The sequence below is a fragment of the Sus scrofa genome, chromosome 11, assembly GCF_000003025.6.
Source record: "Sus scrofa isolate TJ Tabasco breed Duroc chromosome 11, Sscrofa11.1, whole genome shotgun sequence".
NCBI classification, from domain to species: domain Eukaryota; kingdom Metazoa; phylum Chordata; class Mammalia; order Artiodactyla; family Suidae; genus Sus; species Sus scrofa.
This window is the reverse complement of record NC_010453.5, coordinates 59985761-60057849: the sequence shown is the minus strand read 5'-3', so window position 1 is coordinate 60057849 and position 72089 is coordinate 59985761. Positions and strand designations below refer to the sequence as shown.

The window sequence follows — 72089 nt, the reverse complement described above, 5'->3', positions numbered from 1 at the left end:
CATGCTCTGAAAAATCCTCTCATCAAATTTATCTTAGCTTATCTTCCACCTCTCCTTAGCCATATCTTTCTGCTAGTATCCTTTCTCTCCCAAAGGTACTAAATATCATTAGTTCTTTATGCAAAAATCAAAACAAAATAAAACAAATTCCATTCTGATTCTTCTTACCTATGTAACTCATTTTCTCACTAATGTTTTCAAAGAAAATTTAATTATATTAATTACCTTTTAATAACTCTTTTAACTCACAATTATTTTGCTTTCAACCTCCCCCTCCCTATTCCCACACCTACTCTATAGGCAGTTTTATAATCATACAGACATACAGAAATGGCTTTTTATACAGGCTCCTCCTTCCTCCTTTTCTGGCTGCTTCGCCTTCAAAAAATTACTTTAATGTCTATAGTCTTGATTTTCTCATCTATAAATGGTCCAAATAACACTTTCTTAAAATGGAGTTCACAGAGCTAAACCATAAACATATTTAGTTACTCTGTACAAGTTCACAGGGCTAAGAGTTCAATCCCAGTTGCGTGAACAATGATAAATATTAATGTTATTATACATGCTTTTAAGTAATATTCAATTAGGTAAAAAAGTGATTCTGAAAACACAAGTTTCTTTATTCTTGTTTCCCTTAATTGTCCAAGGCCCTTCTAGACTCTACCCTCAGATGAAAATATCTTTTGCTTTGCGGTTCATTTAAATGGACTCTACCCCCTGGATTTGTGTCTGTGGCCTATTAATGTTTAGCCTATTCCTATTCATTTGTAAGGGCTTTTCTACAAGACAATCTCTCTCTTTCTCACACTTTTTCCAGAATTTTTAACATCGCAGAACGCACAAGGCTAAGCCATCCTCAGGCCTAGTTTCCTCTAAAACATGGTGACAAGTTAGCAACCCTAGTCAACCTCAGAAGCTCATCAGCAAGGCCTTACATCTACTAGATTTTCCCACACTATAATGGCATTCCCCAGTAGCTAATTCTCTCATCAAAGTTTTTATCCATCTCTAAAACAAATCCGACCATGTCTTTTTTTTTTTTCTTTAGGGCATCACCCGTTTCATATGAAGGTTCCCAGGTTAAGGGTCTAATAGGACCTACAGCTGCCAGCCTACACTACTGCCACAACGCAGGATCCAAGCCATGTCTGTGACCTATACCACAGTTCACGGCAATGCCAGATCCTTAACCCACTGAGCGAGGCCAGGGATCAAACCCGAAACCTTGTTACTAGATGGATTCATTTCTACTGCACCACTATGGGAATTCCAAGTCTGACCATGTCTTTTTGTTTGTTTGTTTGTTTTAATGTATAATGATTTGGAAAAAAATAAAAATAAAAATCACTACACTGACCATGTCTTGATCGCTCTCTTTTTTTCCTATCTACGATTCTCACTGCCTACCCTGCTTGGAATAATCCCTTTGCCTCATGACTCTAACCATTTTTCTAGCAGCACATTTAGTTTAATCATCTTTTTTCCTTTTTATCTTTTCTATGTGTACCTTCTTCACCAGCCAGGAATCTTATTATATTAAGGCCTCTTCAGTTAAAAAAAAAAAATCCATCTTGTTTAAATTTCTTTAAAACAGTGTTTTTTAAATATTTCTCAAACATTATGACAATTCTCAAGTATTTTGCAACCAACTTTACAATGGATTTTTGAGCTCACTTGACATGTTTGTCTGATTTTCATTAATGCTTTAAATATTTTCAGTTTGAGTTCTGAACACTGTTTGAAAACATATCTTCAGCCAGCTTTCACTTTTTTATTCATTGATTAAGATTTTGCATAACCTCTCATCTCAAACTTTGACCAGATAACCTTGCCCTATATGGAGAAATAATTGAAGCTATCTGTCATGCATTTCATTAACTACTTCCTCCACTGATAAATTTCTTCTTTCCTCTTTCCCTTCATTTTAAGTGGACTTGGTGTATTTCTTCTAATCTGCTCTTATTTTCCTTCGGTTCATGGCTCCATCCTTTCCTATGACTCCTGAGTAGGCCTGACTTCATCATCTCTCTCTCTATAGTGGCATCAACTTTCTTTTCCCCCCAAAGAATCTTTCTTGTAAATATGTAATACTTAAGCCTCCTCCATCTTAAAAACTAAACAAATAACACAATCACCCAACTCTTCACCGAGAGTTAAATTCCAGAAAACGATGTATCTCTCTTCTAATTTTACAAGTAAAGTTTTTATGCTCCCCAACTTTACTTTCTCACTCTATGTATTATCCATCTGGCTTCAACATTTATTTCACTCTGAAACTGCTCTTATATAGGCCAACAGGCCAGATGGTCCTGAAAACATATACTCTGTGCTGGTAATGCTGACAAAAATCTAACTGAGATCTTTTACATTTTAAAGAGAGGTGTGAAGACTATCAGAATCAGAAACACCATATAAGATGATTTTATTTCACAGACAAGACTGGCAAATTCACATTCACCAATATGTGTCAATCTCATATAGCCAGTGGACACTCCATGCTCTTCTTTGTTTGTACATCTGGCTACATGGTTGAAAACCCTCTTATTTTATATTATTTCAATGAAAGACAGAAAGAGATAGAGCTAACACATAACATCAGTTAATATAATTATCAAAGGTATAAATGGCCATAATTTCCTAAGCTAAAGTCTTAAAAGTGTGTGTGTGATAAATGATCTTGTAATACAAGGAGATATGGTGATTCCAGGGAGGCCGTGCTTAAATCACTCCAAATAACACTTAGGTGCAGGTCTGATTTGGATGATGGAATATAGGTGTATGTTTGTATGTAACTCTTTTTACATGTATATTCGGGAAATATTTTAGGCTTATTTTTAATGAATTTTATTACATTTATAGGTATAATGATCATCACAACCTAATTTTATAGCATTTCCATCCCAATGTTTTAGGCTAATTATAAAAATAGACAGAAATTAGGGGCGTTCCCCTTGTGGTTTATCAGTAAGGAAACTGACTAGTATCCACAAGGATGTGGGTTTGATCCCTGGCCTCGCCCCAGTGGGTTAAGGATCCGGCATTACCATGAGCTGCAATGTAGGTCGCAGACGAGCTCAGACCTGGTGTTGCTGTGTTGTAGTCTGGCAGCTGTCACTCTGATTTGACCCCTGCATGGCGACTTCCATATGCCACAGGTGTGTCCTTAAGAAATGTGAATATACATATGGTACATTTATAAATTTCTAAAGGCAAAACCACTTTGTACTGCATTTATTGAAAGAAACTTTATCAAGAAATATCAGCCATCTTACAGTTTAGCTTTGGTTTCAATAGAATAATACTATTGTGGAAGGTATTTAATTGTTTATGATAGCAAACATTGAAAACAATCTAAAAATCCATCAGTAGGTAGTATGCTAAGTGAATGTAAATACACACAATGGCATAATTGGAAGCCATTAAATATTCTACAGTACCAAAGTATACGTATACGACTTAGAAAATATGTCTCCAATAGAAGATTTAAATAATATATAGGTTACAAAACAGTATGTATCATAGGATTCCACTTTTGTAAATCAAATGTAACATCTGAATCTATATAATCAGAATCTGGAAGAATTTTCAATTCTTATTTAAATTCTGGTAATGATACTATAAAAAAATTTTGCTTCTTGTATAACTATATACCCTAGGTCTAAAATAAAATACAATATAGTAAGGCAAGTAGAGGAGGAAATACTATAATATACATACTATATAGCATAATTATATACTATAATTGTTACTTCTGCTCAATTTTCTGTACATACTTGAAGAATTAATAAAGCAAATGATTACAATAATTTAATAATTTAATAAGGAGTGGATTCTACATATAACCATATCTCATAAGAAAATCTATCAAATTATCTCTCATATTCCACATAAATTTCACATAAATTATGTTAGAGATCATAACAAAATTTAAAACCATATGCAATTCAAACATTGTGAATGCCCTATGGCTTTTAAAGCAATTGGGTTGAAAATTGTAGGCTTTAGGGCCATGTGTCTGTCTCTCCCAGAATTAGTCAAGGACTGGAGCTGAAAGGATTAAAGGGGCCTTTATGAGATACTAAAGCTGCTCTGGTAATACTCTTCGTATACATAAAAAGTCCCAGTATTCTCAACTTTTACCTTGAAACAAAAGAAATACTATTGGACTCTATGCCCTGAATTCTCAATTTTTACCCATTCATATTTCAAATTCAGAATGAATCATTAGCTGTATTTCAACTTCATCTCATGTAATGAAGTTTAAAACCATAGTGTATGCATGAGATTTCATATATGTGGTTAATAAATGTCTTAATTGTACTTGAATCATGATGAAAAGCCACCATTTTAGTTTTTCATTTGACTAATGACTGTGATAGAATTATTAGAAATATATTTACTGACTTTTAAATTCAAATATCTTACTTGTTAAACTTAATTCATAACAAATTACATTTTATAACTATTAAAAACAAGACAAATAAGTCCAAGATGGACTCTTCAAATTGTCAATCCATGACTTAACCAGTCAATTAAGGAATCACCCATCCAGCACTACTTAGGAATCTGCCTAAAGAGCTCTTTCATTCCCCTAAAGGAAAATAACTTTGCTATAAACAACCTGAGCCTTCGCCTAATATAACTTCTTTGTTCCTGATCTCCTCTTTCATCTTGCACTGCTCTTTGGAGCTCCTTTCCATCTGTCAAATTGGGTACTTTATGATTCAAATCATTTTTTCCTCAAATAAACTCTTAAAAATGTTTACTATGTCTTAATTTATCTTTTGAACAGCATGCATGTCCATTAAAATAATTCAGATATCTGATTACTTATCCTCATTGTCTGGGTACATTTTCTCTTACTTATGCAATGATTTGAAGGTATTCATTACTGCTGCTGACATATTATACAAATTTTTATGACTTTAATCATCTTGATACAATTTAAGTAATGTATAAATGTCATATTAAATTTTATCTCTATTTCCAGGGTTCATGTAAGTTCATCAAATTCCATTTTACCAGAATTAAATGAACCTCCTTGGAAATTAGTGTTAGGAAAAATAAAAGTACATTAAAAACATTACAGAGTTTTCACAATATGTGCAATTTGTTTAGAAAGAAAGATGTGGGAGTGCACTGTATTTTTTTTTTAACTTATAGACAATTTTCACGATTTTCCATAAACTTCTCATTATTACATGGTAGAGCCAAAATACCATTTTAAGCAGGACAGATACAAAAATACATTTATTGTAGTTTTTCAACTACAATTTATTTTTAGCTTTCTTCAGAAATTTCCATCTATTTTGTTTCTATATTATGCTGACAGAAGTTGTTTCCTTATCCATTACTTCTTGTAATATTTAGTGCTTTAATTTTGTCATGATGAAAACAAAGAAGCCTACCTTTAATTGTGTAATTAACCTCAAATAACCATTCCCTTAAAATCTATTAATTCATGACCTGTGTAAACACGATTTCTTGTATATTTATCTCTAATGCAACACATAAATTAACTCAGTGAAGCTACTTCTGGTGTCTATTGTTACAATACAAATATCTCCCTAGTGTAGAATTAGGAAGATAAACTTTAAATAGATTCAGAAAAAGGAAAACAATTAAGGCCACATCCAATTTAGTAAATTTCATAAAGATAGACTTATCTTTATATTTGGAAAGTACTATATCCAGTTGCTTTGTACTTAGCCTTTTTAACTCATTAGTTATGTTGACACTTAACCTATTTAGAGCAGTTAACTGGCAATGCTGGGATCAGCATTCAAAATAATTACCAAGTTTGAACTAAAATTTTGATACTGATATTTATGACCTCAGTAAAGAAGTGTCAGAAATAAATGATAATATAATACTTATATTTCCAAAACTTTGTGTAGCTATGGTTCTGAGAGACACATCATCTCTACTGTGTTTATTTGTTGGCATAGAATTCCTTGGAATAGCACCCATAAAAATACTAGGTTATCACAAATTTTAACCTATCTAATTTTGTTCTGAGAAGTCAGTCTTGCAGATTAAAATTGAAAGAATAGATGGAGGATTGAATGAAAGTCAGAGAAGGTTGGATGATATGTCTTACTTGTTTTTTGTGACATTTTCTTTGGGATGGGTATCATAAAAAAGGAAATTCAGTTACATAAAAATTACACACTTTTAAATGATAAAAAAACTTTAACTTATTCAAGTTAAACTAATTTCTTCTCATTTAAACTGCATACAATTAATATTATCAATTTTATTTTGTCATTTTAATAAATTCTTTGCTATAACATTAACAATGTATCAAAAATACGGGCCAATATCTGAATTCTGAGTAGATGAAGAAATTATCAATCTAAAATCAGAAAAATACAAGAGTTAAGAGAAACCAATCTTTTTAGTCAAAATACTTACCTACTCAAGATTCCAATGACCAAACATAAAAAGAAAGTAAGCAATGCAATGCTATCAAGCTGCTAAACAATTTAAGATACTCATTACTTTTACATTTGACCCTCCAGTTTAAACTCTACGATGACAATTTTGAAAGATCAGAGAAGAGATAGATTCATGGAATAGAACAAGTACACATTTAAATTCTCTGCTAATTTAAAATTAAAAGAAAATTAATTGAAATGATCCAACACTTTACAATAAAGTTCAGTGTCTTCAATGGAAGACTTGCAAACTGTTCTATGTTAACAACTTGTCTTGTTTCTAAAATTAATTGCCTTTAGCTGTATTAACAATAGGGCATGATCAAGTAACATGAATACTTTGGGTAGATCAATAATAAAAGCATCCTAATTTATCCTTTGTTCACCACCACCAGCACAAGATTAATAAGTTTCAAAAGGGCCAACTGAATGAAGTCTCTAGCCTAAAATTTCTACTAAAATGTCATCCAACTACAGAGTACAAAATAGCTCTTCATAGTTGCTAAACCAGTCAGGCAAAACTAACAGAGTTCAACAGTAAGGGGAAGAGTCATTGGAAAATACCAACACATAACTTACGCACTTGCTATAAAATGCTATAATCCATAAGAAGCAGAGCTCTCTTTTGCATATGAGAGCTACAAGTGAGGAAAAATGGAGAAATGAATGACTCAATGGCCAGAAGGTTTTATTGCACAAAGAGCCATACTGGTTTACCTACAATTTTTGTAGTTTTTCCTATGTAGCCTTATGTAGATTGTGTTACTAAGTATCAGCGCTATATGAAAAGTTTGATGATGCAAATGCTACAGTAGAAAAACAATTCAATTAAGTTTGTATTGGGTACATTATACCAAGCTCTCAATATACATGTACAAATATATATATAAATATATATATAAACATACACAAACATGTTCATGAATAGCTGTGTAAATAAAACACTGCTGATAAATTACGGCTTAGGTATTCTACTTTAAAAAAAGTCTCTGTACTTAAAAGTCAGGAGAGCATTATTTTAGTACCACCTTTGTATAAAAAGTTTTGATTTTGGGTAAATATTTTGTGCTGCATATATTTTATGGTAATTTACAAGCTTTTCATTTTATCTTACATATAATCTTGTAAGAGAAGAAAAACAAAGACCTGAACAGACATTTCTCCAAGATTAGAATGATTGTTCCAGCATTTTAAAAAGGGCCCAAGATTATATCAACTGTACTCTATGCAAACATTTGGAGATTTAAATGTAATATACATTAAAATATATGTCCATATATGTGTATATATATGCACATAGAAATTTAGTTTATTTTAACATGAACATAGTTTACTCTGTACAATATACATTTCTCAACTTACTCTTTTCCAGAATAAAAGAATCAGATATATTAGGATAGATATTATTTCTGAATATTTTATAATATATTATTAAATTTAGCCTTGCTTTGTTATTGGAATATTCTCAATCAATGTTTTAAATAATTCTAAAAATCAAATTTTGTTTTTTGTAAAGTGATTTTTATTTATATAGATAAAATGACCTTTTATCAAATTTAGTATTCAAAATCCTAAACTGGATTTAGAATGCAAATATTCTAAAAATGACATATGCTCAAAAGTAACTAGATATAAAAAGTATATTTTGAAACACATTGTTTCAAAAAGTAACTGGATATTATATTTTATTTCTAATATTGCTCAACTCCTTTGCATTTGCTAAAATTATTTTTAGATAATTTAACAGATTAGATCATTTTAGATAATTTAAATCCTGAGTTTATGTAATTGACTGAATTATCTCTAAATAGAACCTCCCTATATAATTACTAGTACAGTATTAAGCAAGCAAATATGAGTGAAATTAATAAAGAAAATTGAATTAAAAATTGTTTACTAGAGATACTGATAGAAAGATAAATATATTGATTATGTCAATTGCAATTAAAAAAATCTCAAACTTACACCAATGGAACAGAATAAAGAACCCAAAAATAAACCCAGAAACCTATGGCCAATTAATCTTTGACAAAGGGGGCAAGAACATAAAATGGGAAATAGATAGCCTTTTCAGCAATTATTGCTGGGAAACCTGGACAGCTGCATGCAAATCAAAGAAACTAGAACACACCCTCACACCATGCACGAAAATAAATTCAAAATGGCTGAAAGACATAAATATAAGAAGACACCATCAAACTCCTGGAAGAAAACATAGGCAAAACATTCTCTGGCAGCAATCTTACAAATGATTTCTCAGGTCAGTCTCCCAAAGCAACACAAATAAAAGCAAACCAATGGGACCTAATCAAACTGACAAGCTTTTGCACAGCAAAGGAAACCCAAAATAAAACAAAAAGACAACTTACAGAATGGGAGAAAATACTTTCAAATGATGCAACTGACCAGGGCTTAATCTCTAAAGTATACAAGCAACTTATACAACTCAACAGCAAAAAAGCCAACAACCCAATGGAAAAATGGGCAAAAGACCTGAATAGACATTTCTCCAAGGAATTAGACAGATGGCCAATAAGCACATGAAAAAATTCTCAACATCATATTAGAGAAATGCAAATTACAACTACCATGAGATACCACCTCACACCAGTCTGAATGGCCTTCATTAATATGTCAACAAATAACAAATGCTGGAGAGGGTATGGAGAAAAGGGAACCTTCCTTCACTGTTAATAGGAATGTAAGCTGGTACAAGCACTGTGGAGAACAGTATGGAGGTACATTAGAAAACTATACATAGAACTATGATATGACCTAGCAATCCAACTCTTGGGCTTATACCCAGACAAAACTTTCCTTGAAAAAGACATGTGCACCCTCATTTTCATTGAAGCTCTAGTCACAATAGCCAAGACATAGAAACAACCCGAATGTCCATTGAAAGATGACTGGATTAGGAAGATGTGATGTATATATACAATGGAATACTACTCGGCCATAAAAAAAGAAAAAATGCCATTTGCAGCAACATGGATGGAACTCAAGACTCTCATACTGAGTGAAGTGAGTCAGAAAGACAAATACTATATGATATCACTTATATCTGGAATCTAATATAAGGCACAAATGAGCCTTTCCACAGAAAAGAAAATAGTAGACTTGGAGAATAGACTTGTGGTTGCCAAGGGGGTGGGGAGGGAATGGAATGGATTGGGTGCTTGGGGTTAACAGATGCAGACTATTGCCTTTGGAATGGATTAGCAATGCGATCTTGCTGTGTATCATTGGGAACTATGTCTGATCACTTATGACGGAGCATGATAATGTGAGAAAAACTAATGTATACATGTATGTGTAACTGGGTCATCATGCTGTACAGTAGAAAATTGACAGAACACTGTAAACCAGCTATACTGCAAAAAAGTAAAAAATCATTAGATTAAAAAAAAAACCCTCAAACTTGAAAAAAGTACTTTCAAGAAGTTCTGGAGAAAACTGGTAATTAGTAATATCATCATATGCTAATCATCATCTTAAGAGCATCACCTAGAGGAAAATTCTTTTTTTTTTCTCCTGGTCTTTTTACGGCCGCACTTGAGGCACATGGAAGTACCCAGGCTAGGGGTCTAATTGGAGCTACAGCTGCCAGCCTATGCCACAGCAACACCAGAACCGAGCCTCACTTGCAACCTACACCACAGCTCATGGCAACACTAGATCCTTAACCCACTAAGCAAGGCCAGGGATCAAACCCAAATCCTCATGGATACTAGCTGGGTTCGTTTCTGCTGAGCCACAATGGGAACTCCCAATCCTAGAGGAAAATTCTTATTAAAATATATAGAGGTTCTTCTATGATCCAATTGCTCAGACAGTAGACTAGTCACTCTTCTCACAGATACTTCTAAGCTGCCATTATTGTACTATTTAAATGACTTTTTAAAAATGTCAATGCTGGGCAAAATGATCAAATGAGGAAAGACTGATCTTGACACTCTTGTATATTTCCTTATAACATCACATTATCCTAGGTGAATAGGAACAGACACACAGGGGAGGCTGCTGGTAAGCAAAGTAATATGTCTTTGTGATTGAATTGACAAGGTAAGTCTGTCAACCAAAATTCAGCTGCCATTTGAATCAACTCCCTTCTTTCCCTTCCATATGGTTTATAACATATAATGATTTTCATCATCCAAAGTCTAACCCGGAGATATTTCTTCCCTCCTACATATTGCTCTCTGACCCCATTGCCTTTCTATTCTTTGAAACATGTACTGGGAATGCCATACTCCTCATAAGCTATGTTGATGCTGAGATTTTGAGTACCATGAAAGAAACAATCCACATATCATTTCTTTAAATCACTCCTTTAAAGGCTTTCTATCTACACATAGGCCCTATGTTTCATTATTTCACGAGGCAACATAAATAAAAGAAATTCAATTAACCATTTAATGTAGTTTCCAAATAGAAATATAAGAGAAAGCTACCAACTCGGTCTTAAGTTATTCAATCAGTTCCACTAATAAAATAATGTCAGTTTCCTACTTTTATAGAAAATAATTCTTTTGAACCACTAAATGTAAATTATGGGAACAGAATAATATTGCTACAAACCCTTTGAAATTCAATGCAAGTATTATAAAAAAATACTATAAAATAGAATAACAATATATATATTTATTTTATATATCTATACTACTTATCATTTATTATCATTTATTACACAGTTCTCAATGTATGGCTAACTCCCAATAGAAAAGTCTCACTGTGTATTGCTACTTATGTCAACAATATCTAAATATCTCTTGGTGCTAAAACAAGGTGCCTCTACAGATACTGAAAATATAATGGAACTAATTCAGGCAGGTCTGGGGAACCCCTCATCAGGAGATAGACTGAATATGGTGCAACATAAAGCACACAGGCATTTGTTAAAACCAGCTCTTTTCCAAAACATAACAGCAGCTTTTCATCATGAAAAATATTTTCTGAAAAGGTGATTTTTAGCTATATGGATAAACAGAAGTGATTATGATGAGACTGAGATAAATATCAGGTAGAAAAGGGAACATAAAATGAACAGAAATTTATTCATTCTCATTTAGTCTGCTGGCCAGTTTGATCAGCTTGATTTGCCCCTATATTAAAACACTGGTCCTTGCCTTATTTGGGGGCATTTTGATCATTTCAGTTTCTCCTCCTGGTGATGAGGCTGTGCCTTAAACTTCTCTCTCTTTAGTCATTATTTAGAGACATAGTACATCTTTTTCACTTCAAACCACATTTCTAGATAAATAGAGATTTTATGTTTGTGACTGTATTATGTATTGCTTCTCTATAACACTCTCACCTTCTTTATTTCTTTTATATTTATGACTTAGGCAATTCGATGCATTTGAGCCCCTTCCTATATCCCTGTAAAAATGACCCATAAGCATTGGCATAGCCAGTAAAGTATATTCAAAAGAAATTTTGATTTTGAAAATAAATTTGAATATCAAATATTTTCTCATAAAAAGCCTGTATAACCAGTTTATCTTTAAATTTCCATGGGCTAGTAACCTGGGTCAGCTTTTATGAAAGTTGGCAGCATCTGCTGCTTCTTTGTTAAGACATGTGCTTGCCTGTTTCCTCAGTCTCCACCACTCCCTATTATATATTTCCTTAGCTGCTCTACTCATTCTCTTAATTAGTTGTTCCCCAGAAGCATTTGATAGTGTAGTCTTGCTATAAGCACTAAAATACTGTTTAAGTTGTAAAGTGATTAATCAGTTAATATTCAAAGAATAAGTATCCACTTGGGTGGCTATAGTAGAAACTGGCCAGTTATTCACCAATATTTGTGACTTCTCTTCTTTAACACACTTCTAGCCTATGTTTTCAAGCCCCTTTGCAGTTAGGTAAGTCCAAGTGATTGAGTCCTCACTAGTAATGTATGAAAGGAAATGACTGATCCCCTCCTAGGCATGGCCTCCTATACATTCCTGAAATCTTTTAAGCTCTCACTTTATTTGAGGATAACAACTAAGGGGTGGATTCTAGTGGGCAGGCATCAGTCCCTCCCATCAGGAAGGCTGAAGCAAGCCTCTGTACCAACTTCAGCCACAAGGGGAGCAGACATCAGCAGCAAGAGAGGATAAACCCTATTGCCTGCAAAAAAGAGACTACACAAAATATCTATATAAAAAGGCACAGAATTATGACTCAGGTAAAGGAACAAGAAAAAAAAATGCAGAAAAATAGCTAAGTGATCTGGAGATTACCAACCTCCATGAAAAAGACTTTAGACTAATGATAGTAAAGATGATTCAAGATCTTGGAAATAAACTGGAGACAAAAATTGATAAATTGTAAGAAACAATGAATGAAGAAATAGAAGAATTAAAGTTTAAGCAAGCACAGATGCAAAATACAATAACTGAAATTTTTAAAAAAAAATCACTAGAAGAAACCAATAGCAGAATACAGGATGCAGAAGAATGAATAAATGAGTGGAAGACAGACTGGTGGAAATCACTGATGTGGACCAGGAAAGAGGAAAAAGATTGAAAAGAAATGAAGACATTCTAAGAGAACTCTGGGGCAACTTTAAATGCACCAACATCCACATTATAGGGATGCCAGAAGGAGAAAAAAGAGAAAAAGGGCCAGAGAAAATATTTGAAGATATAATAGCTGAAAACATCCATGATATGGGAAAGGAATCACTCAGTCAAATCCAAGAAGAGCAACAAATATTATATAAAATAAATCTAAAGAGGAGCACCCTCAGACACATATTAATCAGACTGACCAAATTAAAGACAAAGAGAAAACACTGAAAACAACTAGGGCAAAGAAACAAATAACATACAAGAGAAACCCAATAAAGTTGTCAGCTGACTTTTCAGCAGAAACTCTGGAGGCAAGAGGGAGTGGGATGATATACTTAAAGTAATGAAGGGAAAAAAACCCCAGCCAAGACTACCCTACCCAACAAGGCTCTCTTTCAGACTTTTTTTAAATACATAGACTTTTTTTTATAATAGTTGATTTACAATGTTCTGTCAATTTTGCTGTACAGAAAAGTGACCCAGTTATACATATATATACATATACACATGTATGTGTGTATATATACATATTCTTTTTTTCACATTATCCTCCATCATGTTCCATCAGAAGGGATTAGATATAGTTCCTTGGGCTATATAGCAGAATCTCACTGCTTATCCATTCTAAATGCAATTGTTTGCATCTATTAATCCCAAACTCCCAGTCCCTCCTCCTCCCTCTTGGCAGCCACAAGTCTGTTCTCCATGTCCATGTACATGTCCATGAATTTGTTTATTTTCTGTAGATAGGTTCATTTGTGCCATATACTGGTTTCCAGATATATGATATCATATGGTATTCATCTTTCTCCTTTTGACTTACCTCACTAGGTATGAGAATCTGTAGTTGCTGCAAATGGCATCTTGGTCTTTTTTATGGCCAAGTAGTATTCCATTGTGTATATGTACCACATTTTGTTAATCCATTCATATGTCATTGGACATTTATGTTGTTTCCATGTCTTGGTTATTACAAAGAAGAAATAAAAACCTTTACTGACAATCAAAAGCTAAGTCAATTCAGCACCACTAAAGCAGCTTTAAAACAAATACTAAAGGAACTCCTCTAGGTGGAAAAGAAAAGGCCACAACTAAAAACAAAAATATTACAAATGACAAGGCTCACCAGTAAGGGCATACATATAGTAAAGGTAGGAAATCATCCACACACAAATATGCTATGAAAACCAGAAATTGCAAGAAGAGGGTATAAATGCAAGATACTGGAGATGCATTTGCAATTAAGATACCAACAATTTAAAAGAATCTTGTTTACATTTATGTGTGTGTATATATATCCTTATATCAAAACTTCATGATAACTGCAAACCAAAAATCTACAGTAAAAACATGAACAAAAACAAATCCAAACAAATAACAAATGGCAATAAGAACACACACATCAATAATTACCTTAAATGTAAATGGACTAAATGTTCCAACCAAAAGACACAGGCTGGCTGAATGGATACTAAAAAAAGATTCATATATATGCTGTCTTCAATAGACTCAGTTTTCTTCTTGGGACATATACAAGTTGAAAGTGAGAGGATGGAAGAAAATATCCCATGCAAACGGAAATCAAAAGAATGCTGGAGTAGCAATACTCATATCAGACAAAATAGACCTTAAAATAAAGAATATTGTAAGAGACAAAAAAGGGCATACATAATGATCAAAGGATCAATCCAAGGAGAAGACATAATAATTGTAAATATATATGCTCCTAAATAGGATCACCTCAATAGATAAGGCAACTGCTAACTGTTTTAAACGGAGAAATAGGCAATAACACAATAGTGGTTGACTTTAACACTCCACTTAGAGCAATGGACAGACCATCCAAACAAAAAATCAGCAAGGAAACTTGGGTCTTAAATGATGCATTAGACCAGATGGACTTAATAAATATTTATAGAATATTCCATCCAAAAGCAGAATACACAGTCCTCTCAAGTGCACACAAAACATTCTCTAGGATTGATCACATTCTGTTCCACAAATCAAACCTCAGTAAATTTTAGAAAATTGAAATCGTATCAAGCAACTTTTACGACCACAACACTATTAAGACTAGAAATCAACAAGAAACTGCAAAAAAACAGAAACATGTGCAGACTAAACAATGTGCTACTGAACAACCAATGGATCACTGAAGAAACCAAAGAGGAAATCAAAGCAATCCTGTAGGGGTGAAAAAAAAAAAAAAAAAAAAAAAAAAACCACAGAAATGGAGTAATCAGGCTCCCTGGCTTCAGACTATACTACAAAGCTACAGTCACTAAAACAGTATGGTATTGGCACCAAGAACAGAAATATAGATCAGTGGAACAGGATAGAAAGCCTAGAATTAAACCCATGCACCTATGGTCAACTAATGTATAACAAATGAGACAAAAATATACAGTGTAGAAAAGACAGTCCCTTCAATAATTGGTGCTGGGAAAACTGGACAGCTATATTTAAAAGAATGAAATTAGAACAGTCTCTACACCATACACAAAAATAAACTCAAAATGAATTAAAGACCTAAATATAAGACCAGATACTATAAAACCCTTACAGGAAAATATGCCAAACACTCTCTGACATAAACCATAAGAATATCTTCTCAGATCCACCTCCTAGAATAATGACAATAAAATTTAAAAAAAAATAAACAAATGTGACCTAGTTAAACTTAAAAGTTTTGGCACAACAAAGGAAACCCTAAACAAAATGAAAAGACAATCCACAGAATGGGAGAAAATTTGTGCAAATGAAGTGACTGACAAGGGATTAATATTCAAAATATATAAATATCAATTGCAGCTCATTACCAAAAAAAATAAACAACCCCATCAAAAAATGGGCAGAAGATCTAAACCAACATTTCTCCAAAGAAGATATACAGATGGCTAAAAGGCACATGAAAAGATGCTCAACATCACTGATTATTAGATAAATGCAAATCAAAACTAATATGAGGTGCTGCCTTACCCCAGCCAGAATGGCCATCATCAAAAAGTCTACAAACAATGCTGGAGAAGGTGTGGAGAAAAGGGAACCCTCTTATACTGTTGGTGGGGATGTAAATTGGTACAACCAGTATGGAAAATGGTACAGAGATTCCTCACAAAAGTGAAAAGAAAATTACCATAGGATCCAACAATCCCACTCCTGGGCCATCTATCCAGAGAAAACAATGACTTGAAAAGATACATGCACCCCAGTGCTCACTGCAGCACTACATACAGTAGCCAAGACAAGGGAGCAATTTATTTATTTACTTATTAGTTTTTATTTTTTATTTTTTGTCTCTTCTAAGGCTGCACTCATGGCACACAGAGGTTCCCAGGCTAGGGGTCCAATTGGAGCTGCAGCTGCCAGCCTAAGCCAGAGCCAGAGCAACGCTAGATCCGAGCCGTGTCTGTGACTTACACCACAGCCATGGCAACGCTGGATCCCTAATCCACTTAGTGAGGCCAGGGATTGAACCCGCAACTCCATGGTTCCTAGTCAGATTAACCACTGAGCCTAGTCGGTTAACCACTGAGCTATGACAGGAAGTCTGAAGGGAGCAATTTAAATTTCCATTGACAGAAGAGTGGATAAAGAAGATGTGGTATGTATACACAATAGAATATATTACTCAGTCATAAAAAGGAATGAAATATTGACATTTGTAGCATGAAAATTATCATGCTAAGTGAAGTTAGTCAGACAGCAAGACACAAACATCATATGCTATCACTTATATGTGAATCTTTAAAAAGCATACAATGAACAGAACAGGAACCGACTCACAGACTTTGAAAAGCTTATGGTTTTAAAAAACAAAGGAGACAGGTTGGGGGTGGAGATGGGCTGGGGATTTGGGATATAAATGTTGTAAAATTTGGTTGTTATGATAGCTGTATAACTCTAAATATAATAAAATTCTTTGAAAAAAAAAATGGAAGATTCAGAGACACAAAACGTGGCAAACCAAGAGATGAAGGGGGCTCAGGTCTTTGGCAGCATGGAACTGCTTATGTGCATTGTAGTACGACATAAGAAAGGCACAAAGCTGTACAGTACTAACTCATGGAGATTTGTAAGATATTTGTAAAAGAAGTTAGATTATACCTATTAGTACAACTGCACTACATGGGAATTCTAATTTATAACAACCACTATAGTATTAGATAACAGATTTTTTTCTTATAATTACTGCCCATTACAAATTAATGGCATGATTATTTTTATGAGGGTTTTTTAAAGTCTTGAAAACCTCATCCTCCTTGATTTCACTTATTTATGTAACTTCAAATCAAGGGATGGTATTTTGACATGCTAATATAACATTTGTTTAATTAAAGACACATATATATATATTATTAAGGTATATACAATTATATATTATTAATAATTTGACCTTGTTAAAACAAGGACAACTTTGAAAGCAAAAATTTTGCTAAAAGTAACTGAAATTATGTACAATTTGAAGTATTCTGACAAATTATTTTATTAAATTGATATTAACAAACCTCTTGAAATAAAGTACTAAAACCCAGTGTACAGTTACTGTCTTTTGCCTGTGAATTCCAGAGTGTCTTTTTATGGAAAGTATTTATATGCGAAAAAAGCCATCCTATTAGCTCTTTTTTTCAAAATTTGCTTTAAATAACTGCAGCACTACAGTATTAAATAATACTATGATACAATTAATTGTATATTATAATATTAATAACAGTATAATACATTAATACAATGCTATAGTATTAATACTATAGTATTAAAAGGTGATAAAATTAGTTGTTCATTTACTGAATGTTCTTGTAAAATTTCTGAATAAATTTCAAATTTTATTTCTGACTATAACTTCAAATAAATTTCAACAAAATATGAAATATTGTTTTAAAAATATGTAATACCACATTATGTTCTTTAGAGTGATTTATATAAAATAGTTTTTCTAAGGGGCAGACATTTTTAAAATACAATTAATCATGGGCATTAGAAGAAATGGCATAATACAATGTAGAAAATTTTCTTTTAGTTCAAGAGCTACATAACTAAAATTTTATAATTCAGTGACATTCAACCTGTGTAAGTGTATGTATACACATATATAAATTCTGATAGTTAACAACTACCATTTTTATTTCAAGAATATGGCAACTTATTCAAATATAATAGTAAATCATATCCTTGTATAACCAATTTTAAGTATCCTTTTCTCTATGTTTTTAAATTTATTAAATTGCCTTTTTATCATGACACCTGGCCCTCAAATTTATCTTCAATATTGACTTTACAGGAGCATTCAGAGTAACATTGGATGTTTAATTTTTGACAGAATGAACTTCTAACAGTTTCAGTTTCAATCTGATTTCATAAATTGGGTAGAAAAAATGCAACCCATATGCTTAATTAATACATTTCTTATTTGAAGTATCTGATGTTATTGACAAAAAGTCAGAATAATTCCATCATCTATGGAAGTCTCCTGATAACACAGCACATTAATTACTACTTCATTTTTCATAGGGCATAAGAAAAATCAGAGATGAAACAAAACAGAAATAATAAAGAAAGAAATCTTTGAGTAAAAATTTGTTTTACATTGTGATATGTAAACACAATTTCTGTGGCTTCACTTGCAAAATTCTTATATTTGTATATGTGTTTCTTTCACACATCAACTAGCTTTATACCAATTCTTCTATAGATTTGATCTCTTAGACTTCCTGTATTCAATCTTGTCCCCATGGTGGATAGTAATTGTGGATCACTATTATGTGTAATCACATAAACAACATTAACTTTTTTGAATAAAAATTCAAAACTTAATTTTCTATTGTATATATATATAAATTATATACATATAGTTGAATGTGACTAAATTTTTTTTTACTATATGAAACAACCATAAGAAAAGCATGAACAATGAATATAGGGTAGTAGCTTTTAACCATAAGGATAAAAATAATCACTATAACAATATGACAAAAGCATTCATCCATGGGTTCTAAGGCAGTTCTACTCAGTCTCTATAAAAATATATATTTGAAATATAACTAATAAATGTTTTCAAGCACTACTCATTAGTTCTGTGACTTTCGGTATCTTCTAAACTTCAGCAAGGGCTGTAGCACAACTAGCTGTTTATCAAGTGGTCAGCAAGGAAAGCCATGTAGAAGAAAGTATTTTTTTTTTAGTTAGAATACTATTCTTAAAGATGTGTGTTCCCTTGGTCCTAGGAAAGATCAGGAAATACAAACTAGGTTTTTAATTGTTTTTGAGATTTAACTATATGTCACAACTCAGTTCACTGGCCTTGATTCTCACATACACTGCTACAGGGACCACAGCAGATTAATGTACAAAGTGGAGATACACCAAACCCATTCTAGGGTAAACTAACCCATGACGAAGGAAGCAAGAATATACAATGGAGAAAACACAGTCCCTTCAATAAGTGGTGCTGGCAAAACTTGACAGCTATGTATAAAAAAAATTTAAATTAAAACATTTTCTAATATCATATACAAAAATAAACTCACAATGGATTAAAGACCTAAATATAAGACTGGATACTATAAAATTCCTAGAGAAAATATAGGAAAACACTCTTTGACATAATTTGCAGGAATTTTTTTTTGAATCTGTTTCCTAAAGAAAATGAAAGCAAAAATAAACAACTGAGACCTAATTAAATTTAAAAGCTTTTGCACAGCAAAGAAAACCACTGACAAAAACAAAAGACAACATACCGAATAGAAGATATGTGCAAATCTTCTGACCAATAAGTGGTTAATATACAACATATATAAGTAGTTCACAAAACTCAACATCTAAAAACAAACAACCCAACTAAAATTTGAGCAGAAGGGAGTTCCCTTGTGGCACCACAGATTAAGGATCCAGTGTGGTCACTGCAGTGGCTTGGGTCACTGCTGTGGCGAGGGTTAGATCCCCAGCCCAGTAACTTCTGCATGCCATAGGTATCGCCAAAAAATAAATTAATTAATAACAATAAATTTTTAAAAATGGGCAGAAGAAATGGACAGATATTTTTCCTAAGAGGAAATGTAGATAGCCAAAAGGCACATGAAAAGATGTTTGACGTTGCTAATCATGAGGGAAATAGAAATCAAAACCACAAAGAGATTATTACCTCACACTTGTCAGATTTGCTATCATCAAAAAGAGCACAAATAATGGTTGGTGAGCATGTGAAGCAAAGGGACCTTCCTATGCTGTTGGTGGGAAGTAAACTGGTGCAGCCACTATGGAAAACAGTATTGGAGTTTCTCAAAAAATCTAAGTAGAACTACCCTATGATCTAGCCATTCCACTCCCGGATGCATATCTGAAAACAAAAACAAAATCATTAATTCAAAAAGACATGTACTCCAATGTTCATAGCAGCATTATTTACAATTGCCAAGACATGGAAGCAACCAAAGTGTCCATTAACAGATAAATGTATAAAGAAGATGTGGTATATATATAAAAGGGACTACTACTCAGCCATAAAAAGAATGAAATTTTGCCATCTGAAACAACATGGATGGACATGGAGGTCATTCTGCTAAGTGAAATTAAGTCAGACAGAAAAAGACAGATACTGTATGATATCACTTATAGGTGGAATGTAAAAAATACTGCAAACTAGTCAATAAAACAAACAACAAAAACAGACTCACGATATAAAGAATAAATACATGGTTACCTATGGGGAGAGGGGGTGGGCAGAGTGCAGAGGTAGGATCATGAAAGATATAAACCATTGGGTGTAAAATAGGCTACAAAGATGTACTGCACAATGTGGAGGATATAGCCAATATTTTATAGTAACTGTAAACGGAGTGTAACCTTAAAAATTGTATATGAAAAAGCTGATATGAAGACTGAAGTTCTAGGAAGGAGAAAAATTCAGTGTCGTATAGCTACAAATATTGAGTATTAATATCTGGATGTATTGCCAACCACAAAAAAAAGTTTAATAATCTCACTTTTAATCCAGTTACATTTAATCCAGTTAACTTAATCTAGAGTTGTAGTTGTATACTACTCTTATTGCACACTATGACAAGTTTAAAAAAAGGCTGAATGTATTTTAAAGAAAGAAAACACACTGGAATAAAGAATATTTGAGTATTCAGTTGCTTGCTTAGAGAGGGAGGTGTGAAAATAGAGACTATAAATAGAAACATAACGGTCCTTTTGCCATTAACATCTGTTACAGTCATGGCTATTAATATTAAAGCCATTTTTTCCACAGGAGAAATGGCTTCAACCTCTATTTTATATTACAACAAATAATTTGGGAAATGATTAATGAGATTTTTAATTATAGATTGAGTTTATCTTAAAACAATCTGTGCCACCACAGCTGGAAAGGATCAAGCTTTAATTACACACAGGAAAAATTCCACAGTGAAGCAAACCCATCCACTTTAGGTGCCCAGAACTTTTCCATTTCTGTTTCACCTTCACACTTGGTTGCTTAGCTTAGTTTTTTTAGCACATGGTGCTAATGAGGCCATGGTCATGTTTTCATTTCCCACATGTGCCAGTTAGCTTCAGTTTGCTCCAGTGCTTTGGATTGCTTTCTTAAACTTGGGCTGCCAACTCAAAGATTTCCCACTCATCCACCAGGGATATCTGGCAAAAAAGCATGGAAGACTCATCATAAAATTAAAACTACTGCTGCTTGCCTGAGGATGGAGGTAAGAAGGCTTACTTGGAAAAATCAGTCATCATATTCTTCAAGTTAATTTAGAAGCTTCCTCTGACATGATTACTTTGAGTTTTACATTACAAAATTCAATCACAAATGTTGTTCACTTTTGAAAATTATCAGTGTCCCATTAGATCTCCAGTCTCCAAAGCATTAAGTCCTGGATTTGTTCCCCATGGACACTGACATGTGGAAAACACTGAATAATAGCATATGCCACTCGAATAAGGCTGGGATGATGATAGGACAGTCAATAGTAGAGAAAGTGTTTGCATATTACCTTAAAACTGTAGGCAGTGCATGTGCCACCTCCTAGAACCTTCCCTAGGGTTTCATATCTCAGAACACAGTATTTCTTTCACTGATTTTTATTGATTGTTAACTAACTGTTAAAGAAATATGTGACAATCATTCATGGAGTTTACAATGAATTCATTTTTTAAAAAAATCTCATAACTTGATCAAATGGAATAATTTCCATTGGCATTAAAAAAAAAAAGGAGGCAAGAATAATTAGGCAACCCAGCCATAGATCTGTCCTGGTCAACATTTTATGAATGGCTTGGATAGAGTTATAAAGGGCAGGTTTATCAGGTTAAACATGACGTGGAGCTAGGAGGAATAATGAATATAGTACATTGAAGGAACGAATGGAGATCTAAAAATGGCTTCACAATTTGGAATGCTGGTCAGAAATGCATTAAAATAAAGTATATCAGGAATTTAAAAAATAACTGCTCCAAGGAGGCAGCATACAAAAAAATGAACACTAGAGTAGGATTTTGGAATCAGGATTTTTATTCTGATCACTCAGTTTCCTTAAGTAGCTCTAGACCTTGAACTGTTATCTAATTAACCTATGCTCATTATTCTTATCTGGGAATAACTGCCTCCTGGGTGAGCTCTAAGGGATTATAATTCTATGACTCAAGATTTCAGGCACTGGAAACATTACTGGCATGAGGCTGGAAGCTGGGAAGGGGAACTGATGAATCTTAAAAACTCAAACTGTGTCTCGGGCAGATGGTTGTGAGTTGTTAGTTGTCAGGATCTCTTGTTGAGCAAAAATGTGCTCCCATTGACTTACAGGTGCTTCTGTTTTGTAGTAGTGGTTTTACAGTTTTGTTGCTTGTAGGAATCATGTAACATCAGCCATCAGACCAGAGAGAGAAATATATAATATTGGTCTTGATGAATTTGTACACTATCTTCATTCTGTTTAATCTCAGCAGACTTTTCCCCTGGCCTTGGAATGAACACATGCTCCCTGTCAAATCCTGGGAATTGTTTTTACCAAAGCACAGAGACTTTCAGCTATGTGTCACTGAATAACTGTCAGAAAACAAGTGCCATGAAAAGAAATATCCTGCCTTAAAATGGTTTATTTATTTCTACCCAAAGACATCTTGTTGATGAAAGAGGTTGACATGAAGTCTTTATGCTTTATATAAAAACAACCACAGCCATAAGAAACAAGAAATGAAGAATAAAACTATCTTTATTGTCTTTATTTATTATAAGATCTATCATACGGACTTAGTGTTTGTTTTAACAAATATAGGCTGAATAAGAATGACAACTAGCGCAACTTGAGGAATATACATTATTATACCTCATAAGAAACAGTACCTAATTTTATTTTATGCATACTAACTATGATGGGGGGAATAGATTGGGAATGCTTTTATTTATGAATGGACGTGTTTTCAACGGCTTGGTGTTTGTGGGTCTTAACTTTGCGAACTATCCCATTGAGACTTGATAGTGTATGTTTACAATACAAATACATTTGTTTTCACTCACAGACATGGCATGTGTCCTCATGTTCACATTAGTGGTAAGTTACTCCATCCTCTTATTCCATTTCATTTATTCTTGCTCCTGATACATAAGAGAGTGAACAACAAGAGGCTTCATAACAGGGTCATTCTGATTCAAAAACCTCTGTTACTTTCTGTATTTCAATGTGGTTTTCTGTGGAAGGGAAGTAACTATAGTCTATTTCCAGAACTTTTACAAGGATCCAGAATATTTGTTTTGTATAAATTTGTGCTGAATGTGGTAAAATACTTAAAGGAGAAACACTCTTGTGATGCGGTAAATATTTTCATGTCCAGTTGGGGGAAACATATAGACCAAAGCACCTCAGTGTATTTTCTGCCATTGAAATTAACTATGTATGATGTTGTGATAGGGAACTAATTTTGTATTTATTGGAAGTGGAAAGCTGCACTATTATTTTTAATTGAGGATTATTTTTATGTTGATATGGGGATTAGAGGTCATTAAGGATCTATTTATATCCTTTACATAGAATTCAACTGAGTAGGAGAAAAAAGAACTAAAACATTTTGTAGAAGTAGCCACTGAAGTAAGTTAGAAATATTACTATGCTTAGATTTTGGATGAAAATATGTTTTGGAGAAAGTATAGATTCTAAATTATCAGGACAATCACTTAAAAGGAATGTTGAAGTTCCTGCTGTGGCACAGTGGATTAAGGATCCAGCATTGCACAGCTATGGCATAGGTTGCAGCTGAGGCTGGGCTCCAGCCTGGGAACTTCCAAATACTCTGCGTGCAGCCAAAAAAAAAAAGTTAAGATTTCCCCATCCCCCACCACAACTTCACCTTAGTTTCTGCTCCATGGTGTTGCAAACTGATACAAAGATTATTTATGAGCACTCTTTTAAGTCAGAATCTAAAGTTTAAAACACTGAAAGCACCTATTTAGGTTTGGGAGACAGACAGGAATGCTTAAAATCACCTATTATCACCATTGTTCTGGAACTAAGGGAAAATGATCTTAGAGCCAGGAAAAAGCAAGAGATGTAAATATGAATAAAGGCAGAACTGAATTTATTATCCTTGGTTGATGTATTTATGTACATAGAAAATCTCAAAGAATCAAAATTTTAGAGTCAATAAATAAGGTAGCAGATTATAAATTAATAATCAAGACCTTTTAATATATGAATGAGCATAAGATAAGTAATATTTTGGAAGAAAATATCTTATTTCAATACCAAATAAAATGCCACAAAGACAGCAGTTCTTCCTTAATCTATCTGTTTGAAACAATAACAAATCACTGAAAGCGTTTTTTAGAAATAGATAAAATATGCTAACTTTTCTGTGAAGAATGAATTAGTTTGCCATGAAAATCTGAAAAGTAAGAATGATAAACCCATTAGGATCTCAGACAACAAAATACTTTTTAAAGCAATAACATATAAAATACACTTTAAGCAATTTATGGACCCTTTCTTTTTTCTTTTTAAAGTAACAATCTGGTTGACAATAAAATATTTGGATTATAAGATAATTTAATGTTTTGGGTATTAAACATCTGAATATTAAACAAAATTATTTTTAAATCTTTATATCAGTATAGTAAAATCATATCATCCAAAACATATGTTTAGAGATTGTTTGTGTGTTTTTTCTTTGACCTGTAACCAATCATATCATGAAATTAAGAAATAGATTTAATTACAAAGGACTACTCTAAAATCGTATCATTACAATATACTTTGGAAATTGAGCACATATTTTGTTGCATAGTTAGTGGAGATTTAATTTATTTGCCACATTTCCTAAAGCAGATGCTTGCTAACTATTTTATATTGTTTTCTTTTTCTGTTAAATAGTAATTGTGTGGAAGAATTGAGAGAACATATTTGAAAAGGTCTCTGTGCTGACATGAGTCATTCTTCATCTGCCACTCATACCTCCTGAGTCATCGTAAGGCAGGTGGTACCAATGGCAGAAGATAAATAAATATTGGGACTAACCACTTTCACAATACCATAAAGTTCACCCTGTCCTTGATACTTGAAGAAATTACTCAAACTTGACCTTAAATATCAGTATAAACAATTGTGTGTATTTCCCAAAAAGTGTGCTAGAAGTAATGTACGTTAAAAATTAATTGAGTTAACGAGCAATGTGATGGGTTTAAAACCAAAATTAGAGAAATGGAAGAAAGAGTAAAACTATTGGAAAAACACAGTAGGGAATGTAAATAGAGTGTGAAAACTGCTGCGGAACAGATTGCTGTTATAATTAGAGACAGCATTTCACTCTCCTTTAAATACGAGTCCCTGGAAATTGCTCTTGAGTGGAAGAGGGGGAGGCACAGCTGTTTCAGTGTGCAGCTGGTGGGAATCACAAAGACCATAGTCAGTTAGATGTAAACTAACTAGCTAAATAAACCAGCTAACTAAGTAACAGGAACACCTGGCTTGAATTTCAAATATTAATATACGTTACCACAAAAATAAAATACAGTAAGCCCACCTGAGAGTTTAGATGGAGAATAAGAAAATGCCCACCTGGTACAAAATATATTGCATGCATACTATTATTTCTTCAAGTGTTCAGTATATAAAAAAGTGAAAAGCCTAAAGTTGTAAAAAGAATCAGATCTTTGACGATTCTAAGATTAATATGGTTAGTTGTAGATTTCACACTAAATTGTGTCCTTTCTTTTATATAAATCTGGAGAAGTACCAAATACTTGGTAATTAATCAAGATTCTTCTCCTGCACAGTCAAAAGAACACTAAATAGATGTCCAGAAAGGACACTTCACACATCTGATGACTGATTCACCAGACATTTGTGTGTTCTTTGGAGAATCACATAGCCTCAAACCATCTCTTATTTTGTCCTGCTTAAAAAAAAAAAAAGTTATGAGAGAGAAAAAATAAAGAGCACATACTCTTTTGACTCGGAGTTGACCCAAAGCTCAGAAGTAGTAGGATCAAACATTTTGTTCTCTCATCTTTTAATGCTATCAAAATATATCAATTAACATATGTATCACATATTGATATACACAACATTTTATTTTTTGGTCTTTTTTTTTTTTTTTTTTTGCTTTTGCTTTTAAGGGCTGCACCTACAGCATATGGAAGTTCCCAGGCTGGGGCTGAATTGGAGCTGCAACTGCTGGCCTACGCCATAGCCACAGCAACATGAGGATCTGAGCTATGTCTGCGACCTACAGCACAGCTCATGGCATCACCAGATCCCTGAACCACTGAGTGAGGCCAGGGATGGAACCCATATCCTCACAGATACTAGTCAGATTAATTTCCAATGTGCCAAAACAGGAACACCACATTTTCTGGTTTTTTCCACAGCATAAGGATAGCTCTCACTAGTACATTAGCTGAACAGTTGTATAAGCAGACCTATCCTCTAAATTTTCTTAAAGAGGCTGTTATGATCTTTGCCAAAAAGGAATTATCCTGTGAGAGGATTGCTGGAAGACGACATAAGTGAGTCTGTGAACTCGACTATAAGAATTCATAGGTTGTATGTGTCTGACCTTCTCCCCGTTACATTCAGTGCAACCCAGGAAGCCTGGTGGTACTTGCAACACAGACCTCTTTCATTTTTCTAGCCTTTGCTTCATTCCTGAAGAGAAGAAAGGGAAGAAAAGAGGGGCAAACTCTCTGATGGGCATCCAAATACTCCACTAGCATTTCCTGTGTGTATATGACTTCCTCTCTGATTGCTGTTTCAGAGAATATTTATATTTAGCATCATGATGAAAGCAGCAAAACCTGTTCTTGTATTTCAGGGACATTTTTGGTCCTATTTTATACTATGTTTTACAGGATTTGGTTTAATCAGCAGTCCTGGATAAATTTACTGCAGAGAAGTAAGAGATGCAGTAATCCTAATCTCACACCCCTTTCACTTTGGTATAAGACAAATATTTGCTATATCTAAATTTCACATTTTAATTTTTTAATTTTATTTTTTTAGTCTTTTTAGGGCCACACTATGGCATATGGATGTTCCCAGGCTAGGGGCTGAATTGGAGCTGTGTTTGTCTACACCACAGCCACAGCGACTCTGGATAATAGCTGCATCTGCGACCTACACCGCACTCGTGGCAATGCCAGACCTTAACCCACTGAGTGAGGCCCAGGACTGAACCCATGTCCTCATGGATACTAGTCAGGTTTGTTACCATTGAGCCACAATGGGAACTCTTAAATTTCACATTTTAAACGTCACTCATTTGTAAATGTTTCTTGACTACCTCCTCCAACCAATAAAATGATTTCGCTTTTATTCTGAAGAATATGGGGCACAAAAAGTAAGACCAAGTTTCTGGGGGAAAAAAAAAAAAAGTGGAATATAGTGTGAAAACCCTAGGTCAGCAAACAAGGTGAGTCAAACAATTTTTGAGAACAAAAAGCTGTGCTTAAACTTCGTAAGCCCTTCTACTTATCTATCAGAACAGAATTTTAGCTCAATTGCTTGGTTGAAGTTCTCTGAATCCCAGGTGATGTGATATTTTCCTCTTTAGTAATCTCCCATAATGCTTCATATTAATTGATCACTTTATAATCATTCATCTAACAGCTTTATTTCCCATTAGAAAGACTTCTGGATGAAGAGGCGGATAAAAATATCTACCTACAGAAATCTGAATAGGACCTGGGATACACTAAATACTAATTAGGTATTTACTGACTTAATAATTATTCATTCATTTACTCATTAACTTCATAGATATCTACTGAGCACCCGCCTTTGTGGAACTTACATTCTGCAAGAAAAGATCAGACAATAAACACATTTAAGTAATCATGCATTGTGTTAGAAAGAGAAGCACTATAGGAAAAGGGGAAAAAAAGGACAGGTTAAGAAGGACTCGGGGTGATAGCACAGGCACTAGGATAAAATAGGCCTCATAAAGAGAATGTGATTAGAATAAATCTGCAGGAGATGAATCAGGCTTCTATCCCAATTCTGAATGGAGAACTACTCCAGGCAGAGAAAAAAGCAGGAAAACATCTAGCATGTTCAAGGAACAGATATAATCTTTGTTGAAATATTATCAAGAATCCACATGTGTTTTTACTTTGTCTTCCCTTCATAAGAGTCTCTCTATTTTTATTTTTCCAGGATGACTTATAGATTATCTATGAATTACTTTCACAGTTATGATGATGGGAATCCAAATGCTGTCTTTGACACAACAGATCAGTTTTCCAACAAAGACACTCATTCCTTCCACCTGAAACAACCGTGGAGAAAACAGAGTTGAGGTATAATAGAGCTTCAAAATCAACTTTATTAAATTGAATTTCTCTGGAATTGAGGAGACATCTCACTTTTTCTATAGCCCTCAGGTAAATACTTCCAAAGAGGTATTTTAATAACAATTTAAGCACACAAGGACAGCTGTTCAGGTGGTCTCAGAGAGGATGAAAAATTGCATATGTCATCTGCCAGAGCAGATACAAAATTACCTTGGCCTACAGAAACTTTTTATTTGCCTAGGAGGTATTTATTTTCCCACTTAAGGTGTTGGAAAAACAATGGCCTAAACTTCCTATGGCAGAAAATATATCAATGAAAACTCACCATCACTTTAATCTTTTAATATACACTCTGCTGCTACTGGCCTAAAGTTCTTAGAATATCAGTGAAAACTCAGTATCACTTCAATCTTTTACTATATTCTCCAGTACTGTATTTCTGTGTTATTAATTGCATTTTTCAAGGATTTGATCATTTTCTTAATATGCATTTCTCTAACATTTCATACAATGTTTTCAATCAGAAGGACACATAGTTTACATAGATCAAATTATTTTCTTTCTGAGGGATGTTTAATTTGTATTTTGCTTGCTATCTTTCTAAGTACTTTCTTTTGAGGAAATGTCAATATAATCAACCGATGGACCTTTGTCACTGTACTGAAAAATAATTAATCAAAATATGATTTCATTACTACATCTAACATTGAATATCTACATGATTTACCTTGAGAAACGTATGGTAATTGATGCAACATAGGAAAAAGAATAAATACACCAATATAATCATTTCTGTTAATTATTAAAATCCTTTTCAGTGCAAATTCTTATGTATTATTCTCTACATGTAAATCAAATTTTCATTTTACGTAAAAGCAGTAACTCATATAGTGACTTTTGAATTAAGAAGGAGGACAAAATGCCTCATACTCATTAGGGTGGCAACTATCAAAATAACAAATTTTGGCAAGGATGTAGAGAAACTGGAACGCTTGTGCACAGTTGGTGGGAATAAAAAGTTGTACAGCCATTACAGAAAACAGTGTGATAGTTCTTCCAAGAATTAAAAATAGAAATACCATAATATCCAGCAACTTCACTTCCAGGTATATAACTAACATAATTGAAAGCAGGGTCTCAAAGAGGTACTTGTAAACCCATGTTCACAACAGCATTATTCACAGTAGTTTAAATGTAGAAGCAATCCTAGTGTCCATCATTAAATGAATGGATGAGCAAAATGTATATATACTAAACGTATACATATATTTATACACACACATATACATGTACGTACACATAATACAAATATTATTCAATTGCAAAAAGGAAGGGAATTCCAACAAATGCTACAATATGAATGAAACTTGAAGACATTGTGTGAAATGAATTAAGCCAACAGAAAGAAAAATTCAGCATGATTCCACTTACATGAGGTATATAAGGAAGTCAAAATAACAGATACAGAAAGTAGAGTGGGGGTTGCCAGGACCAAGAGGAAAAGGAAAATGGAGAATTACTGTCTAATGTATATAGAGTTCCAGTTTTTCAGGATGAAAATATTTCTGGAGATGGATGGTAGTGATGGTAGCAAACGTGACTAACGCATTCAGTATCACTCGAAGTTCCCGTCACGGCACAGTGGAACCGAATCTAGTAGGAAGCACGAGGTTTCAGGTTTGATCCCTGGCCTCCCTCAGTGGGTTAAGGATCCAGCATTGCTATTAGCTGTAGTATAGATTGCCAAAGTGGCTCGATCTGACGTTGCTGTGGCTGTGGCGTAGGTCAGCAGCTGTAGGTCCAGTTAGACTCCTAGCCTGGGACCCTCCATGTGCTGTGGGTGTGGCCTTAAAAAAAAAGCAAAAAAAAAAAAATATATATATATATATATCACTATCACTAATACATTTAAAAATGTCTATGATGGTAAATTTTATATGTATTTTACCACAATAAAAACAATTGGAAGGAATGAATCCGTATAAGGGATTTAACACACTTTTAAGATGTAAATTAGATTGAATTATAAATGCATTGAACAAAGTTTACCATCTCAATGTTGGAACATGACAAGCAATATGTAAATACTGTAATATATTTTGATAGACTTTAAGCTGGTGAGAACCAAGCCTTTGCCATTCCCAGTACATCCTTACTTTTGAACAGTTCTTTCTGTTCTCCTCATACACTAACCTGGGATTGAAACATCATTCGTCACTTATTTTAATTTGAATTCTTGTTCAGCATTTTAAATCCAGAGCAAGTGGAACACATCTAACACTGGATTATTTAGAATTTACAGTGGAAATGTTGGGGAGTACAGTGCCAAAGTAATAGTAGTGACCTTTTTAGATCCCAATTACTCTGAGATCTGACCTTAGTTCTTATATATTTTCCAAGCTTGCCTTAATGTTCTTCCCACTGACTTTTATAAACTAAATGATAATTTCCAATAGATTCCATTTTTTAAATAATGGCAAGTCAGACTGGGTTTCTAAGAACTTGCTTTATTCTTTAACCTTTATGTATGTATGTCATAAACACGTACACACCTACTTATATAATCACACAACTATACAAGTATTCCCTTATTGTAGAGACAACTATGAAATTATTCTCTTCTTCAACTATTTCACTGATTTCATCAGATGCTAAATACCTGATTTTGGTTATTAATACTAACAACTTTAATCACAAGATGGATTACATACATTTCTAATTTTGGTAATTAAATAATTCTGTTAAATATTGGTGCTTCTAATACATACATTTAGTTTCTACCTCACATTATTAAATGTATAAGTGCTCCACATTTTCAGCCTAAGCAGCATATATTTTGAAATAGCTTTGAAAAGTAATGCTTTTCAAGTTTATTCCCATAAAAGTCAAAATATGAGGCTTGTGTATTTTGTGCACAGATACAATTTTATTGTAAAGCTGAGTGGAAAGCACAGAGAGTTTCAATATAACTGCTATCCCTACATATTACCAGAATAACACTTTTGTTAAAATTGATACATTAGCACTGACACATCTTTATCACCCAAAGTCCATTGTTTACATTAGGATTTACTCTTGGTGTTGCAATGTTCTATGATTTTTAACAAATGTATTTGACATATATCCACTGTTATAGGATCATATAAGATAGTTTTCCTTCCCTAAAAATACGCTATTACTCTACCTATTCATTCCTTCCTCCACACAAAGCTGTGGTAACCACTACTTATTTCACTCTCTATAGTTTTACCTTTTCCAGAACATCATATTGTCAGAATCACATATGTAGGCTTTTGTGATTGTCTTCTTTTATTTAGTCATATACATTTAAATCTCCTCCTTGGAGTTCCTGTCGTGGCTCAGCGGTTAACGAATCCGACTAGGAACCATGACGTTGCGGGTTCGATCCCTGGCCTTGCTCAGTGGGTTAAGGATCCGGTGATGCCATGAGCTGTGGTATAGGCTGCAGACAAGGCTCGGATCTGGTGTTACTGTGGCTCTGGTGTAGGCTGGCAGCTATAGCTCCGATTAGACCCCCTAGCCTGGGAACCTCCATATCCGTGGGTGCGGCCCTAGAAAAGGTAAAAAGACAAATAAATAAATAAATAAATCTCCTCAAAATCTTTTTATGGCTTGCTAGCTCATTTCTTTTTACCACTAAATAATAGTACACTTTACAGATAAAGCACAGTTGATTTATTTATTCATCTACTGAAGGACATCTTAGTTTCTTCCAAGTGTTTGCAATTATGAATAAAACATACGTGTCCAGATTTTTTAAAAAATTATTTTTATTAGAGTATATATGATTTACAGTGTTGTGTTAATTTCTCTTGTACAGTGTTGTGACGTCACATACACAGACACACATGAACATGTATATGCATTTTTTTACTCTTACTATCTTCCATCATGTATTATCCCAAGAGCTTAGATATATTTCCCTGTGTTGTTCAGATGGACCTCATTGCTCATCCATTCTAAGTGTAATAGTTTGCATCTACCAACCCCAAAATCCCCATCCATCCCACTTCCTCTGCACTTCCCCTTGGTAACCACAAGTCATTTCTCTAAGTCCCTGAGTCTGCTTCTGTTTTGTAGATAGGTTCATTTGTGCAGGTTTTTATATGGACTTACGTTTTCAACTCATTTGGATAATATCCAGGAGGAGGATTGCTGGGTTGCATGGTAAGGCTATGAGAGATGCTGCTGCTCCGCATCTTCACAAGCATTTGGTGGTGTCAGCATTTTGGATTTTAGCCATTCTCACACTGCTGTGTATTTTAAATTATGTTGTTTTTCACATGCCTTGCTGTTATGTTCCTGTTATTTTGGCTTGTTCTTCATAAAAAGATGCCCTATATATAGTATCTAATCATAAAAATACATGACAAAAAAGCCCATTTCTATGAATACATCAATATATCACAGTGATTTGCCAAAGAAGTTTCCCAGTGATTATTCCCGTTTGATGTTCTTAATATTCTTATTGCTTATTTCTCTGAAGACAGCAATAATTGTTTTTCCCCCCTTTATATTGTTTTCAGTTAAATAACCATATTTATTGAAAATACTTTCTTAATTGTTCTTTGGTGGGTCAGATTTAGTTTTTTTCTTTACAAGTTAAAATTTTCTTTTTTTAGCATACATCGATGTCTTTACTGTGGCAGACCCCATAGGCTACTTTTCTGTTATTCCCTCTTTACTGAATGGATTCCTATTTTTCTCAGGGCCAAAAATAACCAACCTCAGCAAAGGATCTCAGCAAGTCACAACAATCTGTTTCCATCTTGCCTCTGATTAGAGCACTGAACTTTATGCTATTCATTTCTATTCAAAGAGGTAAGATTTAATCCATAATGCCTTATGGAAAATATTTTATTTCTTGATAAAAATAGAAATAGGTGGAGAGAAATCCCTTTGGCTGTCTTCTTTTTTAATGGGTCTATGAAGGTATAATCACTGGGGTTAATGGCAGCTACCTTGTGACTCTGAAGAAAGAAATAATACATTGTAAACGAAGATAGAAAGATGAAAAGAGCTTGTTTTTTTCTTTCTTTCTTTTCTTTCTAGAGCCACACTGGCAGCATATGGAGGTTCCCAGGCTAGGGGTCAAATTGGAGCTCTAGCCACTGGCCTATGCCACAGCCACAGCAATGCCAGATGCAAGCAACATCTACGACCTACACCACAGCTCATGGCAACACGGTATTCTTAACCCACTGAGTGAGGCCAGGGATCAAACCTGCGTCCTCATGGTTACTAGTCAGATTCGTTTCTGCTGAGCCACAATGGGAACTCCGAGCTTGGTTTCTTTGTGATATTTTTGACTATGGAACCACTCACAGTATCATCTATTTCCAGACTCTTTTGTTAAGATAATTATCTTAATATTGAAGATAACTTGATTTGGTATTCAGTTACCTTGTAGCCAAATGGATTCTAACCAAAACTATTACATAAATGTAACACTTAGTGTGAACAGTTATGGCCACATCTTTCAAACATTAGCAACATTTTTTATATCACCAAAATGTAGGCTGGCTTTATTTCACTGCAGTTTAATACTAAAGACTAATGTACAAGGAAGGCATTGCTTAATTACACATTTTGTCTCCTCTTAAACTTTATCAGAAATTTGAAGCAAATTTTTGTTTATACTTTGGAATTTTGTGTCTTTACCATATTTTTAAACTATTTTGAACAAAAAGAAAGAAGATACTCATTGCATTGCAAAAGTCATCTGTCAAACTGTAGCCCCCAAATCTAGAAAATGTGAACACAAATGTTCATAACATTTCTGGATATAATTTCAAGTATCTTTTTTTTTCTTCTCTATCTTATAATAGTTATTTTATTTTGGTCTTAGAGTAGAACAAAATGGGTTACACACTCTCTCCTTCTTGATGACAAGTAATGTTTTCACTTCAAAATATCTCTCACACTAGACAGACATTTTATTAATAACACTTCTTGAGACAGATTTGTGATCAGACTAGATGGATTCATCTTGACAAATACTAATTTTCTTCCATTTGCACTTGGGATAAAATCCAAAGTCATTAACATTGGGGACAATGCTGCTATCCCTCCAGCTACATCTTTATAAATCTCCCCACTAAAAGTCTCATAGTTGCTGAAATTTCCAAAAATGTTTCAAAAAACAGACCCCAACGGCTTTCCAAACACAGCACCTGGAATTGTCTTCTCCCAGAGGAAATCACTTCTCACCATTTACTTTCACTGCAAATACTACCAAATCAGAGAGGCCTTTCCTGCTCACCATGCTGAAGTTTCTGCTTTTCATATCCTCAACACAAGGTGATTTTAATTGATTATTTCTTATCACTTTTCTCATCCTGAATACATATTTTAATTTATATTTCTACTCACTATTGCCAACTCTTTTCTCCCTCCACCAATTCAAAGTATGATCCTGAAAGTATCTTTTAAATTTTACCTTTATCTCGCATAAGGTCTGACAGAAAATGGTTTTGAAAATATTTTTATTATAAAAATAAAATAATAATGATTCATAGTAATGGTAAATAAGTGAAAATGATTTTTTGAGACCCTTCCCTTCTTTATTCACTTTTAGTAACTTAAGCTTTAAAAAGCAAATTCACCTTTTCACTTCTCTCTCAAAACTACACCTTCTCTAAATTCCTTTGCTTTTCTCTTATTATCTGCTAAGGCATTTAGTGTTATGACGAGTATTTTCTTCCATCTGTGGCCTTGACATTGAAACTTTTATCCTCCAAAAGGCTTATTTTATGTTTTTCACACATGAAAAAATACAATCTCTTCCTTAGAAGTGTTCTGGTATCAGATATTAAATTAATATTTTTCTATCAGATCAGATAACCAATGTCCTTCTGATAACATTTATCCAGAGATAGAGAAATTTTATTTTTGCTCATTCTATTGAATTATGATTGAATTATTTTTGTAACATTCAAAGTTTATGTATCTTATACTTTAGCATTATCATATTTATATTCTAAATAAATATTTTATAGTACTGATTGATTTTTCCTGGAAAAATGTATTCATTTCTCTTTAATAGCCATTAAATTAAAAAACAAAATCAATCTATCAGTTTCTATTTTTCTGAAAGTTTGTAGGTATTATTGAGCATAATTAAATTCGGGAAACAGGGCAAACACAAAAATAATACTATAAAAACTCCAAGTCATTCTTTATCGCCTAGAAAAGAATACAGTGAACATTTTTTCATATTCATATATTTTCTCCTCTGTATAAATTTATCATATACATGGATACACAAAATCATTACACTGTATATTACCAGTTTTATCTTTTCTTTTTCATTTTTAAAATCTTTAACTGAATAGAATTTTGGCTGGAAGATTCTGTAGTCATCTAATCCCTTAATAAGAGACATCATTATTGTTCTTCATAGATCTTTCCCCTCTTTTATTCTGTTACAGCTGCTTTTATGTTCTCTGGTGATTTGTTGGTCTATGTACTCAATTCCATATTGCCTTCTTTCTCAAACTATTTCAAGTTTGTCTTCTGATTCCATCTGGTCAATCTAATCAAACTGACCATTTACCATCTGCTTGATCTACTCATGCTCTGTTTAATACAAGTGAAAAAAGACAAAGACCAGCACTAGGGATCCTAAACCTCGCACCTCAGCTACCATTCAGGTTGTACTAGACAGCCCAAATGGCATATTCTAGAAGCACTTTCTTTCATTGGCCTCAAGTTTGCTTTAAATTTCGAGGTAATGATCTTTCTCTGTAAAGCTCAATTCTTCATCCTTGCATTTATCACTGTTGTTTAAATTTGCACAGTTTCAACAACCCATAGAGCTGTATTACCTAACCTCTCTAATCATCGAGTCAAATGAGGAAAGACTACAGATGCTTACTGATATAATTTGGGGGAATATTAAATGAAGTAATCAAATAATATCCTTTGCACTGTGCCTGGTAAATATTAACAATTATTTTTATTAAATTATCATAAGCACCAAACCTTTCAGAAATAATTTCTCTTATTAAATTATTATTAGTGGCATTGGAAAAATCCTTCATTATCAAAATATTATTAAAGCATTAATATTAGAAATTATAAGGAACTGTTTATAAACCACCTTCTAGTCACTTAAAATTAAACTTATAAATAAAATATTATATTTATTACAAATTAAAGCCAAGAGTCAAAGAAGTTACAAGATGGAAAGGATTTAAGTTTTTTCACATTTTCATTAACAAGTGAAGCTAGAAAGAGTGTGATTTTTCCAAGGATCTCCCATTAAAGCCTCATTAAAAACAATTAACATTAAAGGAAATTTAGACGGGGTACATGTTAAAATAAATTTCCATGTTTAACCATTTATTATAAGATTATCAGAAACTACAGAATATCACATTCCCTTATTCAATTATCATTTCCAATATTATTTTAGTGTGCATTTTAAAACTGTGATTTCAACTCAGAATTCAACATCATTGACATAAATTTATTCATACAAAAAAGAGTGCCTTGTATATGCTATCATTTTGCTAAGTATTTTATAAATGATAGTAAAGTTAAGCTTCATATAACCCCAACAAATAAGCACTCCTATTTGTCCCACCTCAGAGGAGGGAATTAACAAGATAAATTCTCTCTTTTAGATAAACACTAGTCCCATCTTCTTGTATGCTTAATTTGTTCATGTCTTACAGTTTTGTAATGAGACTGAATGTATCTGACTGATCAAGCTCTCTACTTCCAAATTACAGTGACATAAAATCAGGTACATGAGTTAAAACCTATCATTTAATTTCCTATCATTGACTATGCCAGTCTTCCAAAATGACCAAGTGAATGGATATATGCAAGAAGTTTATCAGATGATTCTTTGCCAAGTTCCACATCACTTTTAGATACTACATCACTTTTATTATCAGGTGACATAATAAAAGAAACCCCATGTACATTTAATAATTACACAAATAAATTTAAGAATTAGTAAGCTACAGTGAATTAAAGACTTGTTTTGTGTGATACTCTGATTTATTGATATGATAACAGGTATGACGGTGCCTGCAAACATATTATAATCCTTTCATCCAATTTCCTGCTAAACTTTTGAGTATTTAAACCTGTTTGCCTAGTGACACAGTTGTGGTATATGACTCACATATGTTCCTCAATCAAATCTCCTTATATTGTTTAGTATCTTTTTCTATTGATTTCCTTTACCAGAAAGTGTTTGCTCAGCTTTTGAAATATGCAAGAGATTAAGGTTGCTGATTCACTGATTACCACTTTATTGCAGGATTTATGAAACATGTACATCCTTGTTATATACACCCCAAATCATAGCTTCTGTGAAATAATTAAGCTTTGGATTTGCAATTCAGAGAAAGAAATGCAAGCTTTCTGTAAGAATAAATTTACCTATTTCATGCTTTCATGGAAAGTAATGTCTTAATTCTATTTAATTTGCAAGATCAACTCTAGATCCAACATTTTTATTATAGAAAGTTGGGATTCATATGCTTATATTTTAAGGCTTTTATCTCACTACTAATTTTATCTCTTATCTAGACTGATAATGTAGGAGCAATAGGAGTAGGTACAAAAATAGTTTTCAGTAAAATTTTTGGAAACAGGTATACTGGAAAAGCACTGTTAACATCTAGAAACACATGTCACATTAGAGTAAATGCAGAACTAGATACTCAGGCAGGGATGAAAGCAGCCAGAGACCATTTCCTTCCTGCGAAGAGCTTGCCATTTTCTCTATTGAATTTAGATCAATTAGATCTCTTTGTGTCTTCAGCTCTATGATAAAATCTGATTTTCTAAATTATCCAGGTTATCATTTTAGAATAGAACAATGATTTTTACAAATTATGTACTAATACAAACACCTGCAAACTTCAAGGCCTTCTGCTAGATGTTGAAACGACAAATATAAAGACGTATTTCTTGTTCTTGTTTAGAGGCTAAACACATATTTGTATTCACTTTAAGGACAATGGTAGAGATGCCTTACATATATAACAAATATATAGCAAGTGAGAGGGAATCCGGTTATACATAGAGTAAGAAGAAATAGCTTTTCAGTGAAGTGATGAGCAAGCTGAGGGATTTACAGGATTTTTAGAGTTCCTCACTGGTACTGGTGCTGGTAAAGAAGGCTTTCCATGTTATGGGAATACCGTGGCATTTGTCTAGTCACTCATTGATGGATAACTTATTTCTAATTTTTGGTAGTAACAAATAAGCTCTTATGATTATTTATGTACAATTCATTATAAAAACAAATGTTTTTATTTCTCTTGGGTACATATGAAGAAGTACATCTGCTGAATTATATAGACCACGTATGTTTAACTTTATAAGAAATGGTTGAACTATGGTCCAAAATGCTTTTATCATTTTATGCTCCCACTATTAGGTATGAGAGTTCCAGTTGCTCCATATAATTTTCAAATCTTGACATGGTCAGTCTTTTTTGCTTTTTGTCTTCCTAATGGGTATGCATTTCTCTAATGATTAATGATATTAGGTATGTTTTCACATGTTTATTTTGTATTATTACTTATATGCATATATTCTTTGATGAAACATCTGTTTGGATAGTTTGCCTATTTTTAGTTGAGTTATTTGAATCTTTATTTTTGTATATTCTGGATGCAAGCATTTTATTATATAAATTATTTGCAAATATTTTCACACAATCCATATCTTATATTTGTTATCTTAGCAGCATATTTCAAAGAGCAGAAGTTTTTAGTTTTGATGAAGCAAATTTATCATGCATTTTCTTTTTTAGATTGTGATTTTGTGTGGCATCTAGAAAACTGTTGCCTAACCTGAGTTCATAAAGATTTTATCCCAGATTTTCTTCTACAATTTCTAAAATTTCACATTTTACATTTGTGTCTATAATTCATTTTGGTTTAACACTTTAATACGATGTGAAGTATGGGAATAACATTCTTTAAAAAATATATGCAAATATCCAATTTTTCCAACACATTTTATGAAAAGGCTATACTTTCTACCCTGAATTGCCTTTTCCTCTTTGTCAAAAATAAGTTATCCATGTAGGTCAGGGTATTTTTCCCAAGTTTCCATTCTGTTCAACTGATTCATTTGTCTATCTTTAACTAGAACTTAAAATCAACTTTGTTAGCCCTCCAACTTGTTCTTACTTTTTAAGACTGTTTTGGCTCCTTTGCATTTCCATACAAATTTTAAAAACAGCTTATCAATTTCTGAAAAATAATTGCTGATATAAAGAAAAGGACTGTATTCCATGTATAAATAAATTTGAGAAGGATTAGCATTTTAACAATATTGACTCCGTGTGTGTTTCTGTAGTGCAGCGGTTATCGGACTCTAACAATATGGATTCTTCAGAGTCATTGACTTTAGATGCCTTCCATTTATTTAGAGCTCCTTGAATTTCTCTCACCAATATTTTGTGGTTTTCACACCTTTTGTCAAATTATCCTTAACTATTAAGTATTTTTGTATTTTGCTGCTATGATAAATACTATTTTTTTTCATTTTGCAATTGTTTATTGATAGTGTATAAAATTTGGATTTTTGTATATTACTCATGTTGCAATCTTGCTAAATTCATTTATTAGTTCTAGGATTTCTTTTTTATAAATGTCATTATATTTTCTATATACATGACCATTCCATGTATAAATAAAAACAACTGTAATTTATTTCTTTACATTCTAGATGCCTTTTATATCTCTTTTAATTTTTTTTTAATTTGGTGAATTATATTTATTGCTTCTCAAATATTAAACTAAACTTGCAATGGTGGGATAAGCCACACTAGATCATGCAGTATTTAGATAGAAATATAGGTAGACAGATGTAGATAGGTAAGTAGATAGATTAAATAAGCTAACAAATTGTTTAGAATTTTTGCATCTAGATTCATGGGAGATAGTGTTCTGTACTGTTCCTTTCTGCAGTGTGTCCATCTTTTTTGATATTAGGGTAATGCTATCCTAATAAAATGAGGTGAGAATTAGTCACTCTGTTTCAAGTTTTCGAAGAGTTTTTTTTTTTTTTAGATTTAGTATTATATTTCCTTAAATATTTTGTTCATTCTACTGGTAAAGCCATTGGGATAAGGAGTATTCTTTATGTTAAGTGTTTTAATAAGGCACTGATTTCTTTAGTATCCTCTTTCATTCCTGATATATAATAACTTTTGTCTCTTTATTTTTTTCCTCTGATTTATCTGGTTAGAGGTTTGTCAATTTCATTGATTTTTCTCAAGGAACTAGCTCTTGACTTCATTTATTTCTCTATTTTCTTATTATTTTTTCTTTCTTTTTTTATGTCAGGTGTTCAGGCCTGGTTCCTAAGTTCCTGGGTCCAAGACACAAGAGAGAGGACCTAGTGTAGTTCTCTATTTTCTTCTTCTTTTTTTTTTTTAAAAAAAAAACCTAGCTTATTTATTTGTTTATTTATTTACTTATTTTGGCCATGCCCACAGAATGCAGAAGTTCCCAGGGCAGGGACAGAACCTGCGCCACAGCAGTGACAATGCTGAATCCCACTGAGCCACCAGCAAATACCTCTATTTTCTTGTTTATTTATTTCTACTCAGATCTTTATTCTTTCCCTTCTTCTCCTCTGAAATTTACATTTCCTCCTTTTCTAATTTCTAGTTTCTTACAGACATTATTGAGAAATAAGATGTTTCTGCTTTTCTAATATAAGCATTTAGCACTATAAATTATCTTCTAAATATTTCTTCAGCAGCATCCAATATAATTTTAAATATTGTGTTTTCATTTTTACTCAGTCAAATACTTTTTAATTTATTTTTATTTATTTGCTGAACTATGGGTTATTTAGAAGTGCATTATTTGACTGCCTGGTATTTTGTGCTTTTTATGGAGATTTATAATTGCTTTATAACTTAATTCCATCACAAACAGAGAAGACACTGTTAAGCTAACTTATATTTGTTTTATGGCCCAGATTAAGTTCTATCTCAATGAATATCCCATGCACACCTGAAACATATGTGAATTTTATTTTGTGAAGTACAGAGTTCTATACATATCATTGTAGTAAAAACTTGTCAATATAATCCTACTGATTTAGGTGCACTTATTCCATTAATTATTATCAGAATTGTGTTGAAGTCTCAAATTGTAATTGTGATGTTATCTATTTCTCAGTGCATTTTTATCAGTTGTAGCTTCATGTGTTTTGGAGTTTAGTTAACAGATACATGAACATTTAGGATTATTATGTCCTCTTGATACACTGAGCACTCTATTATTGTGATAATATACTTTTTGTTTTGAAATACACTTTGATACTAATATCTTAAGCTAGCTTTCCTTTGATTAGTGCTAACATGCTATATTTTTTTACTCATTTACTTTTAATTAATTTGTATCTTTGCTCAAAGTACATTTCTTTTAGGTAGGAAAGAGTTAGATTTTTTTTTTTAATTCCATGTGATAATTTTTACCTTTAATTGGGTTTTTCCATACTGGAAAACAACTTGGCAGTATTAGCTAACTAAATTTTGAAATACATAGCTAAGAAATCCCAGAGGAATTCCCATCAACTTCCCAGACAAGCCAAGAGTGAGATTTTTATTGCCTGGTAGTAAGGAGTAGGGGCAATCTAGGGGCCCAGTACTGAGTAATGGATGAGCACAGGAGGACACAAATTGTGAAATATTCTGAAGTGCTCAGAAGCCAAAAAAGCTACTTGTCTGATAAACAGTGTAACTAGATTTTTAAGCAATGCTGAGTAAAAAAGGATGATATAGAAAAATACCTATATCAAGATTGCATTTATGTAAGTGCATATCAAAATATGTACCAAGCTACATATTTTAAAAGAATTCATAAAAATCCAAGGATACGTATTAAACACTTAAGATAGAGAGAAATATAAATGGGGAACATATATGAGAGAAAATTTATATATATATAAAGGAGTAAAGGATCATTGAATTTCCCTTTATATGTTTTTATATATATATATATATATATATAAATAATGTACATTTATATATATATATATATAATGTGCTACTAAAGGGAAATTCAATGATCCTTTACTCCTAGGATCCAAAATTAAAAAAAAAAACTGAATTAAAATTTAGAGTGAAAACTAATATCACATCAAGTATGCCTAATATTTTAATATAATTTACTGCATACCATTTAGGAAATAAACTTTCTTTGAACCAGGTATTTGTAAGACAGGAGATGTACTTGTGAAGTTATTGATTTTTTTCTTGCCCTCTAGAGTATGCTTGTATTAATTAGCAAAGAAATCAGTTCAGTAATAATTAATAAAGAAATATATTTAAGTGCCATATGCTTCTGTTAATTCATGCATGCCACTGCAATTATCAGGAAATGCTAAGCAAAGATCAGACAATTACTGATCCTAATCAAAATGACAAATCCAGGCTTTACAATAAAATAGAGTTAGATAGTGAGCTTGGATTTTAGTCATGTCTAGACAGTTTCTAAAACAGCTTTTCTTAATTATCCATAGCTTATACATTTGAAAAGAAATAAAAGGATGGTAGTAAAACGAAGACTCACATGCAACATGTTCCCTGAATTTGGATCAATTTTCTACTAGTTGTGAGTTTCATGGATCTGAACTTTAAAGACCAACCATTCATACAATGCTTTATGTCAAATATATTTCAATTAAAACAACCACAACCACAACCAAGAACTTGTCTAAGGCTCAGAATAGCCTGGACTACTGCTTACATAGTACATACAGCAAGCACAATGCACTCTGTAAGGGGCCACCATTCACCTCTCTGTCTCATAGACATGTACACTTGTGACAGTTTTTGACAACTGGCAGTAAATTCTCCATAGAATAGGATGACTTGTTCTAACACTCGTGAAAGTCTTGAAAGCAGCACCTCCCACACCTATCACTTTCTCCCACACCTATCACTTTCTTCAATTCACCTGACCTTCCCCTATTACTTTATTCTTGAAAAGCAAAAAGACCTTTTACTATCTCTCCTGGTTAATTTTATACTTAGGTGAGCAGGTATATCTGTTTCTCCTCTTTAACAGACAGGCTCTACATCATGCTTGGCATTTACTCATTTAGTAAAATGTTAAGTGTGGAAGTCTCACATATAACCCAATATAAATAAACAAAACTATAACTCTCACCCATAACTAAAACTAAGCTGAAGAATAAGCAAACAATCCAGGAGTTCCCATTGTAGCTCAGCGGTAACAAACCCAACTAGTATCCATGAGGATGCAGATTCAATCTCTGGCCTCACTCAATGGGTTAAGGATCCAGCATTGCCCTAAGGTGCAGTGTAGGTTGCAGACATGGCTTGAATCCCACGTTGCTGTGGCTGTGGTGTAGGCCAGCACAGCAGCTGAAGCTCCAATTGACCCCTAACCTGGGAACGTCTACATGCCACAGGTGCGGTCCTAAAAGGAAAAAAAAAAAAAAAAAAAAAAAGAAACAACAAGAAGAAATGATCTGAATGCTAGTACTTTTATAATGTAGTTTTACACTGGAATTTTATGAATTTTATGTTTGCACCAATACCCAAGACCACCAGCACAGTGTCCTGATGTGTTCGTGTGTGTGTCTATGATGTTTTGTTACATCCAAAGTGTTCTGAGTCTTCCCACTGGTTTGCCAAAGCAATCATTATCCATTCTTCTTTCACTCTAGGAGAGAATTTAGGCTTTGTTTTGAAAGTAATTGTGTCAGGAATCCCAAAGACTGCTTTCAGGTTAAATGATTGTCTACAAAATCTCACAGGAATCAGAAAGGCTGCTACATGTATGGTTATAGTGAAAGGATACAAATTAAATTCACGAAAGGAAGAAGATGCTTATGATCAGTCCTAGGGACATGAGACACAAGCTTCCAATCATCCTCTCTCCATGGAGTTGTAGGGACAGCACTTAATTCTCCCAGCAACAATGTGTCACAACACATGTGATATGCTGCCACCTAGGCAAGATCACTTACTTGAGCCTTGACTTGCATAGTTTTATTGGAGGTCAGCTAAGGAGGTATGTGGCTCTCACACGACTGACCTAAGCTACTCAGAATTCAAAGTGGTGTAGCATGATCCAAAGCCCCAGGAATACACACAAAAAAACATATTCACCCTTAAATTATAGTGTTTAAGTGTAAACTGTCCAGCAGGCTTCAAGATCCAAATATGCAAAGATTCTTTTATCAGGCAGGATATTCCAAAGGCTCAGAGATCTTCAACCAGGAGCTGGTCAATGGTCGGTCCTCAAAACCCCCGGAATGTGAAGACTTTTAGCAACCTAAGTCTGCTAAGTTAACTCTTGCCCAGTAATACTGGAAAATGTAGGAATACGGAGCAGGTACTCTTTCTCACTTTTGCTTGGTGGCATCTCTATAAAGGGATGAAACAGTGGCAGTTGGTAAAATAGGCTGACGAGTTGTTCCTTAAAACTATTAATTTTTAATTAAATTGAACATATACTTAGGAAGATAAGAACTATAATCAATCTCACTTCACCGAAACTGACCCTTGATACTTCCATTGCCCTAATAACTTCTGAAGAAATTTTCCAGCAGGAAACTTCCAGAAGAATGGAAACTCTAAAGTGTGATTTTTGTTTTCTCACTGACACACTCAGGCTTGAATCTTGCACTACCCAGTGATCTACACAGCATCCTCTTTTCACTGAGTGCATACTCTTGGAACCAATACTGTTTTCTGGATCTACTCATTCCCTGGCATTCCTCCATCAGCAATTTGGATGTAATGGTGTAGTGTGCTTGGCTCAATTTGATGGTGAGTTTTCAAGTGAGGCTGCTGATTATTGCAACACAGTTCAACAACTCTGGGTGATGGTGCACAAAAACATAACCTTTCCATTATGCCCATGGCATTTGGCAGGCCACAGAAGTGCAGGTAGGCCTTTAACAGAAAGAAACCATTATTATTTATAGTTGATCCCGAGCACTCAGAGGCCAGGATGTGGTGCAAAATATTGCTTTTTCTCTTTGCTCCTGCAGCCTTTCAGTCTATACACATTCTCCTTTAAGTGAGTTCATGGAGTCTCCTGATTTCCTAGGCTCTTCTTTTCTTTTACCTATCTGGCTTCTGCACTGCACAGAATCCAGGCTTCATCCTGTTTAGGGCTAGTTTAGTTGATGTCACGGAACCGGGTTTGCCTTTTATTTTGAAACCGAGGATATCAGATAATCCCTCATGGCTTAGATTAGAGAGACATTTAACTTTTTTTTTTTTTTTCCTGTGATCACAATACAGAACCTTAATATTTAAGAAATAACAAGCAAAGAAAATTCTCTTTAGCGAATACTGAATTCTACTTTGCACTTATGTTGTATTTGTTATGTATTTTTATGTTAAAAACAATCCCAGAGACTATAAGAAGGGACAGGGAAAAAGAGTATTGTCCTGTTTTGTTCTATATATATTTTGTCATGATTCTGCCCTATTTGTAAGCACACACAATGCCTTGTTTACCTGTATACTTGGGTATGGTGTATATATAAATATATTGCACGGAAAGAGAGAGAGAAAGTATATAGAATGAATTGCACATTTTATTTTCTCCTTCACAGTTAGAATCGTTTTCCTGCAATTTACAACCTACAGGCTTAAAACACATTGCTCTTTTTGAGATTAGGGGATATATCTATCTTCTCTATAAGCTATCATTACAATACAGGTCGGATAGTCTCAACAATCTATTTGTTTTTAATCTATAGAACCCTGATGTTAACTGGAAAGTTATTATATATGTAGATTCTCAGACTTAAATATAAACCTCCTCAATCAGAAACCCTGGAGAAAGTTCTCAACAATTTTGGTTTTATCAAGTTCTTCAGGTGCACAAGCACTACATTAGAGAATGAAAAAGCAGAAAACAAATACTAGTTGAGGAATTTAAAATTACAGATTGATGTTATTACAATATTTTACGCTTGAGAAAAAGAAACACAAGTCAGAGAGATAATTTATGGTTCTAATAGTGAATATGTCTAGAAATACAATAGATGATAAATACAGATAATATCATCCTAGTCATTTTGTGTAACCAGAGAAATGTTTGCTGTTTATCCAAAATTTGTTACTTTCATTAAATAAAGCAGCCGATCCATGAATAGTAATTTTTATTTGGGAGGGTAACATTTGCCTTCAGTTTATCTGACCACCTAGCAACACTTTCGTATCATTTTTCTGAAAGCAAATTATGTATAAATATGCCAATGGAGGGAGTTCCCATTGTGGCTCAGTGGTTAATGAAGCCAACTAGGAACCATGAGGTTGAGGGTTTGATCCCTGGTCTTGCTCATTGGATTAAGGATCCAGCGTTGCCGGGAGCTGTGGTATAGGTCGCAGATGCAGCTTGGATCCCATGTTGCTGTGGCTGTGGTGCAGGCCAGCAGCTGTAGCTCCGATTCGACCCCTATCCTGGGAACATCCACTTGCCGTGGGTGTGCCCCCCCCCAAAAAAAAATGCCAATGGAAATACATCTCTACTTCAGATGTCAGGTGAGATTGCTTAGAGTGGTGGGAACTAGTTAAAGCCAAGCCTGTTTCTGATAAATAGAAGTTGTATAAAAATTTGGAGGGAGGATAAATTGAATATGTTATTCAGTTTTGTCCTGGAGGACCATCTAGTTTGCTTATGATATCTCCCATAAAAGGAAATAAAGCAAATTGTGGTGTAGACCAAGCAGTAGCCAGGTCTTCTTTTAATAAAGTCAATGTCCATCCATTAGAGATTTACCAATCCAGAGGACACAGACTCATAAAATTGCCTAACTTTGGCCCAACATAACTTATAATTGATGTTTAAGAAACATGAGACATCTGAATTTAATGGAAAATGTCAACGATATGTCCAATCACCTGTCATAAGAGCAATTACTGAATCCATATCATCTAATAGGTAATAACTGTGGTCAGATGTGTGTGTAGCATTTAGAGACCATTAGAAAGTTTCAGAGTGGTATTAGGCAAATGGTTTGCATATCTAATATCAATTTTTCATTTCAAGTACAAGAAACACTCATAAAATGTTCCACAGACTTGTTCTACTATAGTAAATCAGATGATCTGAATTGATTGAAATGGAAAATTATTGACTGAAAGTATTTCAGGCAAAAACAGCTGTTGAAGTCAGCTGTTCTGATATAAATAAAACAAGTTAAACAATAACGGAAAAATCTTAGAAATGTGAACATTTAATCATGCCATCTGGAAATAATAAATAGACCAATAAGAGAAAACAGATTTAGAGAAAATAAAATTATGAGTAACTTTAAAAACAATAACAAAAATGTATTATACTTATCCTAAATCTGATTTGCTTACTACTTACAGAATAACTGTATCTCTATCGCTGTTGTACTGTAGCTACTATAGCTCTATTAATACTAATACTTTAAAAGATACAAATAGACTGGTGGTAACTTTCTAAACTGTATTTTCCATGCATAAATTAAGTTACCTTTCATTACATAAAAAAGGTTTACTGTCTAAAAATCACCTCACAGAAATAAAAGATGCTTAGAAACATGGGGAATGAGAATGCTGCCTCTGTGTGTGTGTGTGTGTGTGTGTATCTGTGTAGAGAGACGCAGAGACAAAAAGATAGACTAAAAGGCTGAGACAGGGAGAGACAGAAAGAGCACAATCTACAGTCTTCAGATGGATATTTGAAAATCTCTTTAAAACTGTAAGATCAATAGTGCTACATGGAAAAATATCCAAGAAATGATGAAGACAGTTTTCCATACTGCAATAAACAAACATATCAAATAAAAGTGAGAGCAGAACTTTAAATTATATATCTGTATGTACATTTGGTATAACCCACTCAGAACTGACTTCCCTGGTCACCTTATAGCAGCTGCTGCCACAAGTCCAAACTTCCCAACCCCTATCACTCTCTATACCTGGGTCAGAGGTTATCACAGAATCATATAAGAAGTTGTATAGTTGACTGTTTAAAAAACTTAATTTTGTACACCATTCAAATTTAAGTAACTTATTTAAATAACCTATTTTTTCCACTATACAATCAGAAGAAGGTTCCACTGATAAAAACACAGGAAACATGAATGAGACTTCTAAACTTCCCATGTAACAAGGTCCATTTCTTTTCATTGATCCTCAATATTTTCTTCATATTAATAATGACAAATTAAATATAACATACTACATAATATATGGCTAGAGTAAACATGACTCAATCAATCTAAGAAAATTAAGAATGCATGTATTTTAGATATTCTTGTGGATATTGATTATACACATATATGACTGGAAATTTACATGATTTTCTGATCATATAAAAATTAAACGTTTAAATTACATTCTGTTTATATATGATGAAGTTTGTCATTCACAAGATAGAGACAGACCGAAAAAGAAGAATAGAGAAAATTTCTAATTCATAATCAGAAATAGGACTGCCATAAATATTTAGAGAGACTTTTGTCCCTAACTTAAGACAACAATGATGGTTCTATCATTGGCTTCCAATAAATCCTTTCTCCATGAGTTTTCACAATTCAGCTTTGATTATATTAAAATAGAGCGCTAATATTTTTTCATAGAATATTACCACTATTTCTTTATAATGTATCCATGCAAGAAAATAAATGCCATTATTTCCATTCAATAAATTTGGAAAATGAGGCCTATACATGTGAGATCTGATGAACAGTCTAATATCATCATTATTGCCTTACATCTAACTATAATATTTTAATTACCTCTGAAAGGAATAAGCATAATATATTTTTCCTCAAACAGGATCTATATATGAAAAATTTATCATATTTTAACTTTGAGATACTTTATTAAATCTCATTCAAATAAATGCTGTTTTAGTAGGCACCAAATTTATTTATTTCTGCTTTGTAGCCTAGGTGGATTATATATATTTAAGCAAAATCATTCAAAACAAATTTCATCAAGATTATCAAAGAATACTGTTTGTTCTCAAGAGATGTTATCCATGCTTAGCCTATAATTTAATAAGGTTTGAATCCTATTCTCTAACCACTTTTGTTGCTCTTATTGTTCTGGGATGGTTTAGGTTCAACTGTTGGTTTGAATTACTGGAAACATGTCCTCTGAATAATTATGGTCTAATAATTACACTGTATTATCTATTTTCCTTTTTATTAAATAGTGCAAAAAAGGCATAAGATGATACTGAAAATAGCCAAATAATGGTATTACAACATAGGTACTTACCCCATGACATGAAGGTAAGAGCTGGGAAAATATAAGAGGCCAAGTATGTGAAGGTGTTTGCTTAAGTACTGGTGAAAAGTGACAGGATTCTGTTTATAAAAGTGAGCTAAACGGAAAATTTAAATTCCAGTTAACTATTTATTGAACATTTACTAGGTGTCACGCATTGGCCAAAGGATTTGTGTATTTACTTGAGTTTCATCCTCACAAAGACCATCCGAGTGTGGGTGGAATGTCACAGAAAAGGAAAGAAACTGAGTTTTGACAGGAAGCAGTTTGACAAAGTCCCCCGGCTGGACTTCTGCTCAGGTGTTCCAGTCACCAAACCCATTACAAAATATTAACCACAACCTAGAATTTATGCTAGGAAAGCAGCATGCGTCACTCTGAGTAATTAATTTTTTTCTTCCTTTTCAAGAAAATAGACTTAGGACAGTAGTTGGTTCTTTCTATCAGTAATAAAACAAACAAACAAAAAACCCACTAGTGGAATAACCGTCAATTGCTTTCCAAGAGGCACTGGAATTTACATTTAGAACAGTGTTGTTCAGATCAAAGAAGTGCCTTGAGGCCACAACAATTACTTTACCCTAGAAGGTCACAATACGCTCTTCTTCCTTGCAGGCGGGCTTTGAGAAGAAAGGATCCTCAAGCTGGTACTTCTGGTACAGTTACCACCTGAGATTTTACTTCTGATTCTGCAGATCTTCTGACGAAATACTTATCCACAGACAGATGCTTCAGGATAAATAAAGCCTCTATCTATCACTTCAAAGATTGTATGGAAAGCTATTTTGAAGAAAGTGACCATCATGGTAATTCAGTATTGCTTCTTAGTTTAATGTCAATAAAATGCTTTAATTTAAAATGATTTGGAAGAGGAACACACATTTCAGAAGTCTAAACTCTTTGTCCATCAGAAGATGGGATTTAAGAAACAGGATCTGAAGTGGGCAGGGAAAGTATTCCAGAAAGCAACTTTCTAATAAATTAGAACATAATGACTTGCATGCTTGTATAAATTTTTGTTACAGGCAATCTTCACATAGCTGAAGCTACATGCCTAAAATAATACTTTTTCTGAAATCCATGCTTTCTTGAAAGAATTTCCAAAATAATATAGCAGAAAAAGCATGAAATTAAAAGTTGCTTCCAAGCAAGACCACAGAGTTGGCATCTGTTTCAGAGTCTGTTAGCATCACAATTGTGAAGCTACACATATACAATAGTTAATTACTGATGGAAATACCCAATCAATCAGCCAGCTGTTTTGATTGCACTGATTTGGGTCTCATTTAATTTAAGAGACTTATGTCAACAGATTGAAAGGTGATTTTTGTGAGTGCCGATGATGTGTGTGTGTGTGTGTTTAACTGGGCAGGTAACTTAAGAGTGTCATCACAGTCTGCGACTAAATAATTTGTTTCAAAAGTGAAAAATTCAGACATATTTCTTCAGTTGTGTGTTTAAAAATAACAACTCTGATTGACTCATGATTCTCCTAGTATTATTAAATAGTTGACCTAATTATTATTTAGTTATATTGTCTAACACAGTTCAGGTGACTGGCCTGGGAGTTACAGTGCCTGTATCTGCTATCCCAGATGATACAGGAGTCACTGTCATTACAAGACAGTTCCACAACCTCCTTGTTTGAAAAAAAAAAAGGAAGAAAGGACGGAGGGAGGGGGGGAAGGAGAAATGAAGAAAGGAAGGAAAGAAGGAAGGACGGGAGGTTGGTTGCCTAGTCTGTGCTCTCAGTCCTCTCTCTCTTCTTATCCAGATTGTTTAGTGGGGTAGACTAGGTCCATGATGGTTTATTAATGCAATTACCATTGTTTTACCTTTGAATGGATTGTTATGCATCTTGCACATCTATGCAAAAGTCATGTGAATTAACCAGTTAAAAAAAAAAAAAAGGTTGGAATGACATATCTTCCTTGACAGTAATCATGTAAAATTGTATCTTCAAATATATTTTTCCTTTTGGTCCGCTTTTGATACTTAAATATCTTTACCTCTGCTTGCCTTAATAAATATATATGAGGGCAGATTATAAATTTAAAAAAACTAGAGCAAACTATTCACCTGGCCTGGAACCACCCCTATGATTGCTCTCCTGTTTAAAATGTGATTAGCCACCAGTGTCCTTTAGTCCAAAGGCCTCTTAAATTGCCTAGAATAAAATCAGGTAAATATTTCCCTGGCTTAATGCAAAAATGAAGACTACCGGTTTGTTGCCTTCAAAATATTTCCTTTTCATTCTTGAAAATATGATCCATGGGAGTTATATAAATATGGACATTTATTTAGGATTGATTTGAACCTACCTGCATTTTGGGATACATTACTCTGTAACTTGGAATAACCTGTTACCCACAAACAAGTTACCTCAAATCACTGGCTTATAAAAGCAAATGCTTATTATCTTACATTTTCTGTGGATCAAGAGTTCAAGAGAAGCTTAGTTCAGAAATTGTTGCTCATGTTCTCTCACAGACTTGTATTAAGCAGGTGACCACAGGTGCAATCTTTTCATGGCCTGACTGGGGAAGGACCTGTTTCCCATGTCCAATGAATTCTGATAAGCTTTAGTTCCTTTCCATGTACACCTCTCCATAAACTCCCAGAGTTTCCCCACAATACGGCAGCAAGTTTCCTCTAGAGTAAGTAACCCAAGAGAGAAAGGGATAGGGAGAGAGAGAAAGAGAAAGAGAGATGGAGAGAGAAGGGATTCAAAATGCGAAACATCAGTTTAGAATCTAATTCAGAAGTGACATCACATAGCTTCTGCTATATTTTATTCCCCAGAAATGAGCCATTGAAATCAGCCTACAATCAAGTAAAGGGGAATTAATTTCCACCTCTTGAGGGGAGGAGTATTTAAGAGTTTATGGATATAGTTTAAAAAATACAACAGTATATTTATCTAAAAAAAATCATCTATATATCAGAGTTCCCATCGTGGCGCAGTGGGAACGAATCCGACTAAGAACCATGAGGTTGCGGGTTCGATCCTTGGCCTCACTCAGCAGGTCAAGGATCCAGTGTTGCCATGAGCTGTGGTATAGGTCGCAGACGCGGCTGGGATCCTACTTTGCTGTGGCTCTGGCATAAGCCAGCAGCTACAGCTCCAATTGGACCCCTAGCCTGGGGACTTCCATATGCCTCGGGGCAGCCCTAAAAAAACAAAAAGACCCCAAAAAAATCACCTATATATTATAGATAGTTAAGAACTTAAGTAAATATTATGCAGCCACTGTTATTAATGCCTGCAAAACTTTAAAAGTACATTGCTTTCATATATACTATTATAATGAAATAATTAACCTGAATTCAACAATGTCCTGATTATGAAATGGTCTTTGTGCTGATCCATTTATTTGCACTGTTGTTCCAGATAGCTAAGATTGTCCAATTTGAGTTATGCTGATAATTCAAGTGTTCTGTTTACTAACATATGCAGTGGGTCCAGAATGTCTGACTAAAATTCTCCCTTCAGTTTCTGAGATCATTGTCTTTTAAAGCAGTAGATAATTTTCCCTAGTTTTGTGCTGCCAACATTTACATAAATTATCTATACAGTTAGACAATCATTTAACATCCAATCCGGCCTTAAGTACCTTTGAAATGCAAATAGTGGAGGTCGGGAGACCGGGAGACCGTTCCTTCCCATTTTGGAGAAGATATTCAGGACTAAGAGGAATGCAGATACTCCTGGCACTCCAAGGCACCCTGAGGCCCTTCTGTCTTCTGTTAAAAACTTTTTTCCCCCAATCTTCTTGAAGCAGCCTGATGTTTACATTTTTATCCTATATTCCAATGTTCATGAAAGAGAAAAAGCTTTAATATCCTTGGATCTGTTCTATTGGCAACTTCTGAGCCTTTCTGTGAGTTGCTGTACTCTGTTTGACACAAAAGCTGGGCTAATGCTCTTTTGAATGGTTGAGTGAGGCTGAAAGTATTCACATCAATTTCCTATTGCCACAAAATGATCTGGGTCATGACAATCTACAAGCCAAGTTACTAGACCATTACTAAACTACCATCGCATAAGGATAAGTTAGCAAGTTTGACCTTTTAAACCAAACTGCAAAATGTTCTTTTGATTAAAGTCTACAACAGTCCCCTGAGAACTCCAGCGCTGAATGTTAGGGATTTAACACAACACTGAGATCTTGGCAGATAAATGTACCTTTACTCATAAGCTTTTCAACTCACATGCAGCTTTAAATTCCCTTGCTCTATAGAATTACCATTCTGTGCTTAGTTTTATTTGAAGGCAATTTCATTTGTTTCCAAGGTGAGGGCTCATGACCAGGGAGCCAATTTAACCCAAGTAAGTAAAAGCTTTATTCTTTCTGAGAAAATTAGCTATTTAAGGATAAATACTCTACTTTGTCCTTTCATCCTATGTTTATGGGTAATTTCTGGCCACTGTTGAATACTTTTCTGATTTATCCTTTGAATATTCTTCCTGCCATTTTAGTATTTTTTTCATTCTTAATTCCTAATTTACCTACATAAAATAATAGCTTGGTAAAGCTTTTATCATCTTAGTTTTTGCACATTGCTATACCCAATATTTATTATTAATCTGTCCCATGTATTTTGTACACATTTTCTAGAATGTTGGCTTTATCATAAATCTGAACTCTACACTGTAAATAGCAGTTTGATTGTTCAGGCACGTGAATATTTTTGCTTTCACGATTTTACGTTGCCTGGTCTAGAAAATATACTAGAGAGCTAGAAGGTACTATGGGGAGCCTTTTAATTAATTAGTCTTCCACAGAAACAAAATCAAAGTGTAAATTAATGTCACTTCCTCTTTTTAACTTGGGAAACCCAGTTGTCTAAAATCTTCCTCACATTTGAAGTCTTTGGAGTTAATGAAAAAACTTTCAGGGTCTTTGGACGATATACAGGTAAAATTACATAGTGGTTTATTCACCTATGTTGTGTTTTTTCCTATGTTACATTTGCTTAAGTATATTTATATTGAAGAACACTGTTTCAGTATAATTTTATTAATGTATTAAACTTTAAGAAATATTTATTGAGTTTGCATTTCATTTTTACTAAGAAAGATCTCCCTTAACCTATGATGAGGTGACATCCCAATCATTCCACGGTAAGTTAAAAATACTGTAAGTTTTTAAAAAGGCTCTTAATACACGTAACATACCAAACATCACAATGCAGTCTAGCCTATTTTAAACATGCTCAGAACACATACATTAGCATTAGTTAGGAAAAATCACCTAATACAAAGTCTGTTTTATAATAAAGTTCTGAATATTGCATGTAATTTATCGAGTGCTGTACTGAAGGTGAAAAACAGAATGGTTGTATGGGTCCAGAATGGTTGTGTATGTATATTGGTTGTTGACCTTCATGATTGTGTGTCTGACTGGGAGCTAAGGCTCACTGGTTCTGCCTAGCATCACAAAAGAGGATCTGACTGCATGTTGTTAGCTCAGGAAAAGACTGAAATGCAAAATTCCGAGCACATTTTTTACTGAATGTCTATGTATTGCTTTTGCACAACCGTAAAGCTGAAAAATTAAGTCAAACTATTGTAAGTTGGGGGCTATAATATTTTTTTCTTTCAAATTCTTGTAGTCTTTCGTGATTTGCGCTTCTGCTAAAATTGCCTCTATCATTTTTTATTACCAAGTTCATTTTACCTCAGGAATCTACCTGCCTCGCTAAACTTTAAAAATTTTCAGACTGTACTATCTGATGTGTCAGGAGATCCTCAAAATTTCCTCTGGAGCTACTTCCATGTATGAGAGACAGAAGAGGGCAGATACATACATAAATTGTAGGCTCATATCCTAACACCAATCTTAATATTTCTCCTTTAATCTGTTTTGGATATGGGGTGTTACAATAGGTTTTCATTTCCTTTGAGAGTGATGCCTAAATATATTTGGTAACCATCCCTCTAAAGCACCAACTGGTTTTTGAATATTATTTTTCTACTTTTTACACATTTATCCTGTATATCAGCTATTTGCTCACTCTCCTCCCCATCACCAACTTCAGATCTTCTCCATGTTTATTTTGACCATTTATCTCCTCATATTTCACAAAATATTCTAACTTTGAAATTTTAAAAACACAAGCATAGCTCTATCAATAAACACAATGTGTCAAAAACTCTTGCAATTTACTTATACAACTCAAGTTTAATCATACACATTATGCATGTATCATTTATAATTTTAAAGTTTACCTTTGATTTACTCAGTTAATTTATTACTGGTTAACTTTATGGATATATTTCCTAGCTGAAGATGAGTGAGAATAGTCTTGCTAGTTCCCAAGCTGTGAAAGAAGGGGGAGAAAAAAAAAATCTATGCATCTTCGCAAGATGCGGCCTTGGAAGATCACCTAAATGGCACTGCATACTGAGACAGTTCTGTGCTTTGCCTGCTGTCATGAAACCAGAAAACAAAAAACGTTGCTGTTAATTGTGTTTTAAATTATATTGAATAAGTGGTTTCTATAATTATTACATAACATTATTTGACAAATCTCACATCATATAGTTGGGTTAATTGATGGTGAATACAGTGCATGGTTATCTATTATGTAAATAAACATGTTCTGTTGGACACTTTGCCATTCCAACATACAAAATTTTCTGGGAAATAAACTATTCCTTTAGAATATATGTGAATTTTAGATTGCTTTGCTCAAGTATCCATTTTCTCACTGGTTTAGTCTCTTTCTAAAATTTCACAATGAGGAAGTTCCTGTCATGGCTCAGCAGATGGACTAGTATCCATGAGGATGTGGGTTAAATCCCTGGCCTTGCTCAGTGGGTTAAGGATCCAGCATTGCTGTGGCTTTGCTATAGGCTGGGAGCTGCAGCTCCATTTCAACCCCTAGCCTGGGAACTTCCATACGCTTCAGGTTTGGCCCTAAAAAGCAAAAAAAACACACAAAAAAATCTTAATGATAGATGGAAAATGTAAATTTTTTTTAAAAAGCATAAAATAAATGTAAATAAAACACTTCTTAAATTCAATTTGTGTACTTGTGTAATTTTCCTGTGTATCAGAAGCAGTAAGAACAAATCAAATATTTTTGTCTCTAAAGAGCTTAATATCTACTTTTAGACATAGTATACACATATAAAATTATAATGCGGTATACCTTAAGCTTCATCTGAATAATAGAGGTTATTACATTTTCAGAGTTTTGAGGGGATCTAAGATCTCCATCTCTAATAGCAAAGGTTTATTTATTCATTTATTCATTTATTTATTTATTCTTTTAATGGCTGAACCTACAGAATATGAAAATTCCAGGCCAGGGGTCAAATTGCTGCTGCAACTGTTACCTACACCATAGCCAGGGCAATACTGGATCCACGCTGCATCTGTGACCTACCCTGCAGCTTTGTGGCAACGCTGGATCCTTAACCTACTGAGCAAGGAAGGGATCAAACCCACATCCTCAGGGAGACTACAATGGGTTCTTAATCTGCTGAGCCACAAGAGGAACTCCTAATAGATAAGCTTTTATAAAGCTATGTATATTTGTTTGAGATTTAATTTTTACTGATGGAAAAGACACTGAGATTTTGTTGGTGGCCAAATCAACACCTATTTCCCTCTACCCTTTCTCCTTCTTAACTGCTCCCCAATTATGTCCCAATGCTCACCCTCATCCAAGGAAGATTAGCTCATTCCAAACTCTAAAAAGAGTGAGCTTTGGTTATTTTAATCAAATCAGTGGTTCCCATTTCTTCTGCTATAGATATAACCATAGCCATGTGATTTAGTTCTGGCCAGTATGATGCCAGAGAAATTCAGGAGATTCTTTGGAGACTTGGTCATGCTTAATGAAAGGAAAAAATAGATATAAGGACTAGATACTCTCTGCTGCTGTATTTATGTCCTGCAATTGTTGTAGTATTCTGTCAAAATAAGAATATGTAGCTAGATGAAAAAGTTCATATATTAAATATAGTAAAGGAAAAGAAGAAAAACCTTGGGTGATTACAAATATTTTAAGCTAACAAATATTCCAACTTTAAAGGGCCCCTATATTTGGACTATGATTAAGAAAGTCAACAATCATCCTCACCGGTGTTATGCTGAATCAGACTTTTCTACTACTTGCATTCATCAATATAAAATATATTATATGGTATGGGAAACGGAAAGCATGAAACATTCTAGAGAAATAGCGAGGGACCTACTGGTCCAATCACAAGGAATAGATTTTTAAATTGGCTTAGGAAATGCATGTGATATTCAAGAAGAATAGGTTAGTATCAATTATAAAAAAATCCTTCCTACGATCAACAAGATCCAACAGAAATGATGGAGCTTACATATTCTGATTGACTACTATTTGATTATTTCCATCCATAATTAATATTCTCTTGACCTCCTAGGTAGAGGCAGGGATAGAAAGGGCATGTAATATTCCTCCATCTTCTTGCAAAGTGGCAGACTTTTTCTGCTTCAAGGGGGTGTACCACAGATAAGTCTTCAAAGCTGAGGCGTGACTGAGCTTCATATTATCACATTATGAGTGGAAATATTTCCATATTTGATAAACTGCTTGACTATGAAACTTAGTTCTCCATGGCGCTGTGTTTTTATATTTCTGTCTTTCATAAAAGAGGATGTATCTAAAACTTATTCAGTTGTTGCTTTATCTAGACATTCTAGGACATTTTTTCCTTAAATAGAAGTGAGGCAAATCTAACTTTATGTTGCAATATAAGAGCTGAGGGAGAAGGAGAAGCTGAAAATGTTGGTAAGAGGATATTTGAAGAAGTGAGATCAAAAAGGAAAGATTAGGCTTGAAAAGTAAGTAACAAGGATACTTCATATGACACAAATAATATAGGAGTTGATGAGTGTGAAGAGAGAGATTTAAAGGTAGAGAAGACGGAAAATTAGATAGTTTTGCTTGATGTTTTTACACTCAGTAAAGTAGAAATTAAGATACTCTATCTTGATCAAAAGGAAGGTGGGATGTTGAGTGTGGTGGGAAAAAAACGGTAAAAATTTTTCAAGGAAACTATGAAATGAATAGGACAAAAACACAAACATGCGAAAGATGAATGAAATGACCCATCAAGTTAGTCAGGAACAACCTGTCTTGGGCCAGGTTAAAAAAAGAGTCATCAGTTTTCTACAGTAAACTAAAATATAGAACAGAGGTGTTGGGTAATCTGATTCTGTGTACTGACAAAATGGAAGGAAGAGGAAAGGTGATTTGCTTTAGAAAAATAATACTTTGGCTATGGACTAGCTGTATCATTGATTCTATTTTTATCATGCTTATTTTAATACTGTGTAGACAGACATTTTTCTATTTACCCTTTCGAGAGTATAAAAAAGACACAAATAATAGGAAATTTGAGTAGATCTCACAGCTAAGGGAATGATGGCAAAAGAAAATAAGCTTCTTTACTTGCAACTTTTCATCACCTGCTGCTATTAGTGTCCTTATGATTCTGACGCCCATTTTTAGAGGATTATTAATTTCATTTATTTAGTTCCTCATGAATCACAAGCATTAACATTGGTCATTTTTTATTGTATCACCAAAACATGACATTTTCAGTACTTTAGTCTTCTGTGTTTTCTAAGTAGAAGTAGCAACTACATACACATAATTGTCACGCAGATACCTTTAAGTAATAGAGGAAATGGTACTTTTATGAATTTGAAGATTTTAATACAGCCTGAATTTCCAGAGGGGACTTTATCTACAAAATTCTCTAGAGAGTTAAAAACAAAACTACACAGCTACGATTACAATTAAAGGAAGTAAGTAATTTCTTTTTCTGTCTTTTCTAGGGCCGCACCCACAGCATGTGGAGGTTCCCAGGCTAGGGGTCCAATTGGAGCTGTAGCTGCCAGCCTACACCAGAACCACAGCAACACCAGATCTGAGCCACATCTGCAACTACACCACAGCTCACAGCAACACCAGATCCTTAACCCACTGAGCAAGGCCAGGGATTGAACCTGCAACCTCATGGTTCCTGGTCAGATTCGTTAACCACTGAACCATGATGGGAACTCCCAAAAGTAAATAATTTTTTATAATTCTTAATCTATTGGGGGGAACAAAATACTATGTTGAATGACTAATTTTATAACAACAATTACTTACATTGATATAAATATATATAATATATATGTAGTATTTAATGTTTTAACTGGAACAACTTAAATGAATTTCAATTAAGTCTTTGAAGGTAGGAAAAGAAGCTAGTGGGAATTCAACTTGGTCATTATTTTATCCTGGAACGTTTCGACAAAAAAATATATATATAGATCAATGTATTTCCTTGCATTCATTTAGTAACAATGTTTCTACTTCAATTCAATTCCTTTTCTTCTAAGATGATTTCCAAGGATGAATCACAGTGTGTTCAGGATATATTACTTTGTCATAACACACCGATATTTTTGTTTTATTTTTTTTAAGAGTTAGGGGCTTGAACAGTGATTTTCAAGCTTTAAAAAATGATAAAAAACAAACTGCATTCAGTTTTTTACCTTACATAATTCTAATGTGCCTCTCTCATCTCTTTAAGGAGAGAGCTGTGCTGGAATAAAGCAAGAATCATTAATCACAGTAGCACGGTTAAGGCATAGACTTTTTCTCAGAGAACTTATTTGGATCATCCCAACCAATCTCTTCTTACTGTTAGAAACAGTGATTTTGCTTGTGATAAGTAATGGAATATTTCTCCTGCACATATTCTTAGCAGTGCCCCAGTTCTGCACTATTCTTAGCAATTCAGTCTTTCTCAAAGGCACAGTGCCAGTTTGAATGCAAACATTCTTGCCTGATAAACCACACCTGCAACATTATTTGTCTTATTCTGTCCCCAAAATGTTTACATCAGTAACATTTTGCCATGATGAGTTTATTTTCCTTCAATCGAAAATTAAGCTAGAACTTTTCTCCCAAAATGCACAATGCTATTACAATGCAAAAACAGAAGACAAAGCAAAACAAACACCTTTATGACAGATTTTTCTTAACTGTGTAATCAGTTCTATCTGCAGATGCACAAGCATTGTGTCGCAGATACAGATTAGTGAATGAACAGCACTGAAGGGCAGTCTGCAAGAGACAGGCTTTATAGTAAGACAGACCTAACCCTCTATCATCCACTATCTCTGGAGCTATGTGTCCGAACTCAGTTAATGTCAGTTTTCTCAGATGAGAAATTGAAGAGCAAAATTATTATAATACCTACAGGACTGTTGTGAGGATTAAATGCATTGAATGTATCCAGAATGGTCTTTTAATATTTGTGGAATGAAATATTAGCATAGATTTCAAAACATTACTTGAAAGACATGTAACAAATTCATCCTTGTAATCATTTTCTGAGCCATGCGACAAATCAACAAACAACGATTTGAATAAAGTTCATTTATTATCTCATAGTGATTTTCAAGCTTTAAGAAGTTAAGTTAGAAGTCTGCTCTGGCCAAGATCAGTTCTTTGTTGAAAATCGCACAAGGCTGGAATCAAGAGGTTGACCAGGCTGCAGTCTCACCTGGAAGCTCTTGTCTAGGGAAGGACTTGCTTCTAAATCCTAAGTTTTTGGCAAAATTCATTTATTTGTGGCTATGGTCCTTAAAAACAATGATGAAGTGAGAATGCTTCTGTCAGTTTTTAAAAATTTTTTATAATTATTTTTATTTTTTTCATTATAGCTGGTTTACAGTGTTCTGTCAATTTTCTACTGTACATGGTGGTGACCTGGTTACACATACATGTATAGTTTCTGTCATTTTGATCCTCAAACTGGAGGCATGGCTGGGATATTCTTTAAAGAAAAAAAAAAATCACTGATTAGATCACCCTCCCCCACTGCACAGGGCAATCTCTCTTTTGATTAACTTGAAAACAACTTATTAGAGACCCTAATTAAATCTGAAAATCCCTTTGTTTTTGCCCTATTACATTGATTAGAAGCCAGTTACAGGTTCTGCCCCTATTCAAGGAGAGGGAATTTATACAAAGGTGTAATTTATTGGGGTTTGCCTTGGGGTTTGCTTACTACAATACATTTTAGTAAAAATGTGTATATTTTAAGTAAAAAAAGCAAAGACAGGCACCTCAACAAAAAGTAATAAAGGAAGGAGAGAAACAAATGAGAATTTTTAAATTTCTTTCCCTCCCTTAAGCTTTAATGCTTTCCTTTCTTACACATCAATAAAAGTGAGAGAGTACTCTGCTTGTACCTTGAAATGCAGAGGCGGTGTAGTCAAAGCTTAAAATACTCTCTTAAATTATTTTTTCATATAAAGGTCCTATGCTATTCCTGGCAAACGATTTCAAATCTTTTTGGAGTTTTATACTATATACAGTAGCCTGAGTTAAACAACTGAAAGAAGAAAAATAAATTTCAAAGACATTTACATCTGAACTCAAATAAAATTTGAAGCTGTGTAATAATGTATGTCTTCCCTCCTTTGTATTTAATGAAAATTAAGCCTTGTACAAATTCTTTTGAAAACGAGATCACTGGCAAAGTTGTGGAGTTTGTTAGCTCCTAATATATAATAACGATTTGACTATATTTTGTGCTTTGTTGATGAATTTACTTCTGTTCATTTTAGAATACTTTAGAAATAATTTAAAAATGGGGAAACGGGAAGAATCAAAATCCAAACACATACCAATCACTCAATGACAAAAAACATGTATTGGTGTATTTATTTCAAGTTATTTTTAATGCATATTTTTGAGATGAGATTGTTTATTTGTTTTATACATATATGATCCTATTAAACATATGATTGAATTTGTAAAGGCATTTTATTTTCCTTAAAGACATAAAGATTTTTATGACATCCAAAATCATTTATTAAACCTTTACGACTCTTTTTTTTTTTTTTTTTTGGCATGTCCATGGCATACAGAAGTTCCAGAGACAGAACCCATTCCACAGCTGTAAACAGAACCACTGCAATGACAATGCTGGATTCTTAACCTGTACAGCCATGGGAGAACTCCAATCTTTATTACTCTTAAGTGTAGTACCAGGAGATAGAGACAAATCGATTAATAATCAAAAGCGAATTTTCTACAAGTACTAAAGTATGCTTACAAATTTATGAGACAGTTATCATAGATAAGTTATTATTCTTATTATGAATATTGGATACTTATTTTTCCACTGTGAATAACTATATTTATTTTTTATAAATATACAGGGATACTTATATTGGATACTTATTTTTCCACTGTGAATAACTATATTTATTTTTTATAAATATACAGTTATTCACAGTGGAAAAATAAGTATCCAATATTCATAATAAGAATATATTTACTTGACCAAATATATACTGGAATATCTTTATGGCTTGCTTATGCTTTAAAAATATTTCCAAAGACATGTCTAAGATGCTCATTTGGCTATACTGGCTGTCAAGATCCACCCTCAAATATCTACTACTTTTGTATTAATAACATTTCTTTACATTTCTCTTCTCTGTCCCAATCTCTTCTCAAAATGAGTTCTTCCAGTTTCTGAACCCCCTCCCTCAGTTGCTCAGAGCTTCCAGTAGGCACTTATTCTTTTGAGCTTGTTACCTGATATAGTCATGGATGATATGATTAGAGTGCGGAAATTTTGTCTGCATTCCTGAGATGTTCTCAGCCTGCTCATAAGTATGCTGTACTACTGTAAAGATAGTAAAAATAAACCACATGATGTCAAAATAATTTTTGTATAAAATGTCTAAAAAATGGAGTTCCCATTGTGGAGCAGCTGAAATGAACCCACCATGAGGATGAAGTTTCAATCCCTGGCCTCGTTCAGTGGGTCAAGGATCCCACTTTGCTGTGAGCTGTTAGCTATGGTGTAGGTCTCAGACACAGCTTGGATCTGGAGTTGCTGTGGCTGTGGTGTAGGCCAGCAGCTGTAGCTCCGATTTGAACTCTAGCCTTTAGCCTGGGAAAATCCATATGCCACAGGTACAGCCCTAAAAAAGCAATTAATTAATTAATTAATTAAAAAATTAAAATGAATTGTGACAAATAATTACAACATTTTGATTACTCAATACCTAAAAGTGAAGTATATACTTTATACACTTTATGTATATATGTATACATTTTTTTTCTTTGACCTTTTAGGGCCATACTCCTGGCATATGGAGGTTCCCAGGCTAGGAGCTGAAATGGAGCTGAAGTCACCAGCCACAACCACAGCCACAGCAATGCCAGATCTGAACTGTGTCTGTGACCTACACCATAGCTCACAGCAACGGTGGAAACTTAACCCACTGAGCAAGGCGCCAGGGATCAAACCCAAGTCCTAATGGATCCTAGTTGGGTTTGTTGCCTCTGAGATATGAGGGGAACTCTTACTTTTTTTTTTTTTTTTTCTCTTAACCTGGCATATTTTTCTTTTCTCAACTGGGACTCCCTAACTTTGAATTAAATCTTCCTAGCTTTCAAATATGTTTTCTCTGCGTATATAAAACTAGTTTCTAAATGTTTCCTTTTCAATACTTGGCATTTTTTTCCCCTGTGATATATTTTTTTGAGTTAAAGTGTTGATACTTTAAATAATCTTTTTAAAATGGAGACATATCTATTCCTTCAACTGGTGACTGAAAGACTCTTATATGACGAGTAGCATTCTGATAAATGCTTTTCCCATGGTTCTGTTCTCAAGGAGATTACAATATAGTATAAAAAATCTGAGATTACGCATAATAATGAAGATCTAGAAAATGTATGGGAACACAAAGGAAAGCAGAGTTGTGAATATCTAAATTTTTTTTTTTTTTTCTGATCTTCACTGCAGCTTTTCAAGATCCCACCAAGAGACCTAAGATACTAAACAACGTAAGACTTTCCTGTTAGTACAGGAAAGACATGAGGAGAGCCTAAATTAAGCATGTAGTAACGAGAAGGAAGGGAATGGACAGAGTTAAGAGATATTTAAGATATATAATCAAACTAAATTAATTCATAAATAAGTCTGCTATATACCAATACAGGAAATGCAGGAAAAAAGGGCAAATACCAAGGACAATGCAGAACAATGCAATCTTTACCATGGTAAAGTTTTTTTTTTTTTTTTTTTGTCTTTTTGCCTTTTCCAGGGCTGCTCCCGCGGCACATGGAGGTTCCCAGGCTAGGGGTCCAATCGGAGCCGTAGTCACTGGCCTACTCCAGAGCCACAGCAATGCGGGATCCGAGGCACGTCTGCAACCTACACCACAGCTCACAGCACCACTGGATCCTTAACCCACTGAGCAAGGCCAGGAATCGAACCTGCAACCTCATGGTTCCTGGTCAGATTCGTTAACCACTGAGCCACAATGGGAACTCCGACCATGCTAAAGTTTTGATGGGAGCTGTTCATGGGTAAACCGGAAAAGACAACAAAGAGGCCAGTTGGAAAATAGCAGTGGCCATTTCAAACCCTGAGAGCAGATTAAGACCCTCCTGAGTGAGAGAAGAATAATTTAGGACCATCTTGTCCCATAAAGTACACTACCCATATAGTTACAGTATAATATTTAAAACAGATCCTCAGCTGCACTAGTTATATTTCAAGTGCTTAATAGCCACTTGTGGATGGTGGCTACCATATTCATCAAAGAAAGTTCTATTGACAGCATTATTCTAGAAAACTATAGATTATCAATGTTGAAGATCAGAGAGATGGCAGGATAAAATTACCAGAGTTTGGCACTATAAAATAAAAGAGAAGACATAACATCTTTTAAAGGATAATCATCCATCTCCCTAAAAGATCTAGAACAATAATTGCTTACATATTTAGGGAGGCCCAACTACCTTCTGGGCATAATTAAAAAGGTTTGAAGCTTATGAATTGTTTGTATTCGTTAGCGTATTTTGGAAGCACAATTATGTGAAGAAATACTTTGAGGAAACAACTCTAGGGTGGAAGAAATAAGCAATAAAGTTGAGACTATAATTTGACAAAGTGTAGTTCTGCTTCATATATGAGAAGTATGCAGGCACTCATTTCTCAACAGATGTAAATACAGATTCAAAACAAAGTATGGCCTCATGTCGTCACTCCATCCCATCTATTTGAGAAAAAAAAATGTGTTTCTGAAGATTTCAGAAGATATTATAGACAGTTTTTTGAATATTCAAAAAACTCTTTAGACTATCATGCCTCTGACAGGTTTGACACATCAGAATTGCAGCACATTTAGAGATATTTCAGACCAGTGTTATTTCATGATAAAGATCATATAAACTGGGACAATACCTAAGAAGCCTTGTACATCCTAACCAATGAAAAGATATCCATTTCTCAAGTTGGACTCTGCTAAACATCTTTGATTACTTTGCTTAATGTAAGATGTTTTGTCGAGTCTTACTAGGTGAGAGGCACTGCTCTGTGGACTTGCATGAGTTAGCCATTGCGCTTCAAAGAGACAGTAGACTAAATGCCCCAGACTCACAACTATTAAAGGGCAGGATCAGTATTGAACACAGGCATCCAGATTCCTGAACACTTGCTTTTCTCCACTTTGCTATGTTTCTTTCCCAGTGTACCTGGATAACAGAGCACCTTTCATATATGCTGGCATACTCTTTGGGGGCTTAGAGTTTCCACTGTTTTGTGGGAAAGTTTTAATTTACTGACCCACCCTTCTGAGTCATTCCAAATGAGAAAAAAGTTTAAAAGTCTATTATTTGGAGATATGCTTCTATTGATAGGAACCAAAATGAAGCCTAAGACTATACCGTACCATCTTCTAAAGAAATTAATAGTTTAAGATGTTCTAATCAAATTTATTAAAGATGCTATTATCCCTTCCCACCAAACAAGAGAAAATGAAGCCTACATATTTATTTATACTCCATGCAAACCATGGTACTACAGACATGAGATGTAGAACAGCTTCATAAGAGAGATTTTTGAGCAAATTCTGCCAAGCGGTGTATCAAATCTTCCCACCCACAGTGACTGTTTCATGGATGGCACATGACTAAGTTTGTCCAAACAGAATGAATTCTAAGAGTTTTGCATACAATACAGAAGAGAAATGTTCTTCACTTACTTGAGTTTGGGAGACCACAGAACCAGAGGTCCTGTTAAAATGTCATAGACAGGTAGTTCAAAATCAAACAAATGCCAGAATTAAAGGATTTTCCATTTGGGTGAAATACCTACATTAATAATCCAGTTTTTTTTTCCTTTGTAGAAATATTTTTTTGTTTTATTGAAGTATAGTTGATTTACACTCTCATGTGTAAATCAGGTGTATAGCACAGTGAATCAGTTAAATATATGTGTCTGTGTGTGTGTGTATATATATATATATATATATATATATATATATATTTATATATGAATACAAACATTTATAAAGATGTGTCAGAATCTTTTCCTTTATAGGTTATTACAAAATATTGAGTGTTGTTCCCTGTTCTATACAGTATGTGTTTGTTGGTTATCTATTTTATATATAGTAGTATGTTATATGTTAATCTTATCTTCCCAATTTATCCCTTTCTCTACCCCCACTTTTCCCTCTGGTAGTTATAAGCTTGTTTTCTATGTCCAGCTTTTATTTCTGGATTTTTGAGTTGTGAGTTAGCATATTCTTCTCTATCCTAAACCAATTTTAATTGAGTTTTTTTCCACTAATAAGTGAAGCTGATAATCAACATACATAGTCTTCAAACTCCTTAAGTCTGTGCTAACATTACTGCTGTTAATCTTGCTTTTCTTGCTATACCCAAGGTACACCATATCTTGAAATGCTTCCAATCTACTGTGGATGAAATATTAGACTACTGCACTTGAGCCTCAAGGTATAGATGGTACTGTTTATGAGTTTGAGTGCTCAGATTTAAATTTAAATATCTAAGTTATTCATGCGGGGTTGGACAGAGTGTCAGAGATCCAGGGCTGTATAACTCCTCACTCCCTCAGCTCTACCCTTATCACATATTGATGAAAGTATTTCAAATCCATGTGATTTTAAACATCACCAGTTATGTATTAGGAGGTGGTGACACATTGAAAACACAGAATGTAAATTCAGTAGTAACTCACATTACAGAGGTAGAAAAAATACGTTGAAACTTTTATAGTCTAGAAGTTGCAAATTTTTATTTAGTGTATTGGGCAAGGGGTAAACTACATATTTTTTTTTTAATTAGAAGCCTTCGATCACCCTTGAGAGCCTCAGGAAAAACATGAATTTTCTATAAAATCATATAAATAGGTAGTTTGACACTACTGAAGGCTAACTTTGGGCTGTTGATACTAATTTGCCTTTCATCATAAGGTCTGAAAGAAAGGTTCAAGGAGAAAATGGGTCAGCAGAGAAAGGGAACAAGGAGATTTTCAGGTCCTAGATTTCCACACTGGCTATTTTCAGTGTTCCTTGATCAAAATAACTGAAGAGAAGAAAAGGGAAAGGAATTATTATGGATGTTGCAGTAAGACTGCTCCCCAGTTCGTATCAAAGTTAAAGGGCATCAGTGCTTTGGAAGAAGGGACATAGAAACATTATTTAAAGGCATCTGCTGTTTGTTCTCAACAAAATATCAGAAAAATATGAAACAAGATATAAATATGTCATGAAAAGGCTACTGGTGAAAATGGAACTGGATGAGACCAAATATGATTGTATAAAAATAGAAATATGGTAATAATTTAAAAATGCATTGCATGTAGACAAGAACAGAAATGACAATAATGACAATGTAATCAGTAATGTGAAAGACATTCTCAAAATGCTCTTCTAGAATGCAGAAGAAAAAAAGAATTTAAATATTAGATAAGATGATTGCTAGGAAACAGAAAAATTTGAAAAAGCTATAATCAAAAGAAATGCCTTAAAAGGTACCTGAAACTTCTGTCAAACAATTAGGTGAGGGTGGGGAACCCTTTTTTTTTTTTTGAGATTAAAGAATAAAGGAAAAACAACCCTGAACTGAATACCCACATTTTTATTAAATATTAAATGAATAAAATAAACGTCACATCATTTACTGAATATTGAGGAAAATGTTTGCGACAATAATTTCCTACCTACTCGCTCACTTTCAAAGATAACTAGAAAAAATATATATTTAAGACTTGGAAATTATAACCAAATTCTTGTGTTTTCTGAAAAATTATTCAAAGACATTTTCAAGTCATCTGTTATAAGCAATCACATAAAGTCAAGAACTGACAGTAGTGACTTTATAGCTGGTCATGCTATATAAAAATAAAGTTAAATATTTTTTAAAAAATTAAATATGACATTAGGCCTTAATAAAGCTTAAACTATCACTCCAGTGAAATATATGTATATTTTGTATTTTAATTATTCCCTAACTTTTCACAACAGTGAGCTTTAATATCCCATTTTCACTCCCACATGATGCTTTTCTTTATGACTTATGATGCACCATTTGATTTCCCTAGGAAACTTAGAGTAAATTTTCTAAATTTATGGTTATGTAATTGTAATAACAACATTGGAATCACGTAAGGCAAATGCTTATTATTGAAATACAAATCAACTGTTAATTTGACTTAGAATTGCTTAGTGAAATTGAAATTTAACATAGAGGTCATTAGTAACTGGATAGGTGGTTGCAAAAATTACATTGTTAAATTTTTTTCAAGGATTTAATGAAAATAAGTAACTGGTTTAAGAGTTCTGCTCCCATTGGCAGAATTGAGATCACTATTTTTAGATTACTTAATTAATCCATTAATCTATTTTATCTTCTATGGTACATGTTATGTAGTTAACTCTCTTTGTTCATTTTAATGGGGTGTTTACAGGTGACTTTATTTATTAATTAACTGCAACAAAACATTGTTAATTGCATTATATTCATTATCTTTTGGCTTCCATATTATGTGTATAACTAGTTTATGATTATTTTTCTTGCAGAATTAACTAAATAAACTAAGAATTCAGATTAATTTGAAGAGATATCATGAATCCATGTAAAAAGAATATTGCAGGAAAAGCCGTCAAACTTATAAGATTTGTAGTCCTGGGCCACTTAACCTCTTTGAAACTAATTTCCTTTCCACCTATAAAATAAGTTTATGGAAATAGCTCTGTTTAATTCATATATTTCATCAGTGTTATATATTATACTATGTATGAAATTGCTTGATGAACCTATTATACTGTTATTGTTATTATTATTACAATAATATAAAATTTCATGCTATGTGCTCATAAACTTCAAAATGAGATTGTATATCAAAGGCTAGTTCTGTGATTGTTGAAAAATTGGATGGTGAAACTCTTGTTATCATTTGAGAAAGAAGAGACTGAATTTAGACATGTTGGTATCTTTAAATACTAGGTTAATCATGCATAGGGTATATTTAGTGGAAATATGGACAGAATTTATCTATAAAGAGCAAGATAATGATATTAAAGACTTGCCAGGCCAAAGGGAAAAATTGGGGTATTATGGGATATTATAAAAATTTTAAATATTTTAAAAATACATTTTAGGTGGTGACCCACCCAAACCAAGTGAGACTGGAGGTGGGATGAGAGCAGATTTGGTCCTTGGACCAGTTTGACAACCCCTAGCTTAGAGAAAAATTTTCTACATTTTTAGAGGTTAGTTCTCCAATCTGTCTTTTGAAAATCATACAATTGAATCTTACATTTCACTAAAAATGACTCTTCTGCATTTACTTAATTGATGGGTGGGAAAATAGTAGTTTTGCATAATGAATACATGTGAAAATAAGGGACATGGTAATTTTTTTTCACTTTGTAATCCACAATTTTAATAAAGAAAAAAGGTTTATCACAAAGCCTGAATTTCCCTTTGCGAAGACTTTCCAATTTAGAAGAGTCTGATTGAACAGCTGTATATGAGAAAGATTTTTACCTTTACAACTCTTTCTAAAGGTTACTATCTAAAAGAGGTAATGAGCATTTAATTCAATTGGAAAATAAATCTTAAAATGATAAGATACCTGCTTATAAATAGTAATATTTTATCTTTTCCATTGTGAAAACCAATTCTGCTACTATACTTTTAATAACCAAGACTTTTTGTCACCCCTGCATTCAGTGTGTAACGACCCATGCATCCAGAGTAATTAAGTTCATCAGGCACAATAACTGCTGCTGACATTCTCTAAAGGAAACTTAGATTGGAGTTCTCTGATGAAGTTAATGTTGAATGGAATATTTTTAAGAGGGATTTTGATCTTGTCTTAAAATCTGAGTTTTATCTTGACAGGTACTTTTAAGATGGATCAAAACAGGAGTGCCTGTCATGGCTCAGTGGTTAATGAATCCAACTAGGAACCATGAGGTCACGGGTTCAATCCCTGGCCTCGCTCAGTGAGTTAAGGATTCCATGTTGCCGTGAGCGGTGGTGTAGGCGTCAGATGTGGCTCGGATCCTGCACTGCTGTGGCTCTGGCATAAGCTGGTGGCTACAGCTCCGATTGGACCCCTAGCCTAGGAACCTCCATGTGCTACGGGTGCGGCCCTAGAAAAGGCAATAAATAAATAAATAAATAAATAAATAAAAGCTCAACCAAAACAGTCTTATTTGCTATGAACATATCTCCCATACCTTATTATAAAATATTTAATAAAATATTTTAAAATATTATAAAAATATTTCTTGCATTATTATCATTACATGGGCATTACGGCTATTGGCTCTTGCCATGTTCAGCTTCCCTCTTAGCACAAGTCTCCTAACTCAGAGCACCATACATAGGAAAGTAGCATAGGATCGTTTGGCCCTATAAGGATAGTATTGCTAGGAATGAGGTAACTGACTGATTCAAGGCATTACTCCTATTGCTTGGAGAGTGATGTGGCCTGAACTGAAAATCTCTGAAACATTAGGGCAGTAATGGGTATCTAAATCAATATGACATGATTTTAAGTCTTTTAGACTAAGAAATATGAAAGACAATGATCTTTTGTGGTACAGGGTCATGTGGGATGCTGTAAATTGCAAAGGTTGGGTACAACCCCTAACTAATTAAAGAAATTGTTATCACATGCCTGCTATGTTTCAGATACT

At 33.7% G+C, this 72089-nt stretch overlaps 1 long non-coding RNA gene across 1 annotated transcript; it reads left to right on the top strand.

Moving 5' to 3' along the window:
• On the top strand, window positions 28643–53004 carry LOC110255772. The gene is made up of 3 exons (XR_002336582.1): window positions 28643–28865; window positions 33506–33617; window positions 50665–53004. It is a non-coding gene; the product is annotated as an uncharacterized LOC110255772 (long non-coding RNA).